This window comes from Microtus oregoni, unplaced genomic scaffold (genome assembly GCF_018167655.1).
Source record: "Microtus oregoni isolate MIOR12 unplaced genomic scaffold, Mior012 000084F_ref0000050, whole genome shotgun sequence".
Taxonomy (NCBI): Eukaryota; Metazoa; Chordata; class Mammalia; order Rodentia; family Cricetidae; genus Microtus; species Microtus oregoni.
The window spans coordinates 5639412-5710060 of NW_024544550.1; the positions used below are offsets into that span (position 1 = coordinate 5639412).

The following is a 70649-nucleotide window of genomic DNA, read 5'->3' on the forward strand; positions in this document are numbered from 1 at the left end:
GATGCCCATCTGCCATTTGCCCGTGTCCATATGCCTCATAGAGACGCATGAGTGAAGTAATAAGGGCGGCGGCGGGGCTGCGTCCCCAACACCCCAGCCGCCTGCCTGGCTAGCTTATGCCCTGAAATAATTACACGAACACTGTATTCTTTTAATCACCGCTTGGCCCATTCTTTTCTAGGCTAATTCTCACATATTAATTTAGCCCATTTCTAATCATCTGTGTGTAGCACCCCAAGGTGCGCTTACCAGGGAGATTCTAGCCTAGTCCATCCTGGGTCGGAGCTTCTTAGCGTGCGTCTGCCCAGGAGCCAGGAGCATGGCGTCTCTCTCAGGTGTCTGCTCCCGAGAGGACAGCGGTCGAGTCTGAGCTCACTTCCTCTTCCTCCCAGTGGTCGAGTCTGAGCTCACTTCCTCTTCCTCCCAGCGTCCTGTTCTGTTTACTCCTCCCACCTATCCTCTAACCAATAAAATGGGCCAGGGCAGTGCCTTTATTAGCCAATGACCTTCCTCCATCATTTCCCCTTTTTCGGTTTAAACAAAAAAAAAAAGGCTTTAACTTTAACATAGCAAAATTACATATGACAAAACAGTTATCAAGTAAAAGTTACAATAATCTTTATCATAACTAAGGAAAACTATAACTATAACTAACTATTCTTAACTCCATCAAAGACTCCAGAAAGATATAATATTACCTAAGCAAACAAGAAAAAATCAACTTTCAAACTCTAGAAATGACAGAGACATTTCGCTGCCTGGACAGTCACCCAAAGTTCCTCTGTACCCTTGGGGCATCCATCTTCAGCATTCAGGCCCATGGTATCCAGCAGACATTTCCATAAAGCAGGAAAATTCAAAGTCAGTTCAGTCACTATCTGTTGTGTCCTGCAGAATGTCTCACAGACTCTTTCATGAATCAGGAACCCCGAAAGATCATCTCACCTTAGGCAAGTTCAGTAGTCCTCTCTCTGTGGGTTCTCTGTGTCCAGTTTATGCAATAGTCCAGGCAAGAGCAGTTTCTTGCCCAAATGGCTATCAAACTCCATAACGAGCCTCTTTGATGCCCATCTTCCTTTGAAGTAGATTGGTGCTGCCTGGAGCAGAGTGTCTCATTGTCATGAAAAGTCCAAAGTTATTAAAACATTAAATGTCCTATTCTGTAATCTTTGAAAGACATGAAGAATATCTATCTAAAATATATCTCTATATATCTAGAAAATCTAACTAACATGACTACAAGCTTTACTATTATCAATGATTATCCATTAACAACCTATATTTCTTAATTATACAGTACATATTTAAATGAACTACACAATCACAATACCTTAATCAAAATCAGAAACACTTATATATATAACAAAATTGACCTTAAATCTCTATCAATAAAGCAAAATCTATACTAATGTAAATTATTCATATCTATATCATATCCCCCTTTAAATGTAAAAGGACGTCTATAAACCATATTTGGGAACATGGGCGCAGTTTTTTCTCTCCAAACTGCTTCCTGCTGAATGGGGGCGTCGTTAATTAGGTCTTTCATGGTATAACCTGTGTGCTCAGTTGGCAGTTGAGCGAAGCAATTTTCTGAAGATGTTCACTGCAACCCTTCAGGAGGGCGTGGTCCATCATACCAAATCGGAATAGAAGAAATGAACAGCGTCTCATCCTCTGTGAAAACAAAATAAGAAACTCCTTTCCAAAGTATCATATCCTTAGATCCAAATTCAAAATATCTATGTTGGATTAGTTCAGTAGCATTTATAAATAAATACCTTTTAGCAGCTGTTGCTCCTTCCTCAGCATTCAAATAACTCAAAGAGAGCATAATAGCATACAGTATCAAAATTCTCTGTCTATTTTCCATCTTTGTGCAGCTTTTTTTTAACCTCTATTTTGTTTATTTTTACTTTTAACTCTTTGCTTTTTGAGATAGGTTCTCTGTATCTTTGACCTGAAGTAACTCTGTAGACCAGGCTGTCTTTGAACTCTCAGAGATCCACCTGTCTCTGCCTCCCAGGCATTGGGATTAAAGGTGTAAGATACTACACCTTGAACTCACAGAGATCTGTTTGCCTCTGCCTTCTAGGCACTGGGATTAAAGGCGTGTGCTACCACACACAACAACTCTCTTCCTTTTTTTGTTTTTTACTTTAAGAACTTCAACTTTTAGTCTGCATATATTTTTAACACACTTTAAACCATTCAGAAAGTTTCTCTGTCTTTGAATCTCTCTTTACTGTATATCTCTCTTTTTCTGACCATACGAGTCTTTAATTTACCAAGCAATATCAGTAGGATTAAAGGCGTGGCTTTGCCAGCTAGATCCAGTCCATTCCTTAGCTTTCCAGCCTCATGGCTGAGGTACTGGCTGTAGCCAGCAAGGGAGCTTCAGCAGCCTGTGCTTGCAAACTGCACAAACCGCCTGTGTAAAAGAGTCAGAGTTTGTCCTGGCAGGACAGCCCAGAAAGCTGGCATTTTTAAACGGCGCAGCTTTTTTCCTGCTACGGCTGAAAACCGAAAAGCATGCGTTCAGCTTTTCGTCAACACCATTTAAGTGTTTCGTGGCAGGACCTCTTAATGAGCTGCAGGATTTTGCAGCTGAAGCTGAGTCAGGAAGCCTCTCTTAGATGAGGCGCTTGCTTGCCTCTAGCAAGCAGAGCAGACCCGAGAACACAGCGAATGTAGTTGCCATCAAACAAATCGTAGCACTTTACTCCAAATGCTCTATTCAAAAGCTCTGTCTCCTGCAGGAGCCAGACAGAGATAGCAATGTCGGCACAGCCCAAGGAAGTCGCGCTTTAAAATGACACAGCGTTTTTTCTGCTACTGTTGCCGAATCAGGAAATCTCTCTACAGCACGCCACCAACAAACAGCAAGAATCTGTGTTAAACTCTCTTTCCCTTATTTTTAAGCCTTCTCAGGTTTTTTAAGTGGATTTAGTCCATCACGTTGGGCGCCATCTGAAGTAATAAGGGCGGCGGCGGGGCTGCGTCCCCAACACCCCAGGCGCCTGCCCGGCTAGCTTATGCCCCGAAATAATTACACGAACACTGTATTCTTTTAATCACTGCTTGGCCCATTCTTTTCTAGGCTAATTCTCACATATTAATTTAGCCCATTTCTAATCATCTGTGTGTAGCACCCCAAGGTGCGCTTACCGGGGAGATTCTAGCCTAGTCCATCCTGGGTTGGAGCTTCTTAGCGTGCGTCTGCCCAGGAGCCAGGAGCATGGCGTCTCTCTCAGGTGTCTGCTCCCGAGAGGACAGCGGTCGAGTCTGAGCTCACTTCCTCTTCCTCCCAGCGTCCTGTTCTGTTTACTCCTCCCACCTATCCTCTAACCAATAAAATGGGCCAGGGCAGTGCCTTTATTAGCCAATGACCTTCTTCCATCACATGAGGTTTTGTTTCTTTTCATTATCTTAACATGGGTACTAGGGTCTTGTATGACCCAAGGTGTCCCTAGCAGGACTTTCCCATACTTGACTCAGGCTATGTTATCCAACTCTCTACACACCACATACCACACGTGCTGGTACACACACACACACACACACACACACACACACACACACACACATCGCGTGTGTGTCTTCTTTTTTTAAGACAACGCGGTACACGCTAGAGGGCTGTGTGCATTAGCCTTGGTCTCTACTCAAAATGGTCACATCGCGGTTCATAAGGGTCAGAAGTGGTATTGAAACCCAAATCAATTTGACCTCAGAGTCCAGCTTCTCTCATGAGCTATATTAAGAGGCAAATGAAACCACTGCAGCTCCTTGATGCCCAATCCCTCCGCTTGTCTGCAGGGGTTTGAAGTCAGACAGCTAGTAACCGGACACCAGCACTTCCTAACTGTGGGAAGGCAGACAAGTTACTTTACCTCTCCATATTCTCATCTCCTTGATGACCAATGGCAGTAATAACAGTGAGAACTTGGAGGGTCGAGCCACTTCAAGGGTGTCATGTACATAAAGGAAGTAGGATGGAGTGTGGTAAGTAGTAAGCTCTCAGGCAATGTCTATGAGCTGGTGGCACGTTGAGACACGCACATCAGGACTGCACTGTCTCTGTCCCTGCTTTTCACCTCATCCTCTTTATCCCAGTGCCTACCCTGGAGAGTGAATGATGTATGTCAAAAGATATGTCCTAAATCCTGGACCTGTGGTTTTATCTTATTTCCAAAAGCGTTTTTGGTAGACATGACTAAGTTAAGGATCTTGGGATGAAGTGATCTGTCTGGGTTATCTTAGTAAATAATCCAATAACAAGTGTCCCCATGAAAGAAAGGCGGGGAGCTATTTGATTTTATCATCATAGTATCTGAGTATTGTTACCTTTATAGTATATTTAAGTTATAAGCCACCTGGAGAAGATAGCAGCACTTCAAGACCTTTCCTTCATTTCTGGGGACAGGCTTAGTGCATTTGGGGCTGTGCACAGGATAGTTGTAGGATATCGCTACATTCTGGGTGGAATTATGCCTCTTTATACTGTCTTTGAAGGTTAAAACAGGTTTAAGGAGATGTGTATTAGTGCCAACTTAATAAGAGATGGTCTTTTAATGTTTAATTTTGTATATTAATTTGAATGTACCAAGTAGTATACAGATGGTTGATCCAACATTATTCTGGGAGGTGGATATGTGGTGTCTATAATCCTAGCACTCAAGAGACTGAGCTGAAGGATCAAGAGTTCAAATACAACCTGGGTCCATAGAAATATCTTGTCTTAAAAATCCTCATTATTTCCTCTGGGCTCTGCTCCAGTATTTCTTGATCTCAGACACCTAAGGTTTGTGTTCCCAGGGATTGCTTTCATTTCCTTAACCTTTGTTGGAGTGCCCATATCTTTCTCGCTTGTTTTCTCCTCTGCCACATGAGCTGGGAGATCTCAATCAGTCCTCCAAACATTAAGCATGTTCTTTTCCACTGACTTTGCCCCTAGAAATAGGCTTCTTGTCTCCATGATCTGGAGCTTGTCTTCATCATCTGGAGCTCGTCTCCATCGTCTGGAGTTCATCTTTATCATCTGGAGCTTGTCTCCACCATCTGGAGCTTGTCTCCACCATCTGGAGCTCGCCTCCACCATCTGGAGCTCGCCTCCACCATCTGGAGCTCACCTCCACCATCTGGAGCTCACCTCCACCATCTGGAGCTCGTCTCCACCATCTGGAGCTCGCCTCCATCATCTGGAGCTCATCTCCATCATCTGGAGCTCGTCTCCATCATTCTGCAGCTGCATCTCCTGGAAAGTCTTCATGGTCTTTTTGGACAGGAACAGTACAGAAAATAAAAAAAGACATAGTGTGTTCATCATTAAATGAAGAGCAAGAAATCAATGAGACAGTGGAGACAATTAGTGAAGAGGTTTAAGGACAAAAATAAAGTCAAGTTAGCGATAAACTCTAGTATGATTTTCCGCATCTATGCAAACATCAATTCAGCAAATAATGGTATCTGTGTATAAGGAAAGAAAACATAAGCTTTCTTCACTGTCTTCAAAAGTCCACATGGAGATCATGAGGGGTTGCTGGGAATCTCAGAGTAGCAGTGAATTAAAGTTTGGGGAGCAGGAGGCCAAAGGCACGAGCCCCTCCATCAGAGTATAATAAAGCTCCGAAGTTCACTGACAGAAGAAAACAGACTAACGGTAACCACACCACCAAACCCAAATGATTATCCTGTAAATTTCTATGCGAGGGATTTTGGATTATATTATAATCCAGTTTTTTCTATGTATGAGTGTTCACACGTGTGTCTGTTCGCCATATGCATGCCATGTGCTTGCGGAGGCCAGAAGAGGGCATTGGATCCCCTGGATCTGATGTTACATACAGATGACCATAGCCAACATGTTGGTCTGGTAACCCAATACTGATCCTTTGTGAGAGCAGCAGGAGCTCTTAACCCTTGCGCTCCAACATTAACATTTAAGTGGGTGTAATGAATGAGTAAAGCAGATTGCCCTTCCTAAAGTGGATGAGATTTATCCAATCACTAGAAGGTCTGCTGAGGAGAACAAAGGGCTGCCTGGTCGTTGCCTAGGTAACAGCATCTTCCCGGCGGTCTTCAGTGGGAACACTGGCTCTTTCTGGTTCAGAACTCAAACTGAGATGTTAGCTTTGCAGATTTTGATGGGTTCTTTGTTTCATGACTTCCATTGACTTTATTGTAAGATTAAAAACAATTCCCCACAATCCACTGGCCACTCACTTCCCGAATCCTTTCCCACCTATTCTTGAATGTTCATCCTTGGTTGAGCTCCCAAACCTCAGCTGGAAGGTGTGTGTGTGTGTGTGTGTGTGTGTGTGTGTGTGTGTGTGTGTGTGCGTGTGTGTGTGCGTGTGTGTGTCCAGAAGAGGCATCACTTACCTGGGACTGGAGCTACAGTTATGAGCCACCATGTGGGCGCCGGAGTCTATCCCAGATCTTTTGCAAGAGCAGCCATTGTCTCTAACCACTGGGCAATCTCTCCAGCCCTACAATGTGGCTCATAATAGGCAGGAGGAGAAACGATCCCAATGTTCATGAAGTGAGAAAGGGGTAAACTTGCATCCTTGGTCCATGCAGTAATAGATCACATAGAAATATCATTCAACATGGATGAACCTCTAAAATAAATCCGACATAGAAAGCCACCAAAGCGCACACGATGTGTGCATTTATATGACATGTTCAGGATAGGCAGATCTACTGAGGAGGAGAAGAGTAGTCTCCAGTTGGACTGAGGAAGGAGGATGGGATGGGTAGTGGCTGAAAACAGATATAGGTTTACCAAGGTGGTAGTGAAACCTTTTGAAATTAGTCTATGGTGATATTTACCAAGCGATCCAAGTGCATTAAGGTGCACAGAGCTAGGTACTGCTGATTGGTCGACTGGCTGATTTTCATGGTGTTGGGAGAGAAGCCCTGGGCTTTAACACGGCAGGCAAGCAGTCTGCTGGGGAGGCGTGGCCTCACCCCCGGCTCTGGATGGACACTTTAAAGAAGCAGCTTTTCTGGCGTACACATTCGCCCTCTGTCAAGCTGTCAAGAAATAAGGGCAAACCTGAAAATCAGTGACATGGTCAAAGTAACGTAGACTCCAAACCCCAGTTTCAATAAAAGTGAAGAGCAGGAATGAGATATAAATGGTGAGCAAATATTTGAAGTGCTCAAAACCAGCCAAGAAGGCCTAACCTTTCTATGGCATTCAGGATAAATGCTTTTCACGCATCATTCAGCTTCCGCGATGACCTACTCCCTCACGACGAGGCCTGGGTGACAGCCCTCCCTGTCCAAGCCTTGATGAGCCGAGTAGGGTGACATATGCTCCCACAGTGCCCACCTGGGCCCCACGGACTCCAGCGGTCCGATTTCATCAGGGCGTGGATGAGTGTGCGGGGAAGGCTTGCTGACCTTAATGCCCGTTGTGTAGGCGCTAGCTGTGTTTCTCCCGGAGGTTCCGATACGTGCAGGCAGCAGCAGCAGGCCCATCTCCTCTAATGAGTGAGTACCTGGAGTGTCGATTTTCCGAGTGGCAGGCAAGCGCCGTCAGTCTGAGCAATCAGCCAGGCTGGAAGAGAGCCTGTCAGTCGCTGGTGGAAGTTGAGTTGCTAAGGATGGCCTGTCCCTTCCGAAAGTGTCACCAGTGGGCCCTGGGAGGCCCTGGGGGATACAGCCAAGATTCTCTACAGTAATCAGTGTGTTCCTCCCCAAATAAAGCAGAAAGGGGAGGGATCACAGTTTACCAAGTCCTGGGCCTTAATGCCCGACTGTGGCCAAGTCAGTGGGGAGGCAGGAAAAAAGAGGGAGGGTGGCGCCCACCTTGGCCCCTCATAGTTGGCTCAAGCCAAAGCAGGCACTCTTCTGGACAACTGAGCTCCTGAAGGGACCCTCATGGAGGGGCTTTGTTGGGCCACAGTGACCTATCTCAGCGTCCTCCAGGGTTATCAAGCTGCTTACAAATAAAATGTCTCAAGCAAGGCCGGACGAGAGTAAACTTCGGGGCCCTGGAGACATGGCTGAACGAGTGTTAAGAACACTTGTTGCTCTTGCAGAAGTCCTGGATTTTGTTCCTAACACTCATGTGGTGGCTTGCATCATGCCGAATTCCAGCTCTAGGGAACCTAATGCCCTCTTCTGACCTTGGTGGGTACCCGGCACACATGTGTTCCACGGAAATACTTACAGTCAAAACACCCATATGCATAAAATAGAGATTGAAAAAGAATCCAGGGCCAATTGGTGGGGGCCTCTTTTGTACGGTGCTTGTTGGCTTGAGAATGTTAGCTAACAGCATAGCATCAAGGAGGGAAAGACACACAACTCTCTCTCTCTCTCTCTCTCTCTCTCTCTCTCTCTCTCTCTCTCTCTCTCTCTCTGCACCTCACATAGCTTAGACTAGCCTCAAAGTCATTATGTGGCTGGGGATGACCTTGAACCTGTGACTGCTGTGATTACTAGCCTGTATTAGCAAATTTGGTTCTCATCTCTCTTGTTAGGTTTCAGGCTTCAGAATATGCTTAGGCTCCCATGGAAGGGCCAACAGTGTTTGTGAACTGGACCGACCCATGCTGATCCCTAGAAGACTGAACAAACTTCTCATGGAATCACTTTCCTTGGCCCTGGAGTCTAGACATTTCCCTGGGTCCGCTGACTGGAGGGGTCTTTGGCTGGACCACAGACAGCGTCCTTGTTTGGCAGATCAGGGAGACGGAGCAACTCAGCCAATTGATCAAACTGGAGCAGAGTCGCCTTGGGGAGGGGAGATAGAAGGATGTTAACACAGCAAGGCTTTCCGTGTGCTGAGCTCCACACAAGACTCGCTGCGGACCACATCAGCTGTGCTGTTAGGAACTGACTTGGGGTCATCCTCCTCTCCCTTTCAAGGATAAAGAAAGTATCTGTCGCATAGAAGATGGCGGTGCCTGTACCTAAGAGCCAGAAAGACCTGGGTCAAACCTCGGGTTCTGACACAAGAACTCTTGGACGAGAGATGCTGTTTAAGTTGTTTGGCTTCTGAGAGCCCTGAATTCCTTGTGTGTATATAAAATCCATTCTGTTTGAGTCCCTGGAGCATAACAGGTGCTCAGTAAATTATAGCTTTCACGCTCGGAGCCGCCATCATCTCTATTGGCAATTAGTGTCCCTGTGTGTCCGCCCTTGTACTTAGACTTGGCACGCCGGATAAAGGAGAAACAGTCAGAGGATTCTGTTTCAGGTTAGTGTTTAATGGGACAGGTAAGATGCACATTAATTGCCTGAGTCCAAAAATGGCAATTTGAGACAGTGCTGTGAGTCAGGACTAGCGTCTTCTAAGAAGGCTACCCAGAAGTGAATGCTTAAGACTTGGTAACTTAATTTTCCATCTTAGGACGGAGGTTAGCCTTCACCCAGCCAGCACTGCAAATTGGCAGACTCCTGAGCTGTTGTTTGAATTGTTGGGCATCAGGCTGGGTGAGCTTTGAGAGTGCAATTTTTAAACTGGCCACTGGAGGGAGACAGAGTTTGAAGAATAGGGAAGCTGCTGGGGCAAGGGAAGTATTTCCTCAAGGACTTTGTCTCCTTGATTTCATGACCTGTCAAAAAACCTACTTTTCTTACCTTTGATACCCACCTCTTCCCTCGTTCCCTCTCCTGTCTTTGTAATTCTGATACCTTCAGTCACTCTCCTTTCATGGGCTTCTAATCTTTCTACCTTCACACCGCTCACCTAGGACAAATCCCTGGAAGAAAGTTCACACGCCCTTGTCACCAGGCAGAGGCTGTCATATGCTTTGCTCTGTGTCCTGAAGAAGGGCTGTGAATGACCAGCCAGGCCTTGAAAGCGTGAGTGGGAAGTGTGAGTGTGAGCGTTCTGTGGGGAAGCCCCTAGGCGGTGTGTTCATTGGGATCAGCACCTCAGCCTCACCTACCTCAGAGGCAGCTTCAGGGAGGTAGAGACCTGGGTGTGGGGATGTAGCGGGGAGTCTAAAGGTCTCAAAAGAAATTGGGCTCTTGTGGGAAGTAGGTGGAGGTGGGAATGGGCTATAAACCCCACCAGGGCTAAGTCGTGCACAGGGAACGGAGGTTTCAGGGTCAGCCATGTTGTCATCTGAACTGATTGAAGAACAGTAGGAGGGCCTTGGGCCTAAGTGCCGCATATCTGCCAGGAGTTATCTGGCAAGGTGGATTTGGGCTCTTATCTGTCCAAGGAAGTCCCTTAAAACTCGTGACCTGTCTCCCACAGGCCTGGGGTTATCAGTGAAGAAACCCCAGAATCTGACCCTTTAGCCTGTTTGCTAAGGTATGAGGCAAGAAGCGAGTGCACAGGCTTATGCGGGCTTAGCTCTTCCAGGCAGCTGCCGCCCCTCAGACTGTTCCATTGCTTGCTCAACCTGGCTTGTTCCTCCACAGAAGCTTGGCTCCGTAAACACGGAGCCTGCTGGGTCCGCTGTTTTCTTTGGTCTGGGCAAAGGTGCTGTTCCTCCAGACACCATTGCCCTCCCCCTCTAAGACAGGAAGCCAGGCTTGGGTCAGTGACAAGTAGGGACAGCTGCTGTTCCCTTCCCCTGAATTCCTGAGCCCTAGACAGTGATGAATGGCCTTACCCCTCCTTATACATTCCCCAGGTAACCAGAGTGAGGGAGCGACAGGTGGCCTGGGCCACAGTGCTCCAGGCTCCCCCCACACCTGGGCCACCTCTTCTTGCACCAGAGAGCAGGCAGGACAGAGGACCTTGTAAAAGAAGCTGAGACCAGCTTGGCGAAACACAAGAGGGCTGAGATGCCAGGGGTGATGTCTCAAAGAAACCCTGACCCCTAGCTGCAGGCCAGAGCCTCACCCAGCTGCTAGGCACTGGCTCTCCTATGCCCTTTCTATGCCCTTTCCACGTTCTTTTGGGTCTAAGGCAGACCATTTGCCTAAATGGGACTTGAAGACTTGGGTCAGGTTACTAGGACTAAGGGATGTGACTGGGTGGGACAGAGAGACACAGGAGGGCGAGGGACCAGACCTGGTGGGGGCTCTTCTTCCTGGTGTCATCCCCATTAGTGGCCTGACCAGAGCCAGGCTGTCAACTGACAGATCAAGGTGACCTCAGTGCAAACACCCATAAACCAGGCACACAGCAGGGGTGGGGACAGAGAAGGGCTAGGGGTAAAGAATGGTCGAACCTTTGGCCCCTGGGATCACCCTGACAGTCCCCGGCCCCTGTTGTGAAACGTACTTCCCCAGCAAGTTGCCCAGGACAGGCTCTGGGTGGTCTAGTTCTAGGGTCCTGGAACAGATGGTAGAGAAAGAAGAGGGGGGTGGCTCGGAGAGTCACATGGACAAGCCAGGAAATCCCCTGGAGGAGGGAAGTTAGCTTGGGCCCAGTCTGGAGATGAGCTGCCCTCAGCTAGGAGGCAAATGGAGGTGGTCGTAAGCAGGACTAGGGCTGAGCTGCTTGAGGACTCAAGATGGCGGAGCAGAGGACAGGATGCAGCCACACTGAACTCGGGGCCTCCGGCTTTCTGTTTCAAACGGGAAGGCGCAATGTCAGGGATGTGGCAAGACTAAAGTGAGGTGTTGTGGCACCAGGTGACAGCAGTCACCTGCCCTTTCTGGCTTGGGGCTCTTCTTTGCCTGGGGGGCACGGGCGTGTACAATGGTAGGAGGGTACAGGCAGATGCAGCGTATTTTGAGGGGACAGACAAGAAGCCCAGGGGTGCCAGAGTTGCCTGCTGAGATCACAGGGTGGCCAGACTCACTGGGTTCGCCAATTGGCATGGCATCTAGAGTCAGGAAACTTGCCCCTTGCCCCTTCAGTTGCTTTTCCAGCTGTTGCCTCTGGCTGGTCCTGGTGGCTCCTCTAAACGCCACTCCCCAGCCCAGAGCCCTGGGGTGGTGACAGAGAGCTGTGATTAGAGACTCATTTGTCCAGGTGGCCTGCCTTCTGTCCTTTCTGGAGGGGTGGCCTGGGGTAACTAGCTCTGGGCAGGGAGAAAGGTCAAGGACAAGATCTGCAGCCAGAGGAAGGCACCTTTGCACCGACAAGTGAGAGATGAAGGACTAGACTCTAGGTGCCGGAAGGGCAGGCCCTTGCCCCGCCAGCTGCAGCCCAGGAGTTTGGATGGGAACGTGAATGTGTGTAAGACTAGAGGGGAACTGGAAAATATGCACGTGGCACACAAAGCATGTGTGGACTGGAGCAAAGGTGTGTCACTAGGGATAAGCGCGTCTCCATGGGAGGCTCTGTGGAAGAAGGAAGTTTCCATTGAGTAAGCCCCCTGGTAGGGCAGGGGAGACGCTAACCAAACCTTGTCTGCACATTATCTCATTTAATAAAATTCCTCCAGGCCAAGAACAGTAACAAGCCCCCAGATGTGAGGTGCTTTGCCCAAGGGGATAGAACTGAAAGTTAGCCCCTCCCTTCCCTCCTATGGGCGTGAGCAGCTGGGACCAGAAGGCACAGCTCCATGGTGTGTGTGGGAGGAGCATGCGCACATGCCGTCCAGTGCCTGAGGCTTCCTGCTGCTACCATATGTTTCCTTACACACCTGGGCCTGGAGCCCCACAATGCTTGGCACTTCCGTGGACAAGGCTTGCTCAGCTCACTAGCCTGGCCCGTACTTAGGAAACACAAGTGGTCTTGAATCCTGGTGTGCACGTGTTTATGCTGACATGGTGACTGGGGAGCTGTGGGCTCTGGCAGTCTGGTGACTGGAAGGGCTTGGATAAGAGAATAGCATTCCCCCACGGATCCTCTCGGGCTCCCGGAGGGAATAATTGTTTCCCTCAGTCAGGGACCTGGATCACTACAAACTGAGGTCCTGCCAGGGTCTGGCAGGGGTGGGAACTTTCAGTGGCCAGCTCTGGCCGAGGCAGAGAGTAGGTCTGGCCATGGCCCTGAAGTCCCTGAGGCTAGCGTGGGCAGGCTGAGGCAGAAAGGCCATGTTATGACCAGAGCTGGGCAGTGTGTGGAGCAGGTCAGGACCTAAGAATCCAATCCTCGTTTCCTCCACTGTCCCCTCCTCCCGAATTAGAGGTCAGCACACTCAGAAGCTACTGGCTTCCCAGGTTTCCCAAGTCCGGGAGCAAAAATCACAACCATGCAGCTCCCACTTAATTTGGGGCTGTTGTCTGGAGAGGCACAGGACATGGCAGCCATGGAGAGGAAGATTCTGGGGCCAACCTGGGCTTAGCACTAATGATCCTGTCTGAGAAGAACTTTAGCTTGGGGACAAAATCAATGGCCTTCCCCAGGCCTGGTGACCTTCTGAGACCTGTGAGTGAGGAGCCGTGGTCTGAAGGCAGCTGCTGTCCAGGCCCCCATCCAGCCTGTGACTGTCAATGAACCGAGAGAGCAAGCAAGCGCAGAGGGCCACAGTGTGTCCATCTGGGCTGTGCAGAGAATGGCCAGGAGATGTCCTTGTCCATGGGAGTGCCAAAGTACACGAGACTGGGGATAGAGACATCAGAAACCGAAGCCTCTTCCCCCAGGGAAGAGTCACTTCTTCAACCCTGAGCCTTAGTTTCCCTCGGAAGTAAAAACAGGGACAGCAGAACTGACCTCAAAGGGTGGGGAAAGCAAACGGCCTGACGTCGGTGGTTCCTGCCGCAAGCCGCTGGCTGCCTTTTAGATTCATGCTTGGTTCCTCTTGATGGCGTGGATCTCAGGTGGGCTGCTGGCGTGTCTTGGGTGGACTGCTGGCGTGTCTCGGGTGGACTGCTGGCGTGTCTTTTCACCTTTCTCATCTCTCTTTGTTCCGCTTACATCCCAGTGCAGGGTCCAGTTGGGAACACAGAGAACCTAGACTACGGACCCAGAGCCACCGGGTGGGGCAAAGTCTCCATCTCCAAAGGTAGGAGGGACTCAGCCTCTTCCCTTCTACCCTGCCCGACATAGATGACCACATTGCAACTACAGAGGTGGTGCTTGGAGACTCGTAGCTCCACTCCCATCAGGGGAAATGGTGGACATGGAACTCATATAAATGGCAGAGCACTTTTAAAGAAAGGCGCTCAATCAATTATCTCCATAGAAAAGCCGCAAGAAGGAAGAAGAATTCAATTCTTGATAGAGCCCTTGCCTAGTAAGTCTGAGGCCCTAAGTTAGAGCCCGGATTCATTAAAAAGAGAAAGAAAAGTGGAGAGGAAGAGTCAGGTAAGGAGGGGATAGAGGAGCATGAATAGGAAGTCATTCTATCCTTGGCAACCCCCAAAAACCAAGTCCCAAATCCAGATCTTTCCCCTAGATCTTTCCAATCTTTCCTACACCGAGTGGCGCCTCTCGCTAAAGCCACGCCTGTCCCTGTTTGTGTGCTCAAATTCAAGTGCCAGGCTTGCAGGGCAAGCTCTGGGTCTGGCCTCGGCTTGTCCCGGGAGCCTGCAAGTCTACAGAAGGCCAGCAGGGGGAGACATTGGCACGTGGGTACGTCCGCTGGGACCTGAGGAAGGCGAGTAGGTCAAACCGGGGGGGGGGGGGGGGGTCTGAGCTATGGGATTGAGCCAAATTATAAGCAAAGAGACAAGGAGGGGCGGAGAGAATGGGCCAGGGCTGGGAGACAAAGCCCCAGATGGTGAGGCCGAGGCCGGGAAAGGCTGGAGTCCGGAATCTCAGGGCCCAGATGCCCGCTTATGCTTTTTCAAAGGGCTTCTGCTCTGCTCCTTTTCCTCTCTACCCTCGAGCTTTCTGTATAGTCCTGACCTTTTGTCCCTATTCGCCTACCCCAGGCCCTTTCGTGTGCCTTCAGACAAGACTGACTAAATCTGTGTACCCGGGTTGGGGGATAGGGAGTGTTCTCACAGGGCTCACTGTCAAAGATGAGATTCTTAAAGGCTTGGTCTCTAGATGCAAATAAACTCCCGTTGCCCTTTGGACACAGTACTTTTTCCTAGTCTCCAGCACCCAGAGCTGACACTTTTGTTGTGGTCAGTGAAAGGAAGGAGTGCATTTCGAGGGTGGAAAGAGGTCTCAGCAGAGTGTGGGTACTGGCAGGAACAGACAGACTGATTTGGCCACAGAAGTGGGAACAGTGGGATTCTGCGGCTGGTACGCGAGTATGTGTATGCATAGGTGGTGGGGGGGGTGTGCGTAGGCGCGCGCGTGAAAAAGAATGCAAGAACTATGCTTTCTGGAGATACTTGGGACAGGGCTTGTCTGGTCTAGGTCAGTGGGCCGGATGGTGACCAGGTGTGCGTAAAAGAGAGCAGGCCAGCAGCTTTTGAAAAGCGCCAGCTTCCCAAGAACGCCCTGGGAACCAGACTAAGCGGGGCACTAGCATAACCGCAAGAGCCGCACATTGAGATTAATGCCATCGAGAGCGCAGCGTCCTTAAGAGCTCCCCGAAGCCCCGCCCCTTCCTGCTCTGTGGGCGTGGTATGGGGCAAGGACCCCGTCACGGAGCTTTCTATTGGTTCGAAGGAGCAGGGTTGGCCTTGTGCTCGCCTGAGCAGGGGAGTAGAAAGCTCAGCGGCAGCGGAGGGAGTCTAAGCGCGCTGGACAGCAGTGGGGGGTGTGTGAGATTCGCACTGGCTGCAGACACTCGGGCTCAATCGCCGGGGATTAAGGACTTGGCGACCGGGCTGCCGGGCTACCCGGCCGAGGCTTCAGAGGTGCAAATTGGTGGGACTGGTTTGCTCAGCAGGGTCGTGCTAGTCTTTTAAGTACACTGAGAGGGGCCGGTGCTAAAGTAGAAGCTGTCGTGGGACGCGCGGCGCGGAGTCCCACTGTGGCCCGGAGGAACGGAGTCCGTGCTAGGGGGACTCACTCCGTCGGGAGCCTCGGGACCGAGCTTGGGTTATTGGGAGATATCCCCCCTCTTCTTCCCCGAGGCGACAATCCCAGGACCGTCGAGGCATCGGGGCAACCACTGAGCGCTCTGCGGGGAGACCCCGTCGGGGAAAGGACTCGAGGTCTCAAACAGTCTGGGGGAGCCAAGCGGAATCCGGCGGGATCACTCGGGGGCGGCGAGCCCCCGTCGCGCCTCGTGCGGCGGAGAGGCCAGGGGAGAGAGTCCTCGGAGGCCGCAGCTCATGTCCGTGTTGGGGACGTCTGCCCAGTGAGTCCTCCTGGCCAGCCGGGCGCAGGAGAGCGACCCCGAGGCCGGCGGGAGGGGAGTACTTCAAGGCCGGCGGCTGCGGAGGATGGGCGCCTGAGTGGCTCCGAGCGCTGCGCGGCACGGGCAGGCGAGGCGAGCTTTACTGAGGAGGCGCCAGGGGATCCTGAAGTGCATCCTGCCCCCGGGAAAATGGCCCGGCCTGGGCAGCGTTGGCTCAGCAAGTGGCTTGTGGCGATGGTCGTGCTAACGCTGTGCCGGCTGGCCACGCCGCTGGCCAAGAACCTGGAGCCCGTGTCCTGGAGCTCTCTTAACCCTAAGTGAGTAACTTATCGGCTCTGGTCCCTGAGGGTGGGAGGCACTCCTTCGGGGTGAGGTCGTGCACCCCCAAGTGCGTGGGGGGGGGTATCCATAGGCCGTCCGGCGCCCTGTTTTATGTCTGGCCTTTCCTAATGTTTTCTTGCGGGCAGTCGGGGCAGGGTGCAGAAGGGTGGGGTGGGAGCACTTGACTGTGTTGTGACCCTTCGGTTTGGCCCTAGCTTCCTCAAGTCCCAGATCGAGTCGCGATGGTCACACCAGGCAGATTAGGATGTCTGGGCGCTCGAGAGCGCACCAGAGAGCTGGGTGGGGGCGAGTAAGCAGCCCACTCCGGGGCCCCTGGGAACGTGGTGGTTTTCACTCACAGCCACTCCAGGGTATCGCTTCTCTGGCTTCTCCCATTTTCATTTGTCTTTCTTCCCTGTTTGTCTCCCCGTCTTTCTCTTTGCCGTCTCTTCTTGCAGTACCCCCCCCCTCCTCCATTTCTCTTTGCCGGGGAGGTAGAAAGGCGGGCGCTGCTTCCCGGCTCACAAAGGCGGCGGGTGGAGAAGGGCGGAGTGGAAGAGGGTTTGTTTGAGGAGGGGGCTCCATCCTGTGCCCGTCGGGGGTCCAATTGAACCAGGCAGCAGAGCTTCTTCGAGAGCCAGCCAGGGCTGAGAATGGTAGTGGAGCCAGCGAGGGAGGTGGGTGGGGAACGTGATTCCTGTCCAGGCAGGTTCTAGTCACCCCCCCCCTCAAGATTGGAGAGCCTTGCTTAGATTTCTCCAGTGGTGGGGGGGGAGTGATATAAAGAAGGGCCTTTTCTTTCTTCTCCTTCCCCTTCCTAACTCTGCCCCCTCCCATCTCTAAACAACACACACCTTTCAGGGCGGTGGCTCAGTGGTTTCTGGGCTGTTGTGACCTCTGGACCCTTTCTCTTTTGGCATCTAGGACTCAGATTGGAACTCAGGGTCATAATTGCTCTGCCCGTTTTCTGGAAGTCCAGGGAGTGTGTGGACGACACAGTTAGTGGAAAACTGGGGGGAGGGGGGTGACTGTTCCTTCCATGTTCCCATATTTCTGTTTCTGGAATTTCCTCCTGTCCACTCTTGTGGGCTCCCTGCTAACTTCCTAGGTTCTCGCCTGCCTTTGCCTTTTGAATCCCAGGGATGGTGTATCTCTCACCCCAAAAGTGAGAGAAGAGGGCTTCTTGTTTTCTCTTTGGGTTAAGATAGGGTCCCATTACCCGTTGGTGGCTAAAGGGGGGTCAGGGTGAAGGATTTTGCCTCCTTACAAGGAAAGGGACTGGCAAGGATTTCTACCTTACTTAGAAGCCACTTTGGTTACTGTGCCTTAACTGCTGGGACTCAAATGGTTTTGGGGACCCCTCTAGGCTATTAAGCCCATGGGGAGAGCTTGTGAAGTGCCCAGTTCTTTTCTGTAAGGGTGGAGGCTGGAAATGCTCCTTAGCGAGGAGAATTGCAATCCCCCTAGGGTAGCCCATCCTAGGGGCTCATGGGAGTGACCTAATTGCTCTCTTGGGTTGAGATACCGTGCAACTCCACAGCTGGAGAGGTGCTCTCCTGCAGAGTTGGGGCTGCTGGGAGAAACAAGATCTACAGAGCATCCCTCTTTATGTGTTCTCTGCCTTTAGAGCTCCAGAGCAGTTAACCAGCTAGAGAAGGTTGTGTCCCCTCTGCTCTCATCCTGTCCAGCTCAAGCTGAGGCCAGGCTTCCTGGGGTGGGGAATGGGACTGACTTTGGACTCAGTAGAACCTGCCTGGATTGTGTCCTGTAATGAACAGTTTCTGGGAACAGTTTTGGACTGATCCTGGTGGTGCCCCCCCCCCCCTCCGTTTCATCTAGGCTCAGGGGTCTGGAATGCAGTCTGTATCCGCGTTTGTTGGCACCAGGTGCAGGGCAGGAGGACAGGACCCAGGCACTGCCCTGGGCTCGGGGGGCCTGTCTGTGCCACCGCACCCAACCCCTGGGCTGCCACAGCTTTTCTCATAAACGCTGTCTGTCCTTCTGCTTTCTTGGGTCCTGCCTGAGTTCGCCCTCTCAGGCCGGCATTGTTGCCCTCTCCACCCCGTGAGAGTGGAGCTCACCTCCCTCTCCAGCTAGGCTCGCCTGCTCTCCCTCTTTCTCACACTCCCTCTCACTCTTAGTCACTCTCTGCCTCTTTTTCTCAAGTCCTTTTGTTTCTCGCACATGCCCGTGCTTTCCCTCGCAGGCTCATTTTCTCTTATCCCTCCCCTCTTCCTCTCCTAGCTTTTTGGTCCCTCTCCTCAGCCCTGTCAGGAGCTGGCACCCCTCCCTCTAAATATCTCGCAGTGCCTATAAACCCTGCTTAATTGCTTCCTCTTTGAGAAAAAAAAATCAAAATAAAGAAGTGATAGGGTCTGCTTCTAGGTTGCAGGGCACATGCAGCCCTGGCCCTGGGGAGCTGCAAGAGCCCGCTGAAGACTCCCAGCCTATCTGTCTCTTGAACTGCTGCTAGGGACTGTCAGGGTAGTGGTCCCTAGGTGATGGGAGCTTCTGCCACCTGGGTCCCTCCTGGCAGATGTGCCCCAAGAGTAAAGGGTGAGAAGATGGGTTTGATTCCACTGGGGTTTGGTGAAAACTGGAGCAAGTATGTTCGTGGCCTGGGGGCATGGCCTAAAAGGTCTCAGGGAAGCCACCTCCCCCAGCTGCTTCCCCTCGGGAACTTGGGGCAGCCGGTAAGCCTCACACTTGAGTCCTCCGCCAAGTCCAGCTGCTGCAGTTCCGTCTTTTGGTCCCATTCTGACCCTGTACTGCCCCCCCCACTCAGGTCCCCCCACATCCAAGGACTGGGAATGTGTTTGAGATCACATTACAAACCTTCCCACAATGGGGGTGGGGTAGGGAGCTCAGTTTGGCATCCAGGACCCTTGACTCCATCCAGCATGGGTGGGGCAGCTGCAGACCCCAACTCCTGCTTGCTTTCTCCAAGCTAAAGTGGTGGCCCCAGCCCCCTCACAGCTGTTCCAGCTCGTAGTCCTGGGGAGGCCAGCCCAAGGGACTCCTTTCCAGAGTTTCTCGGAATAGTCAGGTATTCTAGTTTATGTCTGATTGGCCACAGGTGAGAGGCCTGGGAACCCAGCAGTTCCTAAGACTTCCTGTCTCCTGACCCCACCCAGGGAAGCTAGGCAAGGGCCTATGAGGAAGCTGGGGTGAGGCCTTAGTTGGGGGTTCCCTTTCTTCTCTTGGGCTCTTGGGGCTCTCCGTTGCCTTACCAGCTCGGGTGCATGGGGATGGCTGGGCCCTGGGCACTGCTGGATCAGTGCAGCACTTTTCTGGGGTTAGGGCTATCTATGTATGGGGTCAGTGGGCCAACCAGAAGGCTGCTGGTTGCCATGGGAATACCAGGTTTGAGGGCTAGCGCTAGCTCACTCTGTGGTTAAAAGGGGATCTGAAGTGGAGGCTGCGCGCCAGCTGCATTTTAAGACTGTGAAAGACCCTTCTCCCTAGGATGTTTCTGTGGTGGTGGTTTGGGGTCAGGGTGCCAGCAAGCCAGAGGTGGGAGCATTTTCACCTTGCTTCTTCTGAACGCTACTGTGGTTGGCATGCTAAGTAATAGGCAGGTAGTACCTTGCTTCTTACAATGTACTCTCACATATGATCTCATCGGGTGCTCCCAACAGCCCTGGGAAGTCGGCCTTGGCCCCATTTTCCAGAGAAGGAGGCATATGCCCAGGAAGGGGAACTGACTTGTTGAATCGGGGAGAGCTGTGCCGAGTGCCATTCTTTCCAGGCTGGCCTGCTGCAGGGAATAGGAATTCAAATCAGGGTTGGAAAGAGACCTCTACTGCCCCTGGGCTCTCCCCTCTCACCTCCCAGGCGGGCCTGCATCTGCTCTGTGTATAACTCAGGCCCTGCCTCTTGTAGGGTAAGTAGTGTTCCAGCCTCTTCATTTACCTTCCCTAGGCTTAGCTCTGAGGGCACCCTGCACAGGTGACCTAGCCCAACTCACCAACCAGCACGCTGCCCCTCCCAGCTCTGAGTAGTTCCTTTGGTTTCTCTCTGGGCCAGGAATCTCTTCCTCTTAGGAACTCTGGGAGGTGAGGCGGGGAGCGGGGAAAACATGGCAGGGGGAAGACTAAACCCCAGTGGACCAGCTTTGATCAGGTGGGACAAAGAGGCGGGCATAGTTCATGTAGGTGGGGAGAGTGACTTCCTCCAGGACTCTCTGGCTTGCCTGCCTCCGACAGAGTTGTGTGTGTGCCAGGGCCCAGCTGCTGTTCCTGCCCACCCACGCCTGGGCGGGCACTGCTGGGACACGCCAGGCCTGCTCCTGCTGCCTCGGGGGCTGGGTGGAGCAGGGGGAGTGAAAGAGGAGCCTTTAATTTGGGGGCTCCCCACCCTAGCTGGGATGAGAGCAGACTTGAGTTCTGGCTTGGGGTCTGTCCCTCATCAGTATTACTATCCTGGGGTGAGAACAGGCCTAGTAGTGGTGGGGTCACCAAACTAAAATTGTGGCGGGAGTCTCCTACCGCATTTAGACTTGCAGGACTGAGAACTGGGCTCCCACTGAAACCTCTCTGGGAGAGCCCAAGCAAGAGGTTGAGGGAAGAAAGACAGGCCTGGTGGGGCAAGAATAGCTTTCTAGGCAGAAGGGTCCCAGCTGCGAGCTCGTCCCCTGTAGTATAGGTGACATACAGGAAGGTAGAGACGAGTGCATCTGAGCTGAAGGCTATTAGTGAGGGCTGTTAGTGTCTCATCATTTCAGGGCCTCGGAGGCTACTGTCCCCAGAGCCCGTGGGATTTTCATAGCTCGGGATTTGCGTAGTTTTCAGCGGCATTTCCAATCAGATCGGATGAGGGAGAGACTTGGGCTAGGGAGAGGGCAGTCGCAGGACTGGAGCTGAAGTAGTTCCAACTGCCTTCCTAAAGTCCTTTTACTCCCTGGGGTGGCTCCCTGGGGTCCCAGGGCTATCAGAGACTAGGCAGGAAAGGCCTCGGGTTGCCATGGTGACCTGCTTTAGGTTTCCTGCAGGGCCATGTCAATCCCCTTATTTTTTAGAAAAGGGCTTTGTCTGGGGGTGGCCCCAGGCAGGAAAGCTTGGCTTGATGATGGGGGGGCGGGGGACAGTCCTTTCTGAAAGGTGGTACCTAAAGAGTTTACGTTAGGGGCCTGTTCCTTTTCCTCTTTTCCCACTCAGTGAGAAAGGGGGAAGATAGGTAGGGTGTCCCTATAAAGTATCACAAACACTGCCTGGCTCTGGGCTTCACTTTCATTGGCTATTCACTCAACCCTCGTTGTGATCCCATGTACTGTCTTGGACTTCTCATGGGCCTAAGTGAAATTTGTCCAGTTAGAGGAAGATGCTAAGAAAGTGTGGGATGGGGTCAGGGATTCAGGCCTCATTAGATTCCTCTCCCTTCCACACTTTAGGAGAAGGTGAGTTTTCTTCTGCCGGCTGCTATGTAAATGAGCTGATGAATATTTATGAAGTCTGTTCACTGAGGTTGGAGACACTCTGAGGGGTGTTGGGGGCAATAGTCCTTTCTTCTTCCCCTCCCCCCACCAAGCAGACATCTGTTTCCTCAATGTGTCTGGGTTCAAAGTAGAACCCCAAGTAGCTAAAAAGCCCTGCCGAATGCTGGGGCTCTGGAGTCTGGGTGGGTAGCTGTGAAAGAGTGTATTAGAGAGGACACATTTCTCTGGTGAGAAAGCTGCGGCCCAGTGGTTAGGAAGTGAGCTGGCCTCCGTGTCATCTGCATAGCTACACTTCCATGTCGTGCTGCAGTGCAGCTGTATAAGGATCAGACACCGTTGAGTCCTGTTAGAGCCCTAGGGATTTCAGCAACTTTCCTGAATGGGAACATCTCTCTGATCGTTTATTTCTTCATATTAAGAGTCTAGGCTGGGTCTCTAGGGTTCCTTTGAGCTCTGAAATGTTAAAAATGGTCTGTTCTTGCCACCCGGGGAGAACCAGAGGAAAGCAAAAAATGCCTTGAGAAGTAGAGGCTTTGGTGAAACTTGTGGGCTTCGTACGGCACATGGATGATGGGGTGTTCCATCTCAAATGTTTCCTTGGGCCTCCATGTCCTGTTTGCTTACTCTCTGTCCGCCGAAGAACTGGAGAGGTAGAGACCAAAGGATGAAGTGTCCCATTCTGGCACTGACCCTCCTGTACATCAAGATGGAACCTCTTAGCTTTGTAGAACATCACAGGACATGGAGGGTTTGGTTTATTTTTTCCATCTACTTCAGCCACTTAGTCAAATCCCCTCCCTGCCTAGTGAGGTGTCAGGACAAGGGCACATGTTTGACAATGTGAGGACATCTGCCCAGAGCTCAGTACACTTGTCTCCGCTGTGTCCAATCGGAACCGCATTGTAGGAACCTGTGAACTGGGGTTCTGCACCAACACCCCAACGACACTCTTCTTTGTATGCATCCCTTTCAGCCTCCATTGTCCTTTCTGTTAGGGTGTCTGTCACCGAGGGGATGAAGCCCACACTGCTTGCCATGGCCCTTGAGGAATTTCTTCCAGCCCTAGATAACTATTTCACTTCTTTTGATGCTCTCCACTCTTTCCTGTGCGGGCTGAGTGAGTCATCAGCAGGCCTGGGTTTTGTCTCAGCCATTGCTGTCCACTGTTGCTATGCACTGACGTCTTATCATTTACCTAGTGCCCACCTTCTTCCTGATCTTTGTATGAAACCATCTCAGAGCATTGCAGTGTTATGGTCAGATGGGATGTCTCTTGATGCCTCCCACCCTGGGTATGTGAAGCACCATCTTCACATGTAACCTGCAGATAGCCTAGAGCTGTCTATGGCTAGAGTGTAGGCTGTTTACTTTTTGGAACCAAACCAGATAATCAAGTCCATGAGAGTCAAGGTGTATCTTCTCTTCCTAGATCTTGCCCGAGAAACCACAGAACTTAATGTTGGTATCTGATCTCCTGCTTCTTGGCGGACTATTTCAGAGATGGATTCAATGTTATTGAGTACCTACTGCATTCTAGGTTCTCAGCCACCCCCAGTCCTAGGAGTGAGGGGCCCTCATTTATAAGTGAAGCAAGTTCAAAGAGACTGTGCAGCTCGCCCAAGACTATGGAGCTACTAAGCGCCTAGCTTTGGAATTTGGTTCCAACATGTGTTCTTTCTCTTTGTTCCCGGCTTCTGCCTGAACAAGCTGAGAAATGGCCAACAGAGCTTCATTTCTTTACTGTGCTTTCCAGATAGACAGTGAAGCCTGGTCCAAGGCATTTAGTCATCTCCTCTTGGGATCTGTAGTAGCTGCAGTGTGGAAGGAAGAGGTTAGATGACAGGTATGTAGGCGATCCTGTCTTCTACCTGCTGTCCTTGGTAGAAGTACCCTTCTTTTTTTTACTTCCCTTAGTCATGTTGAGTGAGAAACTGGTCAAGTTTGGGGATTTAGGCTCTTGGGATGGGGGTGCATCATCAGAATGATATGATAGAGCTGCTCCTAACCAGAGATGGTGGCCATCAGATCCTGGCTTCATTGCTTGTTCCTATCTCCCCATCATGCCCAAGATTAGTAAGATGTGGTAGTGGGGGGGAGGTCCCAGGCAGGTTGAGCTCCTCTAGCCTTTGGCTGGGAGCTGCGGGGGTGGTGGCTAAGACATGTGTGGGCTTGCTCTCTCTCTCTTTCCCCCTGCCTCCCCCCTGCCTACCCCCTGCCGTGTGTGTGTGTGTGTGTGTGTGTGTGTGTGTGTGTGTGTGTGTAAATAGTAGTAGTGGCCTTTGAAGGAATGTGAGTGTGTTGGGAAGTATGGGGAACAGGGAACCACCTCCAGGGAGCCTGGGCCTGACACATTGGTACCTGTCCCATTTGGCCACGTCAGCCCCCCTGCGGAAATGCCCCATTAGGACAAAGGGCTCCCCTAGCCAGGCATTGCCCCACCCTGCAAAGCACTGAAAGCCTGGCAGCCTTGCCTATGGGCCACCCCTTCCACACCCTGCTGGCAGTGTGGTTCTTTCTCCCCACCCCCACCCCCAGCCTAAGGATAGAGGAAGAACAGAAGGCTGATTTGATATCTCTACCCAGTAAGACTGGTCTGGCCTTCATTTTCATAACCCCTGGTTTTGGGGGTAGCCAGAGATCCCAACCTTGAGGTTGACCATTTTCTTTCTTTTGGGCAGGTTCCTAAGTGGGAAGGGCTTGGTGATCTACCCGAAGATTGGAGACAAACTGGACATCATCTGCCCCCGAGCAGAAGCAGGGCGGCCCTACGAGTACTACAAGCTGTACCTGGTGCGGCCAGAGCAGGCAGCTGCTTGCAGCACTGTGCTTGATCCCAATGTACTGGTCACTTGCAACAAGCCACAGCAGGAAATTCGCTTTACCATTAAGTTCCAGGAGTTCAGCCCCAACTACATGGGCCTGGAGTTCAAAAAGTTTCACGATTACTACATTACGTGTAAGTCCCTACCCACCTGTCGCTCTGTCTCTCACTAGGCTTCGCTCTGCCTTCCTGCTGCCCCCTTGCCTATGGGGTAGTAGTGGCAGCTTCTGAGTGGGACAGGGATGCCACATGCGTATGTTTACAACGCTGCCTGATCTGATCCCCTTTGAAGACACTAGCATGCCCTCCTGGAAGCCTGGCCTCGGAATTCTAGCCCCAACAGTCAGCACACGGCAGCTCGCCTCAGCTCCAGGGCAAGCATGAAAAAGACTTCTATCCGTGTTGCTCTTTCTTTCTTGGGAATGGTAGAGCTGGCAGAATCCTTTGAGGTCAGCCAGCTGTTCTGCCTTTGTGGGGGGGTGGCGCTAGGGCCCCAAGAGGTGAATAGGGTTGAGGATGTAGCTCAGTGGTAATATGTGACTAGCATGTCACATGACTAGCATGTGACTCAGTCTTTAGCCAGTGCCCTCCTCCTCTGACCCCACAAAGAGGTACATTGACACCTTGCCTCATATCATACAAGGAATTGATGGGATAAGATGGAGGCTCTAGCCTGCTCTCCTCACACTTACCTAGGATTCCTTCCTAACTAGGAAAAAAATCCTGCTAGCGCTACCAGTTCCATTTATTTTGGTCTGGGCATCATCTCTCAATGAGAAGGCACATCTTAGTATTGCCCCCAGAATCTAGGCCTGCCCACAAGGAGTGATGACCTTAGCAGAGGGGCTCATGGGCCTAGCAAGACTGAGTTACTTCCTATTAGGAAGGAAGTAGAAGGGTTTGGGTGAGTAGGTAAGAGCTGTTTGCCATGATCCACTCCCAGTGGCTGTTTTTGGCTCTCTGGCTCTCTCTTGATGATCCTGTCAAAAAAGGGGGAAAAACAAGATACACTGAAAACTCCAGTTTCTCATTTCTCTGGTCTTTTCCTGCAGCAACATCCAATGGGAGCCTGGAAGGGCTGGAGAACCGGGAGGGAGGTGTGTGCCGTACACGCACCATGAAGATCGTTATGAAGGTTGGGCAAGGTGAGTGCCCAGTTAGGCCTTTGGTATTGGCAGCTGGTTGGGGCATGTTGAGTAGTGGGGAAGTGGTCGGGCTAGAGGAGCAGAGGTCTAATATTCAGGTGGATCTTAACCCCCCGAGGTACCTGAGGGCATCCATGCCGGCAGTCCTCCTCATATACCTTCTCCACCCACAGATCCAAATGCCGTGACACCGGAGCAGCTGACTACCAGTCGGCCAAGCAAGGAGTCAGACAACACTGTCAAGACAGCCACGCAGGCCCCTGGTCGGGGATCCCACGGTGACTCTGACGGCAAGCATGGTAAGCATATATAGGTACTCTGCAGAGGGCATTGCTTGTGCACCCTCTCGGTCTCGTGTGTGAAGTTCCTGCTGCCCTCCCCCTCCCCGAGACTTGCCGTCTATCTCTGGTCAATATGGGTGGCACAGGGACGCAGAGAGTTTCTTCAGCTCCAGCATTGTTTGCAGCCCTTCTGTTGACTGCATCATCTTCTGCTGGCTGACAACTTATTCCCTTCCCTTTCCTCAGAGACTGTGAACCAGGAAGAGAAGAGTGGCCCAGGTGCAAGTGGCGGTGGCAGCGGAGACTCCGACAGCTTCTTTAACTCCAAGGTAGCGCTGTTTGCAGCTGTGGGCGCTGGCTGTGTCATCTTCCTGCTCATCATCATCTTCCTGACAGTCCTACTCCTGAAGCTCCGCAAGCGCCATCGCAAGCATACCCAGCAGCGGGCGGCTGCCCTCTCGCTCAGTACCCTAGCCAGCCCCAAGGGGGGTAGTGGTACAGCAGGCACTGAGCCCAGCGACATCATCATCCCCTTACGGACTACAGAGAACAACTACTGCCCCCACTATGAGAAGGTGAGTGGGGACTACGGGCATCCTGTCTACATCGTCCAGGAGATGCCACCTCAGAGCCCGGCGAACATCTACTACAAGGTCTGAAGGCCCGGCGTGGCCTCAGGCTCCACAGGACACATGGCCTGGACTGGCCTCTCTTTTCTCCCCCATGCCCCTCCCCTTGCCAGCTGTGCCCACCTTTGTATTTAGTTTTGTAGTTTCTTGGCTTTTATAATCCCCCAGTTTTCCTGCCCTCTGGGCTTCGGAGGGGGGTGCTTGTGCCCCTAATCCCCATGCTCTTGTGCCTTCCCCCTCTGGCCAGGCCTCTGGGCTCTGTGGGGGCGCCCTTTCTTGGAGGGCAGGGTTGGACACTGATGGACTGCAGGCAGGGAGGCAGCCCCCTGGCCCTGCCCCCTCCTCATCCCCTTTCCCCATTCCCAGGACTGCTTGTCCACTATCGTCACTGTTTTAATGCTTTTGTGTTCATTTGTTTTAGCTGTCAACTCATTTTCATCTGTTTTTTGAAAAAAAATGGAAAAATGTGCAAGGCAGCTCCTGCCTAGGTCTCTGAGCCTGGCCTGACCCAGCAGAAGAGGGCCTGGGGCAGGATGTGGCCAGTCAGGAGGCATAGGGTGGCAATTCTTTTATAGACTCCTCAGTATTTCAGGGGAGTGGGGGAGGGCACGCCAGGGCTAGTTCTGCCTGTAAGGGAAGAGGGGAGAGCCGCTGGGCTAGGTGTCCCACCCTCCTTTTCTGACCCTCATAATACAATGCTGTTCCTAGCAGTGGGGTAGTGACTACCACCCTTCTACCAAAAAAAAAAAAAAAATCCCTTCCTTGTGGGATTCTTGGGCATCTCCTGCCTCCTTCACTCTCACGGTAATTAATGTCTTAATTGGCTGTTGCCTGGGGAACAGGAGAGCTGCTGCAGGCAGATGACCTCATGGGGGGTGGAGGGAGGTGAGGTGCCCAGGTGGCTATTTGCCCTGCAGAGCTGGGAGTTTCCCCCCACCACCCTCTTCTCTCCTCACCTTTGGCATCTTTGGTTCTGTGGGGAAACAGAGGTCCAAGGTGGAGGAGATCTAAGCGGGTGTAAGGCCACGTGGCTTGCTCCTTCTCTGGGCTGTAGTACGAGTAAGCACACACACACACCCCACTCACTCAGTTTGGCTCCCACCGACCCCCCTAGTTTTGAGCTGGGGCCTGGAAAGAGGAAGAGGCTGCTTGGGGCTGGGCCAGCCTGCAGTGCACTTTGACCCCAGCTCCTTGCCAGCCTGGCTGCTAACAGACTGCCACTCAAGCGCACCTTGCAGGCACTCCCAGGGCTGCCATGGAAGGAGCTGGGCCTTACACCACCCACCTCCACACTGCCTCCTGGCCAGCTGCCCACCCCAGTGCCAGGTGGGAGAGGGAGCAAAACAGCCAGCCCCTTCCAGGTGGCAGTCGGAAGGGATTTTTGTTTTTGTTTCTGTTGCCATTTGTGTAAATACTAGTCTTTTTGGAAGAAATAATGTAAAGATGTTTTGTATAAACTCTGAATTATTTTCTTGTTGCTTTTTTCTTAGAAAAAAAATGAGAACTAAAAAAAAAATTAACCACATGGAGAAATGAGTGTGAACTAGTGTCATACTGTCAGGGAATGAGGTGTGATAGTGTGTCTGTACATTTGCCTGCACTTGCGTGCGAGAGATCGCCTTTGCCGAACCGCAGGCAGGGCAGCTGGCTGTCCTGAGAAGCTAGCTGCTTCAATCACCCATGCTCTCCCTGCCACTTTCCACCTCCTGAGTGTCTCTGCCTCCTTGTTCCACTGTCGTGGTGCCTGAATTCATCCATCCATCCTGTCTATCCTGTCACCTCTGTGGCACAGGCCATAGGCACCTGCCCAGTCTGGCACCAGGCTCCGCCAGAAAGGGTTGATGGGGAGGGGGTGTTTCCATGGGGAACCTGGGTGTGTCTGCAGGTACTGCCATCAGCTGGTTGGGACTAAATGTGGAACCTGCTGGCAGGCCCAGCCCTGTCCTGCCCCAGGATGCCTGGAGCTGGAGAGAAACAGCATGAGAAGATGGCCCACTGGGCACTAGGGTGACTTCAGACTGCCCATTCTGCCTCTCAGGCAGAACCCTCCTCCTTTTCCTGCATTCACAATGGAGCCACACCAGAGGCTCCACCATGGTATACTTGATGGCTTCTGGCTGGAAGTGAAGGCCCCGAAGCTAGAGCAACCCTGAGTGCTCGGGCTCCCTTCTACAGGCCAATGAGGAACCAACTTGTTCAGGTCAGAGTGTAGTGAGGGCCCTAAAGAGGGTTTGGCTCCATCCTATGGCAGGAGGTGCAGACTGGCAGGGCCCAGAGCTTCCTGCAGGCCCAAATCAAGGGATTGCCTCTGGCAGTGGCTAAGACAGATATCAGGGGAGGAGGACAAGTGAGATCCCACCAGCTAAAAATGGGTAAGAAGGTGATAGAGAAGAGGAGGAGGAAGGAAGAGGAGGGTGAGGAAGGGATGCAGAGCAGGAAGCCTAGGGGAGCAGGCACTAAACAGACCCAGCTCACGGAGAAGTGGGGAACGTACAGAAAAGGGAGAGAAGAGAAAAGAGGCTGGGCTAGAATAGGGCTGGGCCAGCCTGGGGTGCTGCTGGAGCCAGCTGGGGCAGAGTCTGTTTCTTTGGTTTCTCATTAACCAAAGGAAGTGCTTGGATCAGATCAGGCCTCTGCTATTTGAGTGCTTGCCCAGAGTGGGGCCCAGCTTGGGCCGAGGGTCTCTGTCCAGGACTAGCTCTGGACAGATTAGCATCTGACTGACCTCAGGTCGGGTTGAGCCTTACCTATACTTCCCCAATAAAGTGCGCTTTAGTGGTCCCCTAATCTGCTTTTGCCTCAGTCATGTTGGGGTGGGGCGGGGCGGGGGTGGTGGTGGTGGAGACTACAATCCTGGAGTAAGATGTGGGGATATAAAGAAAAATTTAGTAGAAGACCAAGCGAAGTCTGGGCAGTCTACCCAATCCCAGGAAGCTTGTTTCCTGCTATGCATGCTGTAGCTCGTACTCCTTAGTACACCATATGGCATAGTGGGCTCCACCAGGATCCCACCTGGTACTTTTGTCAAATCGCTCACATAGTCCATCTCTCTGAGCTGCAGAGATGCTCTGTGAAGGTGGCAGGGAGGGAAATGATTTGCCTCGTATTTTCCAGAGGGAACTGAAAGCCTTCAAGGTGCTTGTAACTCCCCCAGAGGTGTCCACCTGGTGAAGAGGGGCATAAGGACACATAGAAGCTCCCTGAGAGTGAAGCGGCCTGTGACTCCAGTACCCCCCATGCCCCCATTTGCCTCTTGTCTTGCTTTTGGGCCTCATCCTCTTGTGCAGTCAGGGAAGCACCAGGCCTAGCTAGCTGGAAGCAGGAGGGGCGCTCTTCCAGTGGGAATGCTCCAGAGCAGCCCCACCCTCTACTTTCCTTCCTGTCCCAGCTGGGCCCGAGCTCCCGGGTGAGTCAGGCATAGAGGATGCTTCCCAGGTGAAGGTGGGGCTGCCTGGCTTCCTCCGCAAGCAGAACCCAAGTGACCTATGAAACCAAATTGAGCAGGTGCTACCCAGGCTTTGGTTCCCCCTGACAGGGATAAGCTTTGTAGAACTTGAAGGCCGAAGCTCCCTTGATCTTGTTGACCCCCAGCCAATCTTAAGGTCCTAGGCTTAAGCATTCATGGTGTTTGTGGGATGGGGATGACCTGGTACCCCCTAAGCAGGGGCATAAAAGTAGATCCAACAATTAAAGGAGGGTTGCGACTCACCTGGGGCTGTCCTAGGTTGGACCCTGCTAAGTAAGTGGCCCCCCTGGCCACCTGGCATCAATTACTCTCAGAACTCAAGCCCACCCACCTCTTTGCTTGGCCTCCTGTTCTGCTTGGACTTGTCGCAATCCTAGTGACACCCCAGCCCGGTCAACCTGAGGACGGCCCTTGCCCATCTGCTGCTGGTTTTCAGTACAGCTGGCCATCATATCAGGGGGACCAGGGCCCACAATGGCACTTGTAACATTGGCTCCCCGCTTTGGGAAACAGCTGAGGGGGAAACCAGCAGCTACCCGAGAAGGGGGTCACAGAGCCCCAAATGAGAGCGATCGAAGGGCAGTGGGGAGAGAATAATTGTAGGTTCTGTTTCCAGTGGTTGATTATTCAGCTGGCACTGGAAAGGGGAAGAGGAAATGCTGGAGGTTATGGGGAAGAAGGAATTTATGAAGGTCTGTGGGAAGGTGAGAGGACTTTGCCATGGGGCCCTTCTATCCAGGGGAAAGAACTCCAGGCTTGTGAACCACCGGACAACTGAGGACCTGACCCTGCTCTGCCATGACTCCTCTTTTGACCAGGCCTCTACCTTTTTTGCAAGGGTGGGGGGAATTCATTTTTCTATCTGATAAGGTAGAGGTAGTATTAAATTTGTTCATTTTCTTAAAACAATTACAGCGATAGACAACATAGGTGAGATTTCTGATCCTAGGCGCCCCATGTTCTAGAAAAGTCTTTTAGTGTTTGGCTAATTATTTCAGCCTACCTGGTGACTGGCCTGATGGGAATGTGAGAGCAGATTGAACATAGGCAGATTCAAGACCAGGATTCTAAAGTCAGCCTTTCATCCATGAATGTATTCCCCCCCCCCCCGCCCCCATCAAATGTTGACTACATAGCACACCGCAGCTTCTTCAGAGAGCAGTGTAGTGTAGCCTTTGCTTTACCTGGGTGCTGTGCATGCTGCCTCCATCATAGCTGACCAAGGCTGGCTGGCCTCTTGCAAGGTTCCTAGGATGTTCTGCGGCTGCTCTCATCCTAGTCTGCTTCATCCAGCATCGCACCGCCCACCCCAGTGCTTCTGTAGCCTATAGGAAGGAACTGCCCAGCCTGCCATTACCAGCAGCCACATGGCAAAAGGTGATGGGGGCGAGCTGGCTTCTGAGGAATTTCCCATATTTTGTCCAGATCCCTAGGGAAAGGGCTTATGTGACAACTCCAGGCCCAGGAGAAACAAGGGGAGACCACGTTGGCTGAATTTTCGCATTTTCCTGTCACCCCCTTTCTAGACTGAACCTCTCATGAAGAAACTGAGGCCCGGAGACTAGAAGACTATGACACACAGGCGCCCCCTTCTTCTGTTGGAGATAGGCAGAGACAGAGGCCGATGGGAGGGGAAGGAGGAGGAGAGCAGAGAGAGGGGGCAGGTGTTCGCTTCAAGGGGCTGCAGGGGGTTGAGCCAACCACATCTACGTATGTGTAATGTTTATATTGACAAACTGAATAAGTTTGTTCAAGGTGATTACCAAAACAGCTGAGGGAAATGTGGCCCTGGGAGATTTAAGGCCGGTTCAAAGCTGACTTAAAAAGCGCACTAATGGCGTGCTTTTCTCCCTGGGGGCTGCTCTTCTGGGGCACCTCACACAGCTCCGAAGCCATTCATCAGCATAACAGCTTGACAACATCTGTAAGGGCCTTCGACCCACTGGTTTGTGGCGGACTCTGAATTGGGCAATCCCAGGCTAAGCAGAGGCTTAAAGCTCCCGCGGCCTCCCGCTTCCAGGATGCTGAGCACTACGGTCCCACCTCCGGGGGCACACCTCAGGGCAGGCTCCCTCCATCCCCCTACCAGGCCGCCTGGGCCTTTCTGGCCAGCCTGACAGTTTGCTGTCCCTGCCCTGTCTTCGGTCCCCCTGCACACACTAATAGCCATGGCCGTAACATGCTTTCACATGCAAATTGCTATGGAATTCTCAGCCCCTGCCGGTGCCCCAGCCCCCAAGGCCTCCCCCTGGGCAGATTCAGAGAAGAGAATGGAATCTTTCAAGCTGTTAGTGCGTTTTGAGGCCTTGGAGTCTAGCCCCCTTGTTAGATGGATGGGAAAACTGAGGCCTGGAGAGGGGGGCAGGAACTGCCCAAGTCACGCAGAGAGTTCACCGGACTGGCCCGCACCCAGGTCTCCCGATTTCCCGTCCTTTGCCTCCTCAACACCCACCAGTCCCCCTCCCATCTGGCTTGCTTGCTATGGGCGCAGGAATCTCTCTCTCTCTGGCACTATGGTTTCTCCTAGGCGCCCCCTCCGTGGGGCCTGGGAGTGTAAAATCTGGAAAGGAAAGGCCAGAGGTGTCTGTGAGTTAGGGCATTGCCCAGGGAAGGGAACTATTCTCCTCTGGAACAGGCAACAGGAGCCTTTGCTAGCTGGTCTCTTTGCCTCCTATTCCCCCATCCAGGCCAAACTACCCCTCCCCTAGCCTGGAAGGCTTGCTGAGCCTCAACAAGCCTGCTCCAGTCCAAGGCCTCGGTGGCTTCCCCAGGTGTGTGCTTTCTCACCGCTCCAGTGAGCTTCTCCCAGCAAAGCCTGGGCCCTCGGAGGGCCTGAGAACTCTGGGTCCAGTTGGGGTATGGGGAAAATAAGACCCTCCCTTTCCTTCAGTTTAGCTGAACAAGGTGGAGGAATTTTCTGAAATGAACTTTACAAGGGAATTAAAATAAACACCAAAGGAGGAGAAGAGAGGAAAGGTCCTGCCTGGTCCATCTCTGCGTACCTTCCAGTTGTCGGTCACCCCTCCACTCCCGGGCATGGTTTCCAGGGCCTGGGTGACCCGGACCTTTCCATGTCTTTAGCATCTCACCTCCACCCTCCATGCCTCCCTACATACACACACACACACACACACACACACACACACACACACACCTCTTTCAGCTGTGTTCTCAACACCGCTGACCTACTCAGGGCACCTGACCAGGGGAGACAGTCTTAGGCATCCCCCATGCCTTCCTCATGCATGCCTATCAGCCAGAAATCCCTGGCCCTTGGCCTGACAAGTTCCTACTGGCCTTTCAGGGACATGTCCGGCCCCCACGGAAGCCAAGCTGGTCGTCCCAGCTTTCCCAGCACTTCGGCTGATGCCGCCAGCACCTCTATCCACTTCTACTAGATGGTGAGCTTCTAGAGGGCAGGAACCTGTTTATTACTTCTTCTCACCTTGAGGGATACTCAGCATACAGCTTGGTGCGAAGGCAATGTCAATAAACCTTTGAAATATTGATTCAATTGAAAGGGCTTGGCTGGGCTGGGACAGTCATCCCCAGGCTCTGTTCCTGCCCTCCCCGGCTCACATTACTGTCCAGCCAATCCAGGGATGCAGTGTCCCATTATATTACCCTGCAATAAACACTGACATTGAATACTTTCGATGGGCCAGGCACCTTGCTCAACCCTGCATGTAGATTTCTTCATTGACACCTCCTGTTGTGCTGATGTCTCACCGAGGTCCCTATCTGAGACAGGACTGTGATTAGGCCGTTTTATGGTTGAGGAAATGGAGAGTCCGAGAGGGAAAGTACCCTGCTCTCGGGAACATGGCTAGAAAGTTATAGCATGGGCTTCAACCCGCAAGACTTGAATCCAGAGTTCAGATATTAGACTAGCGAGGCAAAATGCTGTTAGCAGCTGGATGGGGGCTAGGCTCGATGGTGGCCTTATGGTTACAGAAGCAGTGTGGTATGGTAGTTAAGAGGCCAATGTCTAGATTGGGCTACCATAGTTCACACACCAGCTTTGAGGAATTCTCAATCCAGTCATGAAACCCTATTGGACTTTTGTTTTTCCATCCAGCAGATAGAACCTAGAGAAGCTGCCGCCTCACAGACTACCGTGAGTTTTAGCAAGGGCGGAAGTGCTGGGCTGCAAGCTCTTCCAGGCCCCAGCTTAGCAGGATGGGATGTGACTCCCAGGTTACTGTGCTCCTTGCCAGAGACTTTGTTTGTAGATGTGATTCTGCAACAGATACCCAAGCGTCATCTCTTCTCTTGGGTCTGCTTTTGACCATCTGCTGAGCCCGAATAGGGTGAAGTTAGCAGAGCTCCTTCACAGCAAGCAGCAAGCGTGCATCAGTGTGAGGAGCCATCGCTTCCTGCTAGAATGTCTGCACCTCCGGAGCAGTGGGCCTGGGCCTCAGAAAAGGCCGGTTGATAGTGAGTAGTAAGCCAATATGTTCTCCATCTACAATCTACTTCCTGCTCAGCCAGCCTCTTACAGCCACAAGACCAGTTCTGAAGCAGGCACATTGGCTCGCGGAGTGGCCTAGAATTCTCGGAGGGCAAAAAGGATGCGCTGTTGTATGCAGGACTCGGAGACTGTTTCTTTCCCATCCTCTGTAGGCCCACTAGAGTTCCAGGTTCTGTTTAATGGAATGTCACTACAGTAGCTGGCTCATTTCTATACTGTCATACCGATGAAGTTTGAGCCGATGGGGCCCTTCTGAAGGCTACTTAGATAGTGAAAGTCAGTCCCATCACCAGAGAAGACCATGTATATGGGGATGCTAGTCACAACTATGTATTTGAAAATGATATTCTAATATCAAAAAGTTGGCACAGGCCTTGAAAGACACCTCCCCTATATCATTCCAAATGCTTTTCATAATTGACATATATACACAAACACACATACATATAAAACAGGCTAGGGCACACACATATGCACAAAAGTGTGTGTGTGTGTGTGTGTGTGTGTGTGTGTGTGTGTGTGTGTGTGTGTGTATACATACCTCTAGTGACTTTTTTTTTGGCTTCTCGAGACAGGGTTCCTCTGACTGTCCTGTAACTCGCTTTGTAGACCAGGCTGGCCTCGAACTCCCAGAGATCCACCTGCCTCTGCCTCCTGAGTGCTGGGATTAAAGTGTGTGCATATAATACTTTCCACCTCTAAAAGTCTTCCCTGGTTCCCCTCCGGAGTTTGCATGACACGTGACTCATGTTGGATTGTAAATAGAAGGTCCTCTCCATAACTCAGCTGCTGGCGTGGAGATGCTAGAAGATTCAAGCCCTTACAGAGTGCTGGGCACGTAACTGTTAAATATTACTATTGCAGCTACAATCGCAACACGAGATGGATGACCGTGCATCTGTTTCTTGTCATTAAACCATGCTCTCTCCGAGTGTAGGGACCACACTCTACTTTTACTGTTTGGTGCTCCACTGGCCAGTATCGAGCCTGGTACGTGATAAGTGCTGAGTGAGTTTGGTCAGAGAATAAACGTCATCTGATGCCTTCATTGTAGAGAAGAGGCCTCCAAAGTTTGGGAGGAAAGAAGAGTTGGGACTGGAACTTGGGTCTCTGTCCTTCCACTGTCATCTCCTGGGGCAGCAGGTGTCATGTGGGGAGCAACCTACGATATTCCTGGAGCCAGATATCCTTGACTCTTTCTTATCTTTAGTCTGGGGTCCCTGTGATGAGAAGGTTTCCAAGGTTGGGCCAATTAGGCTGCACCCTCCCCATTTTTTACCCTCATCCCCTCTAGCCTGGGCCCAGACAAACAGGAAGATTCATTAACCATCTAAATATACAGAACCTAGGGGCCATGTGCAGCCTGCAACAGAACTGGGGTCCCAGTAGGACCCGAGCCTGAGGCAGCAGTACTGGCAGAGGGCTGGCTGGGAAGGGGCCTGGAGAGGGGAAGCCCAGAGAACAGCTAACGTGATGATTGATGGGGAGGTGAGTGGAGCCAGGCCAGCCCCAGGCCCTCAGAACTCCAACTTGTAGCCAACTCTCCCTGCAGCCTCCATCACCCCCATCCAATCTTGGTCCCTACACCAGCTATGGGGCCATGCCCCTCTCTGCATTCTGACACTGTAGTCTGGGGTCCTGGGCTTCAAAAGCATGGAGCCTAAGAGGTGGGCGGCCAGGGGTGGGGTGCCTATCCCTAGGCTCCTGCCTGCTTATTATTGTAAGGGCTAGTTCTCTAATCAAAACTCCCCAATTACCCAAGGGCCCCTCTGATTAATATTCCATGATAACAGGAACAGGTCACATCTGGCTGCAGGAGTTAGAATTTGACACTCCAGGAGCCCTGTGATTGGTCCGCAAGAAGAATAATAAACTTCCTTTCTCCTTCCCCCCAATTCCTTCCTTTCCATTCCAAGGTCCTTTTTTCCTCTACCTCCCCTTCTTCAGGCTGTGTCTAACTCTCTCCACTTGTATCCAAGGCCCTCACTATGCTCCTCATTTTCTGCTGAAGTAGAGGTCCTGGAGGTCCCGTTGCAGTCACTCTTGCCCCCTTCTTTGCCAAGCCTGCTCTTTGATGTGGCAGCATCCCCAGCTAAAGCAAATAGAGCTGAACAGGGAATGACTTAGGGTCCTTTAAGCACACTCTCATCCAGTCTCCCTAAATCTGCAGGGAATGTAGTATTCTCCCTGGTTATTGAGGGGGACCATTGTGGCTAAGAATCCACCTGATTCATAGTCATTTAGTGACAGAGCTAGAGTGTCCAGCCCAGGTCATTCTGCTTCCAAAGCCCACCCTGCTTTGCTGAGAAAGGCGTTTGTCTGTGGATGCCCGGAAAAAGACAAGACCCATGGACATCTCACAGACCCAGGGTCCAGGACAGCCACTCTCCAATGCTTCCAAGTACACCCTAGCTGGGATTTTGGGAAGTGATGAGCCAGCAACTTTGGGTGGAATCCCACATCCTAGAGAGGAGAAAAGACTTGCCAGATTCCACACTAGAAGGGAAACGGTGACTTGAGGCTCGGCCCTAGATCTGCTGCCACTTAGATGCACTCCTTCCATTTGCTGTCACGTGGATAATGTGTGCACGGGGTTTCCCATCGCACCCGCAAGCAAGGAGCTGCCAGCATGCCCTCCATTGGCCTACCCCAAACACCAGACAGGGCCCAGCTGGCTATGCTTATCCAGTCTTCACTCGGGAGCTTGTGTGGGTGGGGGTGGGGATAGCGAGCAAGAAGTTGTGGCTGCTGGTGGTGGCCACAAAGAATTCTCCTTCCGCCAGCCTTAGCCTTTGGTACTCAGCCCCAACATGCCATGAATCTCTGTGGGAGAGAGGAAGGCAGTCCCTGTTTCAGGGTCACAGTGATCCTGGGGTGGGCAGCTGGCGACACTGGGTAGGCTGTGTCAGTGACAGGCAGACAGAAGTTTGGTTGGCTGAGGTCATCTCCACCTGGCTCTTTCACCCTGCTTCTGCCCCCGCTTGCCATGCTTTCATGCTCCACTCTAGTCAGGAACACCAGAGGGCTATCTCTTTAATTCACGGCAAGATAAAGTCAGGGCTGAAGGCAAGGCGAGCGGTTTAGGCCATTGGACTAAGGCAGTGGCTACTGACTCCAGTCATGCCACGCCTATGCTTCATCACCTGATTGATGCTATCTTGGCCATAGCTGGAACATAATTCTACCCAGTCCCCACTTATATCTAGCCTCTTGACAAGGCCTGTGTCCCACTGATTGTTGTTTGCCGAGATATGGTCTCACTACAGCCTAAGATGTCCTCTTGCCTCTATCTCCAAGTGTTCCCAACAAGTGTCTTCTTTCCTGGCATTGCTAGCACTCAAACCCAGGGCCCTGTGCCTGCTAAGCAAGAGAGCGCTCTTTACCTCCTTCAGAAGGTATAACTCTCTCAATGCTGGTGGAGGCCAAGGTGGGCCTTTAGGAACTCCAGCTCTGCCTAGAGGGGCAGAAGCCCAGGCCACACCCCCTATTTTTCTTCCCTGCTGCTGTTGCTCTTTGTCCAGCTCCCCACAGCCTCTGCTTTGCCTGTTCCCCAGGCTCACCCTACTCCCCATTACCCCTCTGAGTACGCTCCTACACATGGAAGCTCTGCTTACTGTCTACTACCTCACATTCCAGTGAGTTGCTTAAGCTCTCTGAGCCTCAGTTTGCTCATCTATGAAATGGGAGAGAAGTCACACCCAGCTCATGAATTTCTGAGGATGAACAGAAAGCATTCAGGAGCCAGGCCCGAAGCAGCCACTGAGCTCATCAGGAAGCAGGCCAATACTGAGGGAGCAGTGACTGCGCCAGGCGCTCTTCTAAACACGCCATATGAGTAGTTTACGCAAGCTGCGTAACAGCTTTCCATGCTATCACGGCTGCCACCTCATTTCGCAGATGACTGTCTGAGAGGTTCAGAGATATTTTGTAACGTGCCACAGTTCACCTTGCTAACGACCTGCAGGGCAAGCGTCAAAGCCGCATCGTCTGACTCTACATTTGGCCTCTCCACCACACTGTCGTTTTTAACCTCCCTTGGAAACCTCTGGCTCCTCAGTAGCTCCAGCATAAAGTCTAAATTCCCTAAAGGTTTCCCCTTCCCCTTGTTTCTCATACTGCAATGCACTACGTGGCTGAGGGCTTCTGGAACGCCCAAGTGATTTGTTTGCTTTCAAGTCATTTGCCAGAAGCTCCTACCACATAGAATGACCCCCTGTCCCAGAAAACCCTGCTACCCATCCACACGTGTGTTTCTACAATGGCTTACATCTTAAAGTGGTTGGGGTCAAGCCAGCACTTAGAGAGGTAGTGTACCTGTGACAAGTCTCGGGGGGTGGCATAGAGAAGGTCATTAAAGTCTGATCATCCCTGTGAAGCCGATGGGACCTTAGAGCTGGCCTGGTACCAAAGGCCCTTAACCATTTGGGCACCTAGTCCTGCTCTTCTTCCGATTGTGACCCAGAGGCCAGGGTTTTGCAGACGCTTGTCTACCAAATGCTCTACATTTAAAACTATAAATCAGGGCTAGCAGGAAAGGCTGGCCTCCTGGGAAATCAGATACCACATTTAAGAGGTATATAGATTTTGCCACTACGGCCCCCCTTTTTCTTCTGAACTTGAGTTTGAATGACTCCGTGTGATTTCTGGGCAGACTGGATGCTTGTGCTGGGCCCCCTGCAAGGGAGAAGAGAAAGATCAGTATTTTCCTCTCTGCTGTTGATATGGCTTTATTGTCATCCTCTAGGATTGACTGTAACAGACAATTGATCCTACTGCCCAATTATTGTCAGAAAGCAGGACTTAAGATCAACTACCCGAAACCCGAGATCATCAGCGTTGGCAGACGGCCCCCAGCATTCAATTGGTTTTTCTCCAACAATTTAATACAGCAGGTCAAATCATTCAGTTACCTGCGGGTGCAATTTGCAACTAATTCATCTTGGAGGGTTCACCGGGAAGCTATATTGCCTAAATTAGATGTTCTAGGGGTGTTTTATTGAGAGTTTTTAAATGGCCACAGTGGCAATTGGTAACGCCTGCTTTGAAAGCATTCCAGACAGAAATAGCTGCAGGCCTGGCTCGATGGTGGGGAATTTAGCACATTGGAGGCTTTGCAGACTGTTTTCAGTGGGGAAATGCCCTGTCTAGGATTACCCTCCAGTCCTCTGGGAGCTTCTCCCCATGGATTTATACATCCCTCTAAGTGCCCCCTTCAGCCTGGCTCAGAAGGGTGCCCAGGATTCTACTGCGCATGAGCAACTCGCAACTCTCAAGGCGCAGGATGGCTTCGGAGAACTCAGTCCGGAAATGCCTGATGCCCCCACCTGACTGCTCGCTTAGCCTGAAGAAATAGTGTTGAACATCAACGCCTATCAGGCAGGCTGTGGAGTCTCTGCCCTCAAGTCTTCTGCTATCCTTAACATGAGGCATCTCAGCGGAGAGTTGTACACTGAGCTTGTGATAGCACACGTGGCCTTCCAGGAGGCAGGAGAAGGTGTAATTGTCAACCTGGGCTCCAGGAGCAGAGAAACTTGGGTTTACCTCCTCCTACTTCCTGTCTGTGGGTCTTCCCAGACCTCAGCTTCTCTGTATAGCCAAGGTAATAATGGGGCTTGCCTCCTGCATTTATTTGGGGGAATTTAATGCCTAGCATAGAGTAAGTGGTGGCTGTCATTATTTGTCATTTTTCTTGAAGAGTTGCCACAGGTCCTTCTAGAAGGTGGGCTAGAGGGAGCGTCATGTGAAAGTCAGCCTGCCGCTCTGCTATGGGACAGTGCCTCCTGAGAGAGAGGCATGCTCAGGCACCCCTGGTTTCTGTCCCTGTTCCAGATGTCTTGGTGCTTATCACCGATAGCATTTCCTTTGCTCATGTGACTTTCAGGCAAGCCAAGGCCGAAGGCATCTTGCCATGCCCCCGGGTTGATGATTTTCCTAACCTCATTTTACTTCCTCTCGATTTCTTTTCAAATACATGTTTGATCATTTTCAATTTTATGGCGTTCGTTCAGCTGTTCAAATCTTCTCACGAATGCCATGGTACGAATGACTGTTGTAAGAACTGCCATCATGCAACAAATGTTGGCTGTCACCAGTGCTTACAGAGAATCGGTTGATTTAATCTCACCACCCTATGAGGAAGGGCTCATTGCCACCCCTACCTTTTACAGATGAGGGCATTGGGGTTCCAAACTCTAAGCTACCGCTCCAATCCATGTGGCTCGTGGGTTTGGGATTCCACCTGGGCTGGCTGAGTCGATATCTTTCTGAGCTGTCTCAGAGTCACAGAAGACAGGTACAGAGGCAGTGTCTAGGGGGTGCATGCACACAGGCGACAGATTCGATAGATGATCCGTGCAGGCACAATAGGTGGAGCGGAGCTGGCAGGCGGCAAGGTGAAAATGTGCTAGTTTCCCACGTGATAATAATGAGACTGGCGTCGTCCAGGTGATAGAATTCTAGCCCAAGGCAAAAGAAGCTGGTATCCTAGCACACGCAACATTGCCATTAGGAAACACTTTCTCCCATAGGACCTTTGCTAAACTAGATGATGATAGCCTGTGCATTGGAACCTTCATCCACGGCTCTGTCATGAAACTACGCTATGGCCGGGCATTGGAGACATAAAGGTCACTAAGAAGTGGTGGGTCCCCACCCCCAAGGGGCCTCTGACTCTCTGAGGAAGATTTGTACAAAGATTGCAGGTACCCTGAATCAAGATATCGCAGATACCCTGGGCCAGAGCGCCTTTAGGGAGTTTGGAAAGCACTGAGAGCAGGCAAGGGTCAGGGGAGATCAGAGAGAGGCAGGGAGCGCTTGAAGTTATCATCTCTTTGAAAAGGGCTTCCAAGAGGGGAGTTAGGCAGAAAGGAGGGGGTGAGTAAAGGCTTGTGAGGCTTCAGAGAGGCTGAAGGTCAGAAAGAGCCGAGCTACACCAGAAAAGGCAGCAGGATGAGAGACACTTCCTAGAGGGCAGGCGTGTTAGTGACTTAAGAGACGAAGCCATCAGAGGGGCTGACTGAGGAGGCCGAGGCATTTGAAGTGTATTCTGTAGCTTACTGGGAGGGGCTTGGCAGGGGTGGGGTCTGGTCATCTTGCATTTTAGAGTCTGCCATACACTCAGCTATGCAGAGGGCAGAGGCAAGAGTTCTTGCCATGCCCTAGACTATATCATAGGTGTTGATCTTTCAAATAAACAACATTGAATATATTCCCTGCCCACAGAGAGCTTACTTTCCTATGTAGAAAGAGATAATGCACCATAAACAACGAATATAGTAGTAACTTTATACTTTGAGAGAAGGTGGTAAGAGCTACCAAAAAAGAAAAAAACAAAAAGCAAAAAGAAACTTGGGCACATAAGGAGAGTTAAGACTGAGAGGCAAGGCTGGCTTGAAGAATTATAGAGATGATGGGATTGAAGAAAAAACTTGAAGAAAGCGAGGCTATGTTGGGACTCTTCTCATGTCTGATTCCCAGACGGCTGTAGCCCCTGGCAGGAAACATGGGATTTCATGTTTTGCCACCTCAGGCAAGAATCAGCCCTGGGAGCCTCCATATTATTCTCTTGTGCTCACCACTGCCCCAGGCTGTGCGGTGCTCCCTGCCTGGTAGGGCCAAGGACTAACGCGCTTGTTGCTGGTCTCGCACTTGTTGCTGGTCTTCTCCTGTATCTCTTCCCAGAACTCCAGCAGCCCCAGGGCTCTTTGCGGAGCTATGGAAGAGAAGGCAAGTCTCTGACAGCCTCTTCCCTAGAGAGGGTGAGCAGGTGTCTATAGCTCCAGGGAGGAGAAAGCTGGGCCACCTACTGGACCTATGCCTCTGTGGGCATTGCCTCCGCCTTGCACCACTGGCCATGAACCCCCAGTGAGACAATGCTTGATGGAAAGCTCTGATAAATATTCCAGAATGTTTTCTATAGGACAGACAGGGCTGGCGAGGCCTGGGCAGCCCAAGGACCAGCCTGTATGTACACAGTGAGGGAGTCCAAAGCATACCTGACATTAGAGTCTAGATCTCTGGGCCCCGGCCCCCACAAGTGAGTCTTTGTCAAGTTAGAACATTCAGAGGGCCCACCTCGTCCTTTCCCTTATCAAAGTCTGGGAGTTTGCAGCCCACTGCTCCAAACTGCAGTCACCGCTGACCTCTGTTTCCAGGGCTTTCCCTCTGTTATCTCACCAAGTCTTGCAGCAACACTGCGGTGTATTATTATTGCCCCTAATTTCCTTGATGAGGAAACCAAAGGTCAGAGGGGTTAGGTGACCTGTCCAAGGCCACACACATCAGAAGATTGGGCGGCCAACCAATCTCAGCAGTTTAGCGCCTGTGTCTTTGTGTTTAAGCCGCTAAGATATGCAGGTGTGAGTGGGGCATGTGTGCAAGAGTGTGCTGTGATTCAGTGTGTGAGCGTGGCTGACAGTTGAGTCGATAGGACTCCTGACTTACTTTCAGATCCTATTTCGGGTTCTGCCCTGGAACTGCTTGGGGACTGGGCAAATTCTCCATGAGTCCTTCTTGGCATGGCTGTGTGGGAGACTTGGTTTCCCTATGTTTAAGAGTAGCTAAAGCCCCTGAGCTAGAGAACATGAACAGACAGATGAAGAAGGGGCTGTTCGCGGTTCCCAGCTGTGTGGACCAGGCCGGCAGCATCAGGTGCTAAGAACATGTTGAAAAACGCACACTCTTGGTTCCAGTCTAGAACTGCTGAGTCAGGGATGTGGGCGGGGCATAGTAGTCTGTTTTAGCAAGCTCTTCCAGGCTTCTGAAGCCTGCTCAAACGTGAGCGTGAGATAGGTACAGGGGTGATGTCCCACAGAGGGCTAGGAGTTTGTGCCCTTCTACGTGAATTCACGCTTACACTCAGGGCACATGGCTTTCTTGTTTCCAAAGGACCTCTTTACTTGTAACTTCCTCCTCCAAGTCTTTCAGTGACTGGGCTCCTGTCTGCTTCTCAATGGGTGAACTGACATCTCTGGCAGTGAGGTCATAAGACAGTCAGTCCCTGACCGAGGCTGACCATGGCAGTCTTCTCTAGTGCACACAGCCTCCCTTAGAACCCCCTGTGCCCTTTCCCCCAAGCTAGGCCAGGGCTTCCCTGGAAAGAGAGAAGGATGTGTAACTACCTTCACCTGCCCGTCACATCCTTCCCCCACACTCTTGCCTTCCTGTCAGCAGCACCTGCAGAACAAGTTCTGTCTTCCCCAGGTGAGCTCACCTGGCATGGAAGGAGACATGTGACACGGAGGGAGGCAGGGACTTGGAGCCCAGTGGCCACTTCCTAGAGGACATACCTGGAGGGGCAGCAGAAGGTTTATCTCAGAGGCCCTTCTTTCTCCTTTGCCGGCTATGGAAACTACTGGGACTGATCTAGGACACAAGACCCTGGCCCCTCTGGGCGGAGAGAGGTGGAGCTTTAGGCTGACTCAGGCCTACCTCTACTCCAAGCCCGGGCCTACTCTGGGATCCCTGGTAGAGAAATTGGGACACTCTCTTGTCTAGCTCACCAGAGGGTCTGGGAGTGACAAAATGGGACCTAAAGAGAAGGAATAGCCAGGCCCCCCAGATATAAATATACACATATCTAACAGATTGTGAAAGTGGGCTTCTGTCCAAAGCATATTGGCAAGCACTTGGTCCGCTGATTCTCTACGTTTTGTGGCATCTTGGGGGGTCTACTGCTGTATCATGAGGAGCCACAAGTTTTTTCCGTTCCTTCCCTGCCCCCAATCTCGATCCCATCCTCATCCCCCTCCTTTTTGTTTGTTTGGTTTGGTTTTTGAGATAAGGTCTTCCATTGAGCTTAGATTCGCTCTGTGTAGTCCACACTGAACTTGAATGTACAGTTCTCCTGCCTCAGTCTCGTGGATGCCGAAATTACAGGCCTGTGCCACCATGACTGGGCCCAGGTTCTTTGCGGATGAGATTTTTTGTGTGTGTGCTTTTGTTTCAGTTCTAGATGTGATTGTTCTTATAAAGACAACTACAGTTTACAACTGAAAGGCATTTTCCTAGCTAGCATTCAGTTGGAGAGTGTTTCTCAAGTGGCAGCATACAGCTCTGTACTGGATTGTGATTTACAATAAATATCTATTCAGAAGGTGGCTCTCCTGGAACTTCTGTCCTATGGTCTGTGGATTACACCCTCAGCTTGAGAAGTACTGATCTCATCCAGCACCTCCAGAGGACAATAAGGCCCAGAAAGAGTCAGGTTCTTACCTGAGGTTTTCCAACACCTCCAGAGAAGAGTGAGCATTGCCAAACCAGGCTCCTGCAAACCAGCCTAGGAATCGTCCTGTCACACTCTGCAGGGTTATCGTGGTCTGTTTCCTGCTGCTATAGCAGAGCACTTAACAGTGGATAATTGTAAATGGACAGAAATTAATTAGTGTGTGCTTCTGAAGGTCTGGGAAGTGTAAAAGCAGGGTGCTGGCATCTGGAGAGGGCATATGCACATTGTGTCGTCTCAAGGCAAAGGCAGAAGGGCACAGAAGGGCAGGAATGAGGGAACAAGAGGAGACCCGACTCGCTTTTATAACAAGCTGATCTGGACACACCTAGTTCTGTGACAATGACACAGATCCATTCATGGGGACCAAGTGCAAATGATCGTCTCCCGGCACTGGCGAACTGAGCATTGCATTCCCAACACAGGAGCTTTTGGCGGCAGTCAAACATTTGCAATGTAGATGGTTAAATCTGGGTGAGACACGGTACGGGCGGCAGAGGTGTGCGTCCACCATGTCCCCACTACAGATTTCTCTCTCCTTTTCCCACTTCCCAGGACTGTGCATTGTTTGGACTGTTGTTGATGGGACAAATTGCCTGACAATAAGCAATCTAGTAAGAGAGGAAGGATTTAATTTGGTTTTAGAGAGGTCACACCACAGTTCCTGATTCTGGGTACATACAGAGGCAGACCCTCGTGATGCTGTGGGTGTGTGCAGAGGCTACTCACCTCACATGGAAGACAGGAAGCAGACAAGAAGAGGTCAAGAACAGAACACCTGCAAGGACTCAGCCCTAGTGACCTAACTCCTTTAGTGTGGCTTCACCTCCTTAAGCTCCTCTAGCTAGAGTCCAAGCCTTTCATACCTGGGTCTCTTATGCAACTCTTTTTTTTAAAATTAATTAATTTATTTATTTATTAAAGATTTCTGTCTCTTCCCCGCCACCGCCTCCATTTCCCTCCCCCTCCCCCAATCAAGTCCCCCTCTGCAACTATTTATGTCCAAACCAGAACAGACTGAACATAATACAGGAATATATCTGACTCATTTTGGCTTTATAAAAAGATCCAGCTAGCCACTTGATGCATGGGGGAGATAGGCTTAAGAACTTTTTCATGGAGACCACTATGTCTCTGTTCTATGACAAATATGTAGCTAAGGAGCTTTTTTTTTTTTTGGTAGGATTCAGAGAATGGCCTGTGATAGCCTTACTTTCTGTTTTTAATGAATGGGTTTATTACACATATAGCAAGTAAAAATAAAAGAACAAACAGCAAGTAACGTGTAGACAGGCAGACAGATATCATCATTAAATCAAGTACAAGCAACTGGTATAGCTCAATTGAGAGAGCAAGCAAAAGGGCCACCATCAAATTTGGGGCTTCCAGCCCACAGCAGGGAGTGACTGGGGAAGAAGTGGCTATGCTGTGAAACCCTACTGGAAGTCTTTCCATTGATTGGCTGCAGGCATGTGTACAGGCTGGGATAAACAGCAGTAACCTGTATTTGCTAATGCTTTACCTTCTAGCTATTCTCAAGGCTGTGGTGATTTTACGCATAGGCTGCTATGATGTCTTTTATCCCCGTTACAAAATTAGGGGACCAGCTTGCCTCGGGACAGGGAGTTTTGGAAGACACTGAAAATAAGCATGCTGGAGTTTGGGACAAGTGAGCCCTGTTTGCTTCCAGGGCCTGCTTTCAACAAATTTGAACATGATAATTTACCAGTATTGTATATTACATCCACCTCTGACTTTTTCTAGCTGGACCGTGAGTGATGATGACGATCAGAGACCTTAAAGATAAAGGCATGTCTCACAAAGCGGGCTTTTGCACCAATAATGACATCGAACATATATTGAACATTTGCTAAATGCCAGATGTTTCACAATTGGGGTGTCTCGATGTAACTGAGGAAGGTGTGGCTACATTTTGTGGATGGTGAAAGTGGGGGCAAAGGTCAAGTACACTGGTCATAGATGGCAGGGCCCAGCCTATTGATTCTTTACATTCCTTGATTTCTTGTGATTGTCACGTTAGCGCTGGAAAGGAGCCCGAATGTGTCACCTGTCCCCAGTGCACAGGAGAGAAAACTGTTGTTCAGAGGGAAGCAATGAGGTCACAGGGTCTGCCCGGTTCCTGATACAGTATTTCTTCACTGTCCCCCACACCCTCCCACCAGGGACCCTGAGAAATCCTTGAGGATTTGGGTGTACGTCAGGAGCAGCTTTGTCAAATGTGAGCGACAGCAGCAGCTCTGTGGAGCTCACAGAGTGATGCGGAACTAATATTTCCCGTTGGTGGTTTCCCCACACTAGCCATTTCCCCGCGCTACCGGGGAAAAATAGCTTTCCGTAGCCTTTGAGAACATTCGTCTCCTTGCTAGATTTGAAGTCCTCTATTTTAGGGAGATTAATATGGGAATCCATTTCCAACTCATTCTTCCTGCCATGTTTACTCAGTAATGTTGTTATGACCTTTGAAATATTACCTGTGGTTCCAAGTCAATTGCCCCCCAACGCAAGTGAATTGAAATAGAAATGTTTCTGTTTGCTAGCTTTGACTTCTGGAAGCTTGGGAAACCTTTCAATGCAATGCCATCTGCTCTTCAACTGTGTTGCCTTTACATTTTCTGGTGATGCCAACTTCAACTTTAGCCCACATGCTTGTCGATGTCAATATGTACCCTATTTCGATGTAAGACTCTTTGGCTTAGCATCTTTTCCTGACAGTCGGGGGCCACTCCTGGAGTGATGTGTGCTTTCAGAGACAAGCTTAGGCTAAGCACTGTGCTTGAAAATGTTGGTGAGGCAAATGCCGCACGGAGGACACGATGACTGTACAGCAGGCAGTATAAAGGCATATAATCAAAATGCAGAGTCAAAGGGCTGGGCATGTGGCTCGGTCACTAAAATATTGCTGTGCAAGCATTAGGACTCAAGTTCAAATCTCCAGAACTCAAAAGAAAAATATAAAGCCAGAGATGGTGGCACAGGCCTGTAAGCCCAGCCCTGGGAAGATGGAGACGAGCGAATCCTTGAGGCTTCCTGGTCATCCAGTCTAGTAGAACCAGGAAGTTTGGGTTTAGTGTCTCAAAAACTAACGTGGACTGGGACTGGAGAGATGGCTCAGCAGTTAAGGGTTAAGGCTGCTCTTCCAGAGGTCTCAGGTTCAATTCCCAGCACCCACATGGCAGCCCACAATTGTGTTTATCTCCAGTTCCAGGGGATCCAACAAACTCATAAAGGCACACATGCAGGCAAAACGCCAATGCACATAAAATAAAATGAATCTTTAAAAAAAAAGTGAGTTGGATCAATAACAAGATGGTTCATGGTAAAGGGGCTTGCTACCAATCCTTATGGTCCAAGGTCAGTTCTCAGAACCTGTATGGTACAAGGAGAGAAACAGCCCCTACAAGTTGTCCTCTAACTCCCTATGTAAGTACAGTGGCATGAATGTACCACACACACTCACACACACACACACACACACACACACACACACACACACACACACGTGCGCGCACACACACACGCATGCATGCTCACATGCACACACGCACGCGCAGGACCAAATCAGCAGCCTAGTATATTGAAGGGCCTTTTGGGGTTGGGTTTGTGGATCCTGGCATGAATTGCCAGTCTTACTCTCTTAAGCGGTAAGTAACTGGGTTCCCATGCCTTCCCTGCCTACAGTTACTGTTTGCCAAGAAGCCAGGGAGGGAGGTGGGGGACTCTAGTCTCCGTCGACACGGAAGTGATTAGTGTAAAGTCACAGATAATAAATTGAGACCAACTTGAGGACTGAGCAGCAAAACTTCAGAGAGTAGAAACAATTCTTCAACACCTGTTTTCTGCATGTCAACTCCAGACCAGCTGAAAGAGATGTTCACTAAAGCAGAATTCCATCGCTTGAAAAGCAGTAGACACACAGGCGTGAGCCGAAAAGAGCAAGTCCAAATTCTGGCTCCTCTGTTTGACGGCTCAGTGACTTTTGGCCTCAGCCTTTAACTTGGAGGAGGCACAGCTGCATCACCCGCAGATAAGGACCCTGATTATGATGTCATTTCCATCGCCATACTGAAGGCACACTACGTGCCAGCTGGCGATGTGTCTAACACACATCTGATCTTATCACATATTCTTTTAAACACTGCCTCACTGTGCAGCCTAGTTTGACCTTGAGCTCAAAATTTTCCTGCCCCAGCTTCCCTAAGCACTGGAATCGACAGATTTGTGCTACCACATCTTATGTCTCATTACATCATCATACAGCAACCTTACAAGTGGGTCCCCAGACCCCTTTGGCAGACAAGGAAACTGAAGAGTGAGTTTATATGACAGGAAGCAAGCAATGAGGTCAGATGAGCATGGGCACGCTGGACCTAGAGTCTTTGCATCTTGGTACTCCATCATAGGACCTCCCCCACCAGTGAGATGGCCAGCTGCGTGCATCTGTATACCAAACACCTAGCCAGTACCCGGTCTCATAACACAGTAGCTGTCAAACACTCGCTGCTCCCTACAGAAAGTCTTATAGGTGAGGCAAGAGAGCACAAGGAGAAGGGAGTGGCTGTGTCCAGTCCCCCAGAGTGGTTCCCCCCAACTAAATACTTCTCTTGTGTGTCTATCTTTTTTTTTTTTAGCTCTATACTCTTTTTATTCTCCCTTTCCCTGCCCCCTCCAGTCCAGGGTAGACCTTTTCTACCCCTTCACACGGCCTGTCTGGACCAGTGTGTCTCCCCAGCCCTGGTGAGACATTAAAAATTGAAACCTCCTTTGAAGAGAAAACAGTTTAATAAATACTCCATCCATTTTTCATGAGAGGAACAGGGCAGGGATGGGGGAGAGAAGAGAGACAGGGTGGAGACAAGCAATAGGGTGGGCAGTGGTAGTCTTGGGGTTCCCTGACCATGATGGGACTAGTCTCCTCTTCTCTTCTGTCCCCTCCCCCTCTTGGTTGGCAGGCTCTTCACAGGGCTTTCTGGTGGGAGGCAGGGAAAGACGGCTTTCTCTTGGGAATACCCCCCACCTTCTCTTCATAGAAGATCTCCTTTCACCAAGGAAGGAAAGGACTCAGTGGCCTCTGGCCTGTGGGGCCTGCCTCCACACCAGAGTAAGATGAGGCTTGTCACTTGAGCCCTGACCACTCATGATGCAGCATGGGTCGAAAGCCTTGGCTAGACACTGGGTAAGTGCTAAGCCTCCTGAAGAGGCCCAGCAGAGAAGATAGCTCAGAAGGAGTCAAAGTGAGTCCGTTCCTAACCCAGGATTCCTGTTCTTTGGACCCAGGGGCCTAGCTAAGCTTGAGAGATGCAATTACTTTACTCTCCCCTTTCTTATCTTCCCTGTCCCTACTACAGCAGGTCTGTTCATGAGAGAGATCCCTCAGCCTGACCCTGGCTGAAAATAGACGGACACAGTTTAACAGAAAGGGGTATCTGCCATAGATCTGTTTGTGAACATTCCCTCTCTCTCTCTCTCTCTCTCTCTCTCTCTCTCTCTCTCTCTCTCTCTCTCTCTCTCTGCGTGACTGTCTCTTTCTGTCTCTTTGCCTTTCTCTGTTTCTTTGTCTTTCTCTGTTTCTTTGTCTTTCTCTGTCTCTCTGTATGTATGAGAAAAAGAGAGAGAGACAGAGAGAGAGAGAGAGAGAGAGAGACAGAGACAGAGAGAGACAGAGAGACAGAGAGAGAGAGAAGGGGGATTAGGGATGTGGGTAAGATGCATGAATGCTCCTATTGCCCAATGCTGGGAACAGGCACGAGCCATCCCCATGCACATGCTAAAGGACAGATGGAATAGGTAAGGTGTTTGAGACAGAACGGGAAGAAAGGAAACATCAGGCGCCAGAGAACCAACCAAGCCCCAGGGTCTGAAAGGCTTGACTGCCCTGACTAGGCCAGTTCCAGTCACATAGCTCTTCTGTGTGGGCCCAGGGAACAGAGAAAGGATTTGTTTCCAGATCCCGCACAACTGGGGCGGGCAGCAGGTTTTGTGCATGTGTGCAGGCATACAGGTGGGACTCCTCCTCCTCCATCAGCAAGGCCGAGTGGCTTTGGGGGCTCCCCTGGGGTAGAAGCTTCTAGATGCTTGGGAAGATGTCAGTGACAGCAGAGTATGAGCCCCACCCTTCTCTGACGAGGAACCCAGGGTCCAGCCTCAAGGCCGTTGGAATGTGAATGGGAGAGGATTTGGGACCACTGTGAGGAATCTTGGTCAGACTCCAAACTGTGTTTACTTCAGCGACTCTTTCACCCATCCCTCTAACATGTATTTCCTGATCCTCGATTTTATACCACCAACAGGCAGATATGGCCTTGTTCTCCAAGACTACCAAGTCTACTGCATTCTTGCTTCCTCCTCCTCCTCCTCCTCCTCCTCCTCCTCCTCCTCCTCCTCCTCCTCCTCCTCTTCTTTATCTTCTGGATTGTTTGTTGGCAGTACTGAGAATTGAGCCCAGGGCCTGTTGCACGCATGCTAGCCAAGTGTTCTTCCACTGACCTAGAGCCCACCCCCATCCTTGATCACTTTAATACAGGGTATGCTGTAGACCCCAGGCTGGTCTTGAATTCATAATCCTTCTGCCTCAGCCTTCATAGAGTTCCAAGCGTGTGGCTCCATTCATACCCACGGTTTTTGGCTTTTCTTTACAACTTCACATGGCCTCGTTCTGCAAGCCTCGCTAAGTCAGGCAGCAGCACCACAGCCAGGAAGTCGGAAGCCATAGATCCTGACTTCCCTTTACCTATGACTTCAGGCAGCTCATGTCATTGTCCGTGTGGGGCTCTCTGTTTTCTCAGTTACACAGCGAGAGGCAGAACTAAGACAGACTCAAGGGGTTTGCCCTTCCGCACTGACTGCTGCTTCCGCACACACAATGGAAGACTTGGAGATGATAATCTCTGTGGAGATGTTCCCTTTGTCGGTGGCTCTGGGTGGTTTTGGGCAACTGATGGCATGTCTCTAATCTCAGTTTACCCAATTGTAAAAAGGGCATAAGAAAACTGTCTCACTCATAAGGTCCTAGAAGGCATTGATAGTGGGTGCTCACATAGATGCAAATCCTGACTTGGTGCATGTGGGCCTTGGGCAGCATGAGGCCTTTCTTCATCCATCTGTACTTTGGTAACAGAATATTAGACTGAGAGCTTGTGAAGAAGCAAGAGGATCTACTTCTTCCAGTCTCAGAGGCTGAGAAGTCCAAGCTCCAGGCCTATATCCAATGAGGGCCTTTTGGCGGCATCATCTCCTAGCAGACTGAAAAAGGACGAGAGAGCAGGGGAGCGAGGCTGCGGGAAGACTGAACTTCTACAGTCAGAACCCACTACTGTGATTACCCACCTCTGTGAGCAATCCAGGTAGGGCGGCCATACCAAGTGTGAGCTCTGATCCTCTCCTCCTTGCCACTTGGGGCGACCCTTCCAGAGGCTCCAAGTCAGGGGAAGTAGCATTTGTGGCATCGTGTGTGGCTGTGAGAGCCGAGGAAGAACTGCATTGCAGGTGAGTGCTAGCAAGACAGCTGGGAAGGGAAGGGTGTCACAGAAGCAGGGTGGTCCCTCTTTCCTACTTTCCCCTCTCAACTGTCCTCTTTACTCCTTCCTCAGAGGATGGAGCAGCCTTTTCCTCCCAAGTCCAATGAGCCCATCCCCCAGGGACCACGCTCCAGTAATCATCTCCCCTCTGCTGGCTCCTTGCCCTCAGCCCGCGAACACATTCTAGCTTCTTCCATCCGAAAGAATCTCTTTCTCCATGGCTAAGCTCCTTCCCTCCTCCAGCTTGCCTACCCTCTCCCAGCCAAGCCTCCCCAGCCAGTGTCTACACTCCCTGCCTCCTGCCTGGCCTGCCTCCCACTCCCTGCTGTCACTGTGAGAAGCAGCCACATCTGGAGGACTGAAGGTCATCTCCTCCCTTCCAGTCCCGGGCCTTGACAACCACCACCTGGTGTTTGGACGTGTGTGCATGGCCATCGTCTCCTTGCGGGGCTCATTCCTAGGTTTCTTCAGTTCTTCGTCCCCTGGTTCTCCTGTAACTCGGCTCTTTCCCAGGCATCTTCACGCCTGCCCTCTAATCTCTACTGTTCCCTTTCCTGGATTGCTGCTTGGTGAACTTTCTCCTTCTCACGACTTTGGCTCCTTTGTAGACTACAGGAAGAATGGGCATGTGTGCTGGGCCAGGAGGGGACATTTTGTGCCTTCCTTCTATGGGAAGAGGTAAGGGCTTAAAGAAGAGGCCAGAGGCAAGAATGGTGGCACACTCTGGCATTCCCAGGCCTAAGCAGACAGGATTGGGGAGGAAACCTGGGATACGTTGAGAGACCGTCCAGAAACAGAGCAGATAGCTAGACCAATGATGGATGGGCAGACAGAGAGACAATAGATAGCAATAAGTGGCAACTTCAGCCAGTCAGAGTTCCTACAGCCCCTCCTCCCAGCTGGCCTCCATCCATTCTCCTTGGTTGTTGCTCACCACCTACCATCTTCTGAGCGCTCACTGTCTGCCGAGAACTAGGTTGTGTCGGACAGTCCGGCAAGAAGGAGTGGGGTGCGATTGTGCTGAGCATCCAGATGGGCATGCTAAGAGGGACCAGGAGTAGCAGGCAACACGAGATCACTCTGAGTCCTGGACTTGAGCTTTCATTCAGAGATAAACAAATGGTTGTTGGGTTTAAAAAACAAAACAAAAAAACAAAACAAACAAACAAAAAAAACCCCACAAAAAACATGTCTGTGACTGGAATCTGGTTTGCCTTGTTTGTTAGAGATCTCGTGAGCTAAACTGGTCCCGAACTTGCTCTGTAGATGAAGCTGCTCCTTATATCTTGGCTGGGATCACTGGCACACCAATTCATATTTTCAAAAGAAAACTCACTGAGGTCTCCAGGATGAGGACAAGTTGTGGCAGAGAAGGCGCTGAGGGGAGGCTGTCCTGTAGTCCCTTTGCTAGCCTGCATGAGTGGGGATGGTGACTGGGAACAGGCTTCCTGGGAGACGCAAGTGGTGAGTGGCTTCAGAATGGCGCTGAAGTAGAGCTGCCTCACTTGTCCGGTGGATCGGGTATTGGATCTAGACAGTGGGGAAAATTCAAAGGTAGTTCCTAGGCTGGAGCAGTTGAGTATCTAGTGGTGTCATTCACTGAGATGGGGAACACCACAGGAAGGAAGGCCTGGTGGGAAGTTGAGAGCGCTGTTTTGACCATGGTAAGTTCAAGATCCCATTAGATATTCAAGCGGAGGTGTCAGGTTGCCTGGAGCTCAGCTGAATGGCCAGGGCAAGAAATATGAAGTGGAAGGTATCCGAGTTCTCAACTTGGGGCCTTTGAACTTGCTCTGCCCTCTGTTTGGCACACATCACATGGCAGGCTCATTGTCTTCATTTAGTTTGCAGTTCAAAATTCTCTCTCATTCCTCCTCTTTCTCTCTGCACATGCGTGTCCAGGCACATGAAGTGTGGAGACCAGAGAATAATCTTGGGTGCCATCCTCAGAAATACAGTCCCTCTTTCTTTGAGAGAAGATCTCTCATCCAGATCTGAGGCTGTCCAGCAAGCCGCCTGGATCTTTCTGCCTCCCCCTCCAAACAGAAGGGATGGCAGGCCTGTGCCACCACGTCTGGTGTTTTTGCACAGGCTCCGGTTTTCATGCATTCAAGGCAAGTTCTTGCTGACTGACTTATCTCCTGCCATATCATCTCAGTCTAAAGTCACCTCCTAGCTTTGGTGCTGCAGGTCTGTAAACATAGCACTTGGGAGACGGAGGCAGGGAGACTGGAGTGCTAAAGCCAGCCTGTGCTGTATAGCAAGACCCTGTCTCAAAAGTATCAAAAAGAAAAAATCAACCAACACACACACACACACCGAAGCATCACCTTCTGCTTGGTCATATACTCCAGGTTTTGCCTACTTTCCACCTCTTCCCACTAGCTGAAGACATCTTGTCAGTTCTTCGTGGATGTCCTTCTCCACTCTCTGACACTGGGAACTCCACAAGGACAGGAACTGGTCCCGGTCTTGTTCACTGCTATACCCTCAGGCACTAGAACAGTGCCTTACACATAGCAGATGCTCACTGAATCTTTATAGGTTGACCAGATAAGTGCCTTCCCAGTACATCATCCCATAAGGGTTGTAGCTGTTTCCTTGGTTTTTACGATACGAAACTGGGTACGAGCTTCCTGCCAATTTAAGAGCACATAGCTAAGAAGATGCGTAAGGAGGACAACTCCACTTCTATCTGACTCCAAAGCTCATGCACTTAAGCACTCTGTCCTGTTTGGAAGTACCATCTAGAGAGGGCTGGGGTTGGAATCCACCTATTCCATCCTTGTTGAGAGTTAGGAAAGTTCCTAAGCAATTTTTTTTACACCCAGAACTGGGCATAATAATCATGGCTTACTTGCAGGACTGTTCTGAGGATTCCCTATGGGAATACATGCTAAAGCCTTTTATCTACACTATCAGTGTGTACTTATACAAGGATTAATAACCTCTTAGGGCCTCGGCCTCCTTATCTGAATGATGGGCTGGGGATGGGGAGAGTGTAGTGGGACACTCTGGTTTCTGAGGATCTTTCTGGAATGTCTTTCCAGCTCAGCAATTCCAAGATTCTTGGGTCTTCAACATGGGTTAGAATAAGTTGAGTTTAAATGTTCTAAATTATGAACACTGAACCCAGGGGCCTCAACTCCGGCCATCAAAGCTCCAGCTCTGTGGATGTGGGAGGCCTCTTTGAAGTTGGAGGGAGGTAAATTGAGGACAAATCAAAGGAAGTCCTTCTTCACCCCAACTTAATGAGCTTATGGCTTTCATTACACACAGGAATGGTCCAGGCAGGAAACAGGAACGACTTTGGATGGAATGAGAAATGCCAGAGACACGGATGGCTCAGAGCAGGAGCTGCCAGTGCTGACCTCTAAGGTCAATGGCAGGGAAGTAGCCTCTTAGGGCCCAATCAGAGGCCAGCCCTACCTAGGCCTGCAGAGAGACAGTCCCCAAGACCACGTACCTGTACTTTCTCACCCCAGGGTCCATCGATGTCACCACTGGCTGAGTGGAGGGAGGCAGGCTGAGTTAGACAGAGCACACACATACTCACCAGAGCTGCGGTATGGGTGGGGATGGGGGGGCAGGGATCTTAGCTCTTGACTGCCACCACTGCTAGCTGTGCCAACCCTCCTCAACTTATGGGGAACATCTGGTGCAAGATCTCTTCCTTCCTGACTTGCCCCCCCCCCAACACACACACACACACCTGGTGACATCAGCTGGGAGAAATGATGTTCTCTTCCGCACAAGGCATAACCAGTTGGTTGGCAACCTTGAGAACTTATTAGGGTTCCAGCCCGCTTCCTTCCTATTGACCCCACTGAAACCCCTCTATTTCTACTCTTCCTGCCCTCCTTCTTCCAAAAGTCAGTCCTGCCGGGTCTTGCTCTCAGCTGGCTGTCAACTAAGGTGTTAGCTGATAACTAAGGTGTTAGCTGTCAACTAAGGTGTTAACTGATATCTAAGGTGTTAGCTGATAACTAAGGTGTTAGCTGACAACTAAGGTGTTAGCTGATAAGGCTTAACACCCCCAAGGGGGATGTGCATTTTAATAGGAGGATTGTAGAAGAGGAATGGTCCACGCGACTCCAATCATATATGCCATATTGGTGGAATTGTTGGCAATCATGCCATTTATGGGTAGAGGTGTGGGGAGTCTCCTCTAAATCATACCATTTAAATAATCACTTATTCATAAGGTCACCCCCACCCCCAACATACACAAGAGAACGCACACACATCTATCACTTTTGCAAAAAGGTTTTGAATTGTGTATATGTAGGTATACATTTTCATGACTTGCGAAAATAACAACAAACACCTCCATAGCTCTCACCCTCCCGGCAGGCGCTGCTCTAAACACTTCAGGCACATCATCTCCCTTCATCTCCCCATCAGCCTCATGAAGCAGGCACGATTAGCATTCCTATTTTCCAGGTGAGGGACACAAGGCTCGGAGAAGTGAGCCAAGTTGTAGCCAGGCCACCCAGCTAGAAAGTGGCAGAGCCGGGCCATATAAAGAGCCAAGGTGGCACCAGTGTCCTCCCTGTTGACAACCATACTGTCCTTGTGTCACGCAGCTATATTCTGGGAAGGCTCTATTCGCTGTGCCGTGGCCTTATCCTTGGAGGGGAGGGTGTTTGTTTTCAGGCCTTCATTACAGGTCCAGTCAGAGGTCTCTGCAAGTGAAAAGAGGTTCAAGGGGTGGTACATTCTGGAATGAATTATGTATTCAGTGCTGAGGGGAGGATCTGCGGACTGAGGAAGATAGTGTTGTCTACTGTGGGGGCTGATGCAGAGGCCGTGGTGTTCAGGGACCCTGACAGCTGCTACTTGTATCCCATTGGGAGCTCACTAGTCCCGTTAAAAAGGTCCAACTGTTCTTGCCGCTTTAGGACTCACCCTGATGCCTCTTGTGGCTGCCCATATTAGAGCCCCATAATCTACTCCCAAACCACAAGAGTTAATTTCTGGCCACTAGACTCTAAAGGAAGACAGATAGGGAGAAATGGACTCGGGTGAATGGGAAAGCATCATGGCCAGGGCTTCTGCCAAAGTGCTGTGTGTGTGCGTGTGCGTGTGCGTGTGCGTGTGTGTGTGTGTGTGTGTGTGTGTGTGCACCCTTCCACTTTATAGGAGAGGAACCTTGGAAACAAGGTTTACACAGAGACTCCATCTTTCTCCATGGGTATTTAGGATCTACCAACTTGGTTTGCAGGCCAGAGACACATGGTTAGATGGGACTTGTCACCAAAGTCCCGTCTATGCTGCTGGCATTATGAGTAAAGCCAGGAGAGGCTAGTTGGGAAGAGGCCCATGGGCAAGCTACAGGGCCCTGGACCCAGGTTATGCCATAGCCTGGGCTGGGTCATGCCTCTGGAGGAAAAGAGAAAGGCCTGGAATTCAGAGACATGATGGACTTAAATTTTCAGGGGTCATAGGGGCAGGAAAAGCTTGTGACCCCATTTTTCGCTCTGGGCTAAGCTTCCCGGGCAGGATTATAGTGAGGGTTAGTGCATGGAAGAAGACGGAGCTGGAACTGGGAATAGAAACTGTTTTTCTTTTTTTAACATTTACAAATAACTTTTTACTGCTTTTCCTTGTTACAAAAAGCTATCCGTGTTTGTTCAACAACAGTGTCAAAGCTATTGACATACAAAGGATGCCGTCAATTACTTGTATAATCTGGTTAGAGATAACTCATAGTAACAATTTGACTTATTTCTACCTGTTTGCCCCTTATGAACGTATTTGCAATTTTAATTTTATAAACTATTCTTTTTAAAAAATATTTTTATTGTTATTTATTTATGTGTACATGTGTGTAAGTCTGTATATGTGCCTGTGCCTGAGAAGAGGGCATCCCCTGAATCTGGAGTTACAAACAGTTGTAAGCTTCCTGATGTGGGTGCTGGGAATTGAACTCGGATTCTCTGCATGAACAATACATGCTCTCAACCACTGAGCCATCTCTCCAGCCCTTTATAAAATGCTCTTTAAGGTAGATTGAATTATATTTCACGCCAGAAAATAATTATAATCTTTTTGTTACAAAGTATTCAACACTCTGAGGAACCTGGCATTTCTTACTCAATTCTCTACTGTTATAGTTAAAATGTCCCTGTTAGGGGTTGGAAGATGGCTCAGAGGGCAAAGCATTTGTTGCAGAAACATGAAGGTCTGGGCTTCTATCCCCACGCCCCACAGAAAGCTGGACATGATAGCCCATATCTATAACCCTGGTATTCTCACAGCAAGATGGGAGGCAGGAGAGAAGCATCCCTAGATTTGCATGGGCCAGCCAGGCTGACATACACAGCAGTGAATGAGAGACTCTGCCTCACACAAGGTGGAAGGTGACAACCAACACCCAAGTTTGGATCCCAATGCCACGCGTGTACTATAGCATTCTCATGTGCACACATATGCACATGTGCATGCGCGCACACACACTTCCTGATATAATTATTGTCATGAGTATCTTTATGGCCAATGACATAGAGGTTTGAAAGTTGTCATTTTGTTCCTCCTGATGTCTCCCTTGCCAAGGTGGCTCCTGAGCCAGAGTGTTGAGTGCCCTGCGGTGATGTCCGGGGCAAGCCCTTCCTCATCTTCAGTCTCAGTCTTACTGTATAGAGTGGGGAAGATCAGCCCTGTAGCTAATGGGGCCTCACAGCAGTGCAAGCTCTTCCAGCTCAGTGTGCTTCCCTTTGCTGTCTTCAGCGTCTTTCTCTAGCCTTCATCTCCCCTCTAGCCTTCATCTCCCCTCTCGCCTGTGTCCTTTTATTATTTTCTCCTCTGCTTCCTTCCTCAGACCTGTTTGGCCCCCCTTGGTGTTCAGCCAACCAGGGGCCATGGACATTTCTCAGTTGGCTCAATGAGCCTGGAGAAAGCATGGATGCCAGGATCCAGGATAGTTTATAGCTCTAGTGGCCACAATGGCGCTGGTTTTCTTGCACTAGCTTCCAAGCGACTGGACAGGCAAGCAAGACAGTCACAATGTGAAAACTGAGACTTTGGGGAATATGGAGGGAAAATGGAGGCTTTCATGGGCTCATCCTGAGTGGGTAGACTTTCTCAAGAGGGATGGTATCATGCCTAGAAAAGTCATGGGATCAGAGGTTCTGGCTTCAAGTTCATGGCCAGCCTCTCCAGACAGCTTCCATGTGTCAGAGGACCAGTTCTTCAAAATGAATCGTTTCCACAGTCCCTTCCCTCTCCGAGGTAATTAAAGCTCATGACTTTAAAGAAATCAAAGGTTCGTTTGTAGTATAACTTGTCTTTCCTACTCTCTTATACAAATATGCACACACATGAACATGTCCCAGCTCTGGTGATTGACTCCTCTGGTGGCCCAGCCTTGGGAAGTTGACCTTAGTGTCTTGCAGGGCTTTTCCATGGTGTCCATGTGTTCTTCTCAAGTCTCAGCACCTTCTGTGCCCTGCACAGTTCTCTGGACTAAGCCGTTGCGTGGACTGGAGACGGGCTGAGGCTTCTGCAGGAGAATCAGCAAGGGCTGCAGCATCTGCTGCCTGGAGCCCCTGGAAGTGCTGGAGGACTCGGTGTGTGGAGCAATGCAGGCAACGTTGGAGAGGGCTAGATAATTGACCTCATAATTGACCTAATTAGTGAGTGGCTGTGTGGAGAGCCCTTGGGGATGCTGGGCCTGCAGGTGGCATAAAGGCCAGACAGAAATGCAGAGACTGGGAGAGCTGAAGCCTGAGCAATTGCCAACGAGTGGGATATGGAAAGCAACAGACATTGGGGCAACAGGAGACAGGGGCAAGAGCAGTGGGGATGTCACCAACATGATGGAGTAGGGCATGGCAGAAACCTTGAGTGCAGGGTGACAGCAGCTGAGGGCCTGAGAAAGGAAAGATTGGACCTGGGGATGCTGATGGGAGAGATGCAGGAATTGGCAGCCTGGGGGAAGATGATAGGGCCTATGAGCGCTGAAGGGAGACTCAAGAAAAGGACAGGAAAGACCTTGAGGGCAGAGAAGTTGAGGCTAGGTGCCCAGAAAGGGGAAGGGATCCATAGGAGGAATTAGAAATGAGTGGAGGGAAATGTAGGCGGGGAGGGACAGAGCCTGGAGCTTCTCTGGAGCTATAGACCAGTGACAGGGTTAAAAAAAAAATAAGTTGTGGGCAGTGTATGTGGCTGCCCATGTGTGAGCACGGTGTATGAGCATAGTGTATGCTCATGCGCACTGTGCTTGTTGATCTATAGCTATCTATATCTGTGAGGAGCTCCACAATATCCTGGGAGGAGACCTGGTTGGGTAACATTAGAAATAGGGACCAGAGCACCTGCAACCCAAACTTTATGGAAAGCTTACTCCTGTATCCTAAAGATTTTGTTTCTTGGGGCTTCTGTCTTAGGCTGCATTCTTCCAATGAGCTGGAACATAGCCATGATTAGATCTGTCAGATTCCCCTGCGGCTGCATTCCCATGCAGGGAAACAGACAGGAGAACTGCTCCAAGGAGAAAGACGATGGAGGAAGACTAGGGACCACCTCAGCAGAGCAGGCGGGGATCTCTAGTTTCAACTAGAGTGGTCCCCATGAGCCTCTTTGAAAGCATTATGGGAGAAATGACGGTTGTGAGGGTCAAGAGGAAATTAGTCGGGAGTCGATTGCTGGAAAGAGCCCTGCATACAGGAAGCAAAGCAAGTGTACAGGTCCTGTGAGGTCAGAGGGTGTCTGGTGTGCTGGAGATGAACAAGGAGACTGACATGGCTGTGGAGTGGGGCCCAGGGAGGATGTCCGGAAGTGTGATCAGAGGAGCAATTGTCGGGATGCACATGATAGAAGGTGCATCCTATGGGGCTACTGTAAGGCTTATGGGAAAGAGAGGGACTTTTACTGTAAAGGAGATGGCAGCTGCTGCAGGTAGAACGGCAGGACCTGACTTTAAGACCCTCCTCACTGTTACATGAAGAATAGGCTTTGGTGAGGCAAGGAAGAAAACCAAGATCAGTGACTTTGCCATGCAGCAATTTGAGACAGGCTAAAGATGTAGACAGGGCGTGGGAGAAAGAGTTATCTAAAAAGACCAATGTTGCTAGTCTACCACCCTTGTCTGGCTGTGGCAAGGGTTCACTGGAGCAGAGCAAAGGGACCCTGTCAGTGAAGGAACTGCATCCAGCTCCAGGAGTTCACACCTATCCGGAATCTAGTCATTTGTTTGACTGAGAGCGATGTTTACGGATGTTCCGATGTTCCGTTGGAAGCTGTGTCTAGGTGTGCTCCTTGGTACTTTGTGAACAAATAATTGCAAGAGAAATGGCAACCCTAGTCCCCTCCTCTTGAGGTGCTGGAAGTGTGGCTGAAGGGGCCAAGTGCAAATAGGGCCATGCCAGCTAGAGAAAAAAAAAAAAACTGTCTCCAGCCCCAGTGTCTGCTGGAATAAAGAGGACATGGAGGCATTGTTGTGGGAGCTCCTTCTGCTCTTTCAGCCAATAGCTGCTGAGATACCAGCCCATTGGGGATGCATCTCTCTCTCTTTTTCTGACCACAAGAGAGATACATGCCCCAGTGGGCTGGTATCTCAGCAGCTATTGGCTGAAGGAGCAGAAGGAGCTCCCACAACAAGGCATGGGACTTTTTAGCAGTTCTAGAGAACCCAGGAAGTTCTGTAGAGGATAGAAACAAGGTAAGACAGCCAGAGCAAGCTGGATCCCCTTCTCTGAAGGGTGGCAAGGACAGCACCCCAGGGTGCAACCTGGGACCTTGCTGCAGCACCAGGAGACCCAGGGGTGCCTTCTTCCTTCTCAAGCCTATAGGTACTTCATGGGCTGAGGCTGGAAGACGCTGGAGGGAAGGAGACAGAGGCAAGGAACAGATTCGTATGGGGATTAATTGAGGGACTTAGTGGCCTAATGGCACATGCTTGGGGCAGCAGCTCCACTGGCTTAGCAAGGTTTCAGGTCTTCCACAGCGACTCAGTTCCAGTGTTCTCTGGAGCCCACACCCTGGAGTTGGGACCCACTCTGGAGCCTGGCCCCTGAACTTTCACTGTGGATACCCTGCCTCTCCAGGCTCGTGAGTTCGAGTCTAGGAAACAGGATGCCTAGGAGGGTATAGGGTATGTAGGGAGACATCCAAATGAGGTTCAGAGTAAAACAGCTCATCTTAGCTGTGTGACCACGGGCAAGTCAACTAATCTCTCAAAGCCTTAGCTTTTCCATTCCCAAGAGGGACAAGAGCAACACCTTTGAAGCGCTGATCTGGTGAGCTAGGCGTGTATATCTCTGTGGTAGATATACTTGTCTAGCTTGTGCAGGACCCTGAGTGTAGCCCCCACATCACAAAAAGATACATTGTGTGAAAATACCTTATTCCTGGGTGGATTTAGTCAAGCTTTCCTTTCTGCTGAAGAGAGGTAAGGAATTCAGAAGGTAAACCTGGTAGCAACAACAATGAGCAGCCATTCTAGCAAATACTCTGTTGTGACACTTCAAAATCGGAGAAGCGCTTTCTCTTCCGTGAGCTGATTTTCCACAGAGCGCAGCCCTATGGGACAGGCATATGGGGCGTGAGTATCTTCTGTGAAGACAAACATTGAGGCAGACAGCGGAACTGACAGCCTGAGCAAATGGTCATAGCTGTGTCCGCAGTGGGACTCCTCTCTACACACCTTACACACATAAGGCAGAAGAGTCACGTGCCAAGTAAGCTGGGGCCTCCCTGTTGAGCTACCAGGCCAAAAAAAAAAAAAAAAAAACTGCTCTGGGGACAACACCCAGCCTTGTCCCTATCCTTCCTGCAGGGAGCAATTCCAGGCAGAACAGGGCTGCCATCTTGGGCGTTAAGGACGTCTTGGATCCAGACCTCTTGGTTCTGAGGGCATAGTATCTTCTCCCAGGGCTGGGCTCATAAGGCCTGAAGATGTAGTCCCTGGAGGCCTCCCGGCAGGCAAACCTAGCCTGGATAGGTAGATAGGAAAGGGAGCCCCCGATGCACCAGGGCCTGGAGAGAGGTGCTGCCCAAGGAACAGGCTGGCCTTCCATCTCCCCTTCTCTCACGCCCAGTAGTTTATTAAGAGTAATTTGTTAAGCTGTTCCAACTCGTCAGCAGCCACTTCAGTGCCTTTACTGCCTGCTTGTTGTTTTTGGTGTGTGCGTGGGGGGGGGGGGGGTGTTCCAAAAATGTCAAAAGTTGAGAGGTCAACTAGAGAGGGTTAGAAACGGGCCTCTGGGGGGAAGACGATGCAGGCCTTGCTTTACCTTGAAGCCTTGTCTCAGAAGGGCTCTGTGTCTGGGGGAAGAGAGCCGGAACTGTGGGGCTCCCGCCCTTCTATTCAGCTCAGTTCTAGCCTCAGACAAAAGAGAGGGATGGGGGGGGGGGCAGTGTCAGTGATGGCTGGTGTGGGCAGAGGCAGGTGGGGTGGTGGCTATACTAATGAGGGGGGATGAGGATTGAGCCTGAAATGGAGGTGATGAGTGGGGGGTGTGGTCATGGGTTCCTTCCATGCACAGTTGAGGGAATGTGGGTGGGTGTCGCGCTGCACCAGGCACTCAGGCCCAGACTGTGCTGCCATTAGCTCATTTCATCCTCTTAATCATGTCAGCTGACAAGTGGGGGAAAGGGCTCCCAGAAGCAAAGGGACTCCTTAGAAGTCACATACATTGAGAGCGGAAAGGCTGTAAAGAAGCCAGATCTGTCCACCCCTCAAGACCTTCAGAGCACCTGGGGCATTTTTTAGTGAAGCCCTGAAAAGCCACACAGAGTAAATGACAGGGTGAGGGTAACCCAGGCCTCTGGCCCTTACCAGAACTTGAGTTCTTGGCCCTACAAGAAGGAGCTGGGCTGTGGGATTATCAAGAGTCCTATCAGTTTAAATGGTACCTCAGAACTATTTTCTCCTTGCCATGGACATAATGTGTTCTAGCCAGCTAGGGCCAGGGGTAGGAGGCAAGCCTGGGAGAACCGAAGCCACCCTGGGGTGAGGGAGGTGTGGGGGGGATTGTTCCTGAGAGGGCCAGGCCCATGGTACCCGACCAGGTGCGGCATTGAGCAAGACTTGGCAAGAGGAGACAGGTCTGAGGTGAGCCTTGGCTCTTAATCACTGCTCCCTCCCTCCTGCACGCCCTGCCACCCTCCCAGGAGTTGGGCGCCATAGGGGGCTGGGAATGGGAAGGCCCTGACTGCCACATCCCCTCTTGGCCCTGTCCCTGCCCCATGGACTCTGGGGGAAGCTCATTAGCTCTAGGGGCGCCCTAGCCCTCCCCTCACGGCTTGTCACACAATTAGCCACCCTCTCTGTACAAGTTGCTGTGTAATTATTGGGTCTCGGCGGGCCATGTAATTAGCCTGCCCCAGCCTCCAACCAACTCTCAGGGTCATTAGTGGGCCCACTGGAGGTGGGGGGGAAGCGGGTAGAGCATCTGCATGACAATGTACACATTGTGATGTCTCTGCCTACATCCAAGGCTGAGGGGCAGCTGGTTCCATTGTGGAGCCAGTTCCTGGGCACATCTGCCCCTGCCCGACCCTTGTCCAGAAGCACCTCCACCCTGACCAGCTACTCACAGGTTCCAATCTCTGTCTTTCCTCTCCCTTGAGCCTTGCAAGAGTCTTACAAGGTGAGTCCTCTGCTCATTCCCACTTCACAGATGAGGCAACTGAGGCTTGCAGAGAGGTCCAGGCTCACCAAAGATCACTTAGAGCAGAGGTGGTTCAGTAAGGATTGAAAGGTAGATCTAGCCCGTTCAGGCCTTGCTACTTCTCATCCTGTCCCCTTTCTCACCAGGTCTGTCTTTGCTGCCCTGGGAGTGCCCTTCCATCCTATTCCTCCAGCTCCCACCCCTTCTCAGTCCATCCTTTCCAGAATTCTTCCAAGTCTTTCCTCTGGCCAGCAATTTGGCCCACCCGCCTAAGCTTCTGGACTTCAAGGGAAGAACTGTGGAGATCCTCATAGTAAGTATGACTTACTATGTCATGGAAATGTCCTTTCTATCTGAGCACTGCAACCTTGGAGCGCTTGGAGATCATCCCTGGCTTCCTGATGACCATCCTTAGGGAAACACTGTTTCCTTTATCTACCCTATTCACAAGGCAGCTCTGTATCTATTAGGGAGTATCTATTAGGATACTCCCTTGGGCTGATGGCTATAAGGAAACGGCTCCTGGATGCTGAAGCGAGATGTCAAGGGATCACAGGACCTTGGTCTGCCTGGCCATTTTGAGCCAAATGATCTTGTGCAGGTTCTCTATAACGACCGAGTGCCCAGAAGTTGCTGGGAAGGGGAAATGACCCAGCTGGGGCCAGTGCCTGGTTTGGCTCCTGCAGGGCAGAATGTAGGAAAGCTTCAGTTTCCATCAACTCATGGCTTCTGAACTGAAGGCTATCTTCCATTTCTCCCAGGGGTTCAAGCCAAGACCCTACAGAGGATCCCAATTCTCAACTCATCCCTCGCGCCTGCCCCTGGAGGTCCCATCCACCTTCCAGCTCCCCCAGAACCTTCTCCCCATTTGAAGGCAGCATTATTGGAGGGCTGCAGGGAAATTAGTTGTTCCCTTGAAACTCCCTGCCCCGCCCTCCCCACCCCCCTTCCCAGGGCTGGTGACAAGTATGTGGGACTTAATTGGCTGGCATGAAAGGCAGCACTGACATTAATTGGCTACATTTGGCAGGCAGGCCCCCAGTCTCCCCCTCCTCTCTCCAAACCCCTACCGCTTCCCAGGAACCTTATCAATCCCACCATGGGGACCAAGGGCTTCCAGGCCCCTGCCAATTAGGCACTTTTTGCTCCTTTTCTTCCCCTGATGGGGTTTCGTTAGAATTTATGACACTCTATAGGGCTGGGGGCAAGGGGGTGGGAAGCAGGAGATGGGGAGGCTGAGAGAGGCCCACTCTTAGGGAGAACAGGCTGGGGGAGGGGAGGGTGCGGATGTGAAAAGGACACTTGGGATTAGGCACCAAGCAGGAGGGAGGGAGGTGGGTCACAGGATAAAGGGTGGTGGGGGAAGGGGAAGAGGCCTTTGGCCAGGCCAAGAAGACTAATTTAATAGGCACTGCGTGCATGCTTGGAGGAAGGTTTGTAAAAGTTTGTGGCGATCTGGTAAAGTGGCACCAGGCCAGAGCTAGGAGGCCGAAGACATGGCTTTAAGTTCTGTCTTTCCTTGCGTGCTCTTGGGTGAGTCCCTGGCCTTCTCTGGGACATGAAGGGGTTTGGCAGGATGGATGATTCCCACCCCTAGCAGAGCCCATGCTGCCTTGGGTCACTGTGCCAGTGCTCGTGCGGTGTGGTCTTGGCCAGCTTCACACTGACCTGCCTTTCCGTTCTGAGTCTTGGTTTCTTTATCTGTAAAAGGAAGATAACAGGCAGCCTGGAGGATGTGTGCACTGAAGCCGAGGGGACAAATGACTTGTTAGTCCACCAAATTCTGTGTGTTTGGGAGAATGATTTTGTTCATTCACTCAAGACAGTGTCTTTCTATATAGCCTGGCTGGCCTGGGACTCACAACTCTTCCTGCCAAAGCCTCCAAAGAGGCTAAATCTTGCAGAGATTAAAGAAGCTAGTTGAAAGTTATGTCAACAGGGTCCCACTGACCTAGAGGGGATATGCGTAGAGGTTGCAGGGACAAGGGGCCATCTCTTCTCACCCTGTGATGCCAGCTTGCAGCCATGGTAGCTGGTCAATGGGCAATGTCCCACAGACGCAGGACTCCTAGGTGTTTCTGGATATATGCAGGGTTTTTGCGAGCTGGAGGTCTTGGGCATTTCCAGTCTATACTAGCATTTCAGTGGGAGAGGAAGGATCAGGGAATTCTGATTAGTCCTACATGTCAGCTGTCACTTTCACACGTGCTCATGTAGCTCTTCCTCTCCGCCCTTTAATATATGGCAAATTCCATTTCTGCTCACCGCTTTCAGGCTACATGTGACCCTTCGATTCTAAGAATCTTAGCGTCACCTCTCCTTAAGTGGCGCTGTTCTCCAGACTTCACCCTGGCTTCCCTTGGCACTATGTCCCTAGTGCTTGAGAATGTGCCAGGTTGGAGAATCAGGCCGAGCTCTCCTTCTTGATGAGGAATAGCCAGCTTGCTTCTTTTTAGGGTGACCACTGCTGCCTTCTCCCAACCATGTTTTTTCTGTGGGTCAGGATTAGTTTTGGAGAAGACATTGGCCTCCTTTACCATCTGTCCTCTGACAGGATCATGGTCACTGAATAACACCAAGGAGGCAGCATCTGCTCTCCTGCACCCCCCCCCCCCCGGTCTAGCAGGGTCCTGATGCCCATGGTGATCTAGAGAGGGGAATTCACTCCCAAGCCCCTCATTGTTATTTGTTTTCACAAGGAATGATATAAAAGCCCATGTCACCAAGGCATGCCATTTTATCCCTGGGTGTGTTGATCATTAAAAACTCACTCTGGTTTGTGTCTTGATGAGTCATTGGCTCCCACATGCTCTAGAAGGATTGGCTAGCAGCAGCTGGCACTAAGAACGCTTAGTGTTTCTCAAATGTGCCTTAGACACAATTCACCTGTGCCCCTTTGCCTTTTTGAACAGATATGTCCTAAGCCTGGACTCATCTCTTTTTCTCTACTTAGATGCCTCATGCTCAAAACTCCGAGTTGAGAGTTGTAGTCGTTATCATTTTGAGACTCTACGGTGGGTCTGGGCATTATTATAAAGACTCGATTTATATTAACCAGGTTAGTTATCGCAACAAATCTATAAGGTGTGGACACTTATCTTCCTTTTATAGACAGGGAAACTTAAGACTGAGAATGGAAAGTTGCTTGTTCTGAGCCATTCAGCTAAGATGGAAGACCCAGGTACCAAATGCAGGCAGTCTATGTAACACAGAGTTCTGTATCTCTTGCCTTTGGGAGCAGCTTGGAGTCTTCCTCATCCTGCTGCTATTTCCACAATACACTTATGTGGGGCACCATGACGAGTACTTGCCCTTCCTTTCTTCTTGGATCCCATGGCATTCATATCAATGCCCCTCCAGTGCATTGGGCCCCCTGTTTTTGAGATAGGTTCTCACTCTTTACCCCCGGTCTATCCCTGAACTCATTATCTTCCTATCTAGCCTTCTGAGTGCTCAGATTATTTATATGCACCACCACGCCTGGACTTCTGGACCCTCTGAAATCCTAAGAACTTTGGACGCCACAGAAAATGACTTACATTCCACCCAAGAGCATCGAATCTCCCCTAGAGAGTTTTGGGCTGAGGTGGAGTGAGAACTATTGGCCACAACCTCTATCCCCAGATCTCAGGGACAGATGTTTAAGTCATTCCCGTGGCTGGGTTTTAACACCTTTAGAAGCCCAAACCTCTAGATTGTATTAGTTCACCGGTGTCTCACACCACTGGCCATGGATAACTAAAATTAAAAATAATACCCACTCATAAAGTGTGTGTAGAGAATTCCAACAAAGCTTTTTTCCCCCTCTAAGATACTACTTTGATACGTGAAAAAAAATTCTTTCAAAGTGTCCTCTCTGTCTCTCCCTTCCTCCTCCTGCCTGTCCCCATGCACATACATACCACTGCTATGCTGGGCCTTACATGGAGCTACCCTTATTTCTCATGGGGTTTCCTTTGCTGGCCGAGTGCTCTATTTTATCTCTTCCATGATACTGCCTTTTTTTCTACCTTGTGCCTCCTGAACCCTGCTCTCCACACTGCAGGTCTGCTTGGCCACTAACACACAGCCTGTTAGGGAGAACTGGTACTGAATCGTGTGTTCACCTCTCCTACGAGCCTTGATGTGCGTGGAATGGTTAAGATAGGAGCATTGTCCTGTCTACAAAACCCAGGCCTCCCTTTAGCCCCACTTCCTCAGCATCCACCGCTCAACAACTTCCCCAGCTGTTGGGTGCCTCTTTACGGTACTGGTGAATGGAACTCAGGCTTTCGTGTACGCTAGGCAAGCATGCTATCTCTGAGCTACATCTCCAGCCTACCAGGACTTTGGGACACACTTTAAAGTTAGTTGCTGCTCTGAGGGGGTGCATCTGAAAATGTACTCTTCTGGCAAGCTGCATCAACAGCCTCATGGAATCTGTTCAAAATGTACCCTTCCAGCCCCCATCTTGTTCCCTCGCCGACTTCAGGAGTGTGGTCCAGGAGACTGTATTTTAAGAAGCCATTCAGCAGATCTTAATGGACTAGAGAGTTTGAAAAATGTGGCTGCTACAAGCTGTGCCAAGCAGGAAGTTCTCCCAAAAGATTTTCCAGCTACAACCCACTTCCACGAAAATGGGCAGCAAGCTCACTGAAGGGACCAAGTGATGCTGGGTTGCCCGATGTTTTGATGTGGGCATCTTCAGCCATCTCTGGAAAACAGAGCCACGTACTTGGCAGTAATGGTGGCAGGCTGTTATTTATTCAGCAGCTAGAATGTAGTAGGATAGCCAGACCTATGCATAGACAATCCATCATTTAACCCAAGGCCACCTGGGTGCTGAGTTAATCATGGCTACTGTACAAGTGAGGAATTGGAGGCTCAGAGAGGTCAGGAGCCCTGGAGAAGTTATACCCACACCTAACAGAGTTCATTCAACCTCATGTTCAATGCCTACTGCCTAGGCTAGCACTCTAGAAGCTGTGAGTGCTTACTACAGGCCATATGCCGTTATACTAGCTTTACCAATGTTGGTCGAGTCATTCAGTTCATCCACGACTCCATTTTACAAAGGACAACGCTAGGTGTATGAACTTACCTACTCCAGGTCTCCCCACTAGTAACTGCATAGTTGGCATAGTCAGGCCAGAGGGGCCCCAGCCGCCTCCCTCACTAACGGCATTAAATTTGCTGAGACTTTGGAAGCCAAGCACAGGTGATACAGTGGGGATAGGATGGGGAGCCTATTAGCCTCAGTGATCCTAGTCATGCGGGTTCTGTTCGATTCCACCAGTTTTCAGCTCCAACAATAAGCTCACATCCCTTTCCCCCCAGACATCTTCACCTGGCTATGGACCGCTGCTTCTCTCCGTCACTCTTTAGTCTCGGGGACAGTCACCTACAGTTTAGGCTGGTCCTCTTGTGTTCTCACCCAACATCTAGCTGGCCAGCAGTTTGAGAGACATGGACTGGGGGTCACGGGTACTGGAGGTCTGTGGGCAAGGGGGATGGAATCCCAGCAGTCAGGTTTCCTGCCCCTGCCTCTACTGGGTTCTCACCTGATTAGGAGCCTACACAGCCCCAGCCTGGCATGGGTAGTTGGTGCCAAATTCCTATTCTGCCAGGTGGAAAGATGAGCTTTCAGACAGTTGGGCAAGCCCACGTGTCTGCTGGCCTTCGTTAGAGTGCCAGAAGTCGTGACATGTTCCCAGGTGG

At 50.9% G+C, this 70649-nt stretch overlaps 1 protein-coding gene across 1 annotated transcript; it reads left to right on the forward strand.

Annotated features, from left to right (window-relative positions):
- Nucleotides 1-15400: 15400 nt before the first annotated feature.
- Nucleotides 15401-27120, forward strand: LOC121441926 (ephrin-B1). Its single transcript, XM_041643325.1, has 5 exons — nt 15401-16330; nt 24447-24724; nt 25642-25734; nt 25908-26033; nt 26262-27120. Exons 1-5 carry the CDS (start codon nt 16203-16205, stop codon nt 26672-26674), a joined length of 1038 nt encoding a protein of 345 aa, XP_041499259.1. The 5' UTR covers nt 15401-16202; the 3' UTR covers nt 26675-27120.
- The last annotated feature ends 43529 nt before the right edge of the window (nt 27121-70649 follow it).

Coding starts and splice junctions, on each gene's coding strand:
- LOC121441926 (XM_041643325.1), top strand. CDS start 16,203: ATGGCCCGGCCTGGGCAGCGTTGGCTCAGCAAGTGGCTTGTGGCGATG. Junction 16,331..24,446: donor TGGAGCTCTCTTAACCCTAA/GTGAGTAACTTA, acceptor TCTTTTGGGCAG/GTTCCTAAGTGGGAAGGGCT. Junction 24,725..25,641: donor TCACGATTACTACATTACGT/GTAAGTCCCTAC, acceptor CTTTTCCTGCAG/CAACATCCAATGGGAGCCTG.